Raw genomic sequence first — 70,253 nt, 5'->3', positions numbered from 1 at the left:
CAGATAGATAGAAGACAGATAGAAGACAGATAGATAGAAGACAGATAGAATATACTGTAGATAGAAGACAGATAGAAGACAGATAGAATATAGATAGAAGACAGATAGAAGACAGATCGAAGATAGATAGAAGATAGATAGAAGACAGATAGAAGATAGAAGACAGATCGAAGATAGATAGAAGACAGATAGAAGACAGATAGAAGATAGAAGACAGATCGAAGATAGATAGAAGACAGATAGAAGACAGATCAAAGATAGATATAAGATAGATAGAAGACAGATAGAAGATAGATCGAAGATAGATCGAAGACAGATAGAATATAGATAGAAGACAGATAGAAGACAGATAGAAGATAGATAGAAGATAGAAGACAGATAGAAGACAGATAGAAGACAGATAGAAGACAGATAGAAGACAGATCGAAGATAGATAGAAGATAGAAGACAGATAGAAGACAGATCGAAGACAGATAGAAGACAGATCGAAGATAGATAGAAGATAGATAGAAGACAGATAGAAGACAGATAGAAGACAGATCGAAGATAGATAGAAGACAGATCGAAGATAGATAGAAGACAGATCGAAGATAGATAGAAGATAGATAGAAGATAGATAGAAGACAGATCGAAGATAGATAGAAGATAGATAGAAGATAGATAGAAGACAGATCGAAGATAGATAGAAGACAGATCGAAGATAGATAGAAGACAGATCGAAGATAGATAGAAGATAGATAGAAGATAGATAGAAGACAGATAGAAGATAGAAGACAGATAGAAGATAGATAGAAGATAGATAGAAGATAGATAGAAGACAGATAGAAGACAGATCGAAGACAGATTCCTAAGGATCCTGCTGCACTGTGTCTGTACCCTCTCCAGCTCCTTGGAGAGCCCTTCTGTCAGCGTTAAAGACATGAAGAGCAGAGCAAGCTTACTTTTGATCAAGAGTTTGTACTGTACTGTACACAGACACAGTGTAAACGGGCATCTGATCAAATCAGAGCTCTCTGGAGCAGAGGAGTCACCACAGGGACCTCACACACCTCCATCCCCTCACCTGCACACAACGACTGAGTCAACCAGTGGACATAAAGCCAGTGACAGCTCTCGTACGATCACTCCATACCGTCGTTATCAGTCCTAATCATAAGGAAACATAAGAATATCAATAAATACATTGTCTTGCTGTGTTGGCACTGCTAGGACTGCGTCAATGGAAGAATTGGGAGTGAACGAGTGTTCTTCCTCTCGTTAGTCGCCGTGATTCGCCGTAGAGACCCGCTGATCAGCAGCTCATTCCTATGCATCAACGTTCATAAGGTGTTTTGCATCGACATATGCATGCTACATGCAATATTGCTTATGCCTTTTAAAGCAAGCCTCTGTTTTATTCATAATTGTTGCTGCGACCATGACTTGCTCTTGCACTTGTCCTTCATTTCTATAAATGGTGTAAAAGTAGAAATTCTTTATTATTCTGCAGCATTTTTCATCATTCAACTGCTCTGACATTTTTCAACGTGGAAACCCTGTTCAAGCATCAAAACAAGGTCAACGAGGACGTGTGCTATTACCTTTCTTATTCATCACATTTCTGGAAAACAGCAAATAGTTTAAGTTCTATAACGTGCTCACGCTTTTTATTCTACAAAGCAGTACGAGTTTTATCTGGTAGGAAGCAGAGGTATGAGACTATAGCAGCTGTCATCACCACAGCAACCCCTGATTGCTGCTAAACAGACACAGGTGCTTGAGACGAGCAAATTAGTGCATTTTGTCACACGCAGAGACACATGGGGGACTTTCTCAAACCCCAAAAATGGAATCGTGCTCTCAGGGAGAACGTTCAAGTCGTTCTTGTAAGAATGAACTCGCAAGGTGTCAAGCACACAGAACGCTGTTGACTATTTGAGATGTTGTGTAGCGCACAATACGGCCAGCTGTAGAGCACCATGATGACAGCAGGGCTACGTAACCCAAAACAAATACACACTACCCAACGGTACACTAATCAAATGTGTGTCTGTTTATCATAATGATGAAGCAACGAGTCTTCCCTTTCATGCTGCTTCCGTTGTTTGTTGTCTTCTTAAGTGAGTGTGAGTGTGATTTAAATAAAGTAAAGTAACTGAGCAGAAGAGGATGCTGCTGAGCGGAGGAGGAGGCATCGAGTGAGAAGAGCAGGATGAGGAGGAGGAGGAGGAGGAGGAGGATGTGACACTGTTGTCTCTGGCTCTCTAAGTTCATCATCAGTTATCATCTGGAAGCAGCGTATCGCCCGGGAATGCCTCAGCAAAGGAACAGATTACCACAACTCATGTTATTCTCCCACATTTACATACAGATGCACACACACCCCCGACACACAGTTCATATCGATTCAGGGTTTGAACAAAGGATCCGGCGGCCAATTAACTCTGTGTGTGTTCAGTCTCACTTCATTACTGAATCCTGTAAGACTGATTAATGCAGTTACGACGCTATTCAGGAACATTTTAAACATCCCCGTATTTATTAACTGACTTGTTATTCTTTCCATATTGTCATAGCAGGAAAATCAACAGCCATAGAGCTGATATTAGCAATGTTACATTAGGCTTCCCGGAAACTGGCTTACCCAAACTGAATGTAAATAATTATAATAATAATCATTTTATTAAACTTAAAAAGATTTATAGATTAAAAAAAACTTTTAAAAATCAGATTTGCACATACATAACTGAGAGCCGTATATCCTCATTACTCAGACCCCATGACTTTAGCTCTTATGTGATTCACACCCTGGAAAAAAGGCCCTTTCTTTCTAGGAGGCCTAACAGCAGGGCCCTCTTTGAGCTCTTTCTGAGCATCGTGTACGACATCGTGTACGACATCGTGTACGACATCGTATACGACATCGGTACGACATTGTGTACGACGTCGTGTACGACGTTGTGTACGACGTTGTGTACGACATCGGTATGACATTGTGTACGACATCGTGTACGACGTCGTGTATGAGCATCGTGTATGAGCATCGTGTATGAGCATCGTGTACGACGTCGTATACGACATCGGTACGACGTCGTGTACGACGTCGTGTACGACATCGGTATGACATTGTGTACGACATCGTGTACGACATCGTGTACGACATCGTGTATGAGCATCGTGTACGACATCGTGTACGACATCGTGTACGACATCGTGTACGACATCGTGTATGAGCATCGTGTACGACATCGTGTACGACATCGTGTACGACATTGTGTACGACATCGCGTATGAGCATCGTGTACGACATCGTGTACGACATCGTGTACGACATCGTGTATGAGCATCGTGTACGACATCGTGTACGACATCGTGTACGACATCGTGTACGACATCGTGTATGAGCATCGTGTACGACATCGTGTACGACATCGTGTACGACATCGTGTACGACATCGTGTACGACATCGTGTATGAGCATCGTGTACGACATCGTGTACGACATCATGTACGACATGTATTCTTTTGCATATGAATCAATTTTCTATCCACTATATTATACAAAACTATATTATATGGTGTTATACTCTCTTATTTGAATATGTTTTGATACAAACAATAAACATCATTACATAAACGTAATAAACGTCAGGCTGGTGTTCGTGGTACTCACACAACGGCCAATTGTGCCTTTTCACACAATTGGAACAAACAGAACAGAATAGATCTTTGTTGTGCAGATCAGTATTGCTGTCCTTGAGCTTGCAAAACACACTGAGCATCCATCATGGTACTGGTTTGCGTCAGATAAAAATCTGCATTTCATATATGTATTTTTCCATTCTCTGGAATGGGAAGAACATCGACCTCTGGAGATGACCTTAAAGCATTAAAGCACACCGTATTCTTTTTCATGCGACAGCCAGTTCCGGAACACCACGTCAATCACATCACGAAGACCCGCCTTCTTTCATCTCAAGAACAACGTCCGTCTACGCCCCTCCCTCTCCTCCTCATCCTCACCTTCATCGCCTCTGGACTGGACTACTGCACCAGCATCCTGTACGGCTCACCCACCAACACCATCAACAAGCTACAACACATCCAGAACTCAGCAGCCCGTCTGCTCTCCCACTCCCGCACCAGAGACCACATCAGAACCTCCACTGGTTCCCCATACAGCAAAGACTCCAGTCCAGGATCCTTCTCATCACATACTAAGCCCTTGATAACCCTGAACCCCTCCTGCATCGACACTCTCTCAGACCCACCGACGCCAACCTGCTTACCCCCCCTACTCTGTCCAAGCATCGGACCGTGAGGTTGTTCTTTATTTTCATATTTGTGAAAACCTTTTATTGTTGTAACCATGGATTCAAAGAAGATCTAATTCTTCAGATGAAACAGATGCTCGTCGTCCTTTTATTCAGCCGCTGAACATAACTGGAAACATGTTGTCAGCTTCCACTTTATTTAGTACACTTGTAAGATCTAACGCAATCTAAAGCATCATCTTCTCCATAAACTCTACCTTTACAAAGACAACAATCACTTTGATTGACAGAGTCAAAGAGGTAATTGAACTGTATGTTTATTAATGAGACGGCAGCCTGCTGTTTTGGTGACTGGAATACATTACTGGCTTCTTCCCCGGAGTCTTTGTGCTTTCTCGCCTCACAGGTTTCCTTTCATTATTCTGCTCACTACTCTCATTATATGATATATTCATATCATGCATTGAATGTGTTGTAACTCTGTTATGATGTTCATTCTGTACACGTGACATCTGTTGCTCCCCTGTCCACATGGGGGAAAGATCCCTCCTCTGTCAAGCAAATGAAGCATTAAATCTTTGGAGAACTTTACCACATGATGTGTGAGCTTAATCAGCAGGAACGTTCCAAAGTCCCGGTCTGTTTCATGTCCGTCGTATTGCATCATTTCCTGTTAGGCAGAACAGAAAAGCATGTTGATTCAAGCCTGGTACACAAGTATTTTTTGGAAAATTTCAGGGTGAAAATTTTGTGTTGTGTTGAATATTCTTTTAAAACAGAGCTTTTGACGTCAGGGTGTGCAACGTTCTGTTCTTTGTGAGGCGTCACCGATGAGGGGACGTCTCCTGACAGGACGACATGAAGACATCTGTGATGGACTAAGACAACGACGGCAAACGTCAGTGAAGTGTGCAAACTAGCAAACATAACTTTACACTATCCATGCTTCATAATGTTTAGTACAAAATTGGTTTTAATGAGAAGTTTGTTGGACGTGGAGGATACACATTTTATTTATCCGTGTTTATCGTTAGCAGAAGGCTAAACGACATAAAGCATCAGTGAATACGATCCCTGATCACATGATCCCACCAGTGTGAGATTATACTGACTGTGAACATGGAGTAAACTCTGTGGCCTCATTATCCCTCACCAGTTGTACAAGATAAACTGTGATTAAAAAAAGCCATCAGACAATGTTATTCAATAATATCCGTCCGTCAAACTTGCCAACTGTGTGGCATCAGTCCATTTGATGTGTACAGCATCGCCACATGGAGATGTTTGGAGACAAACAAATGCTGCTGCACCAGATGGACCGTCAAAGGAGCATTTTGGAGAGAAAACTCTGGGAAGAATTAGCAAAAGATATTTCCTTCAAAGCTCAAATCATGTGGCTCAACAAGATCAACAGACATGTCCTCAGGCGATTCCAGAACCGAATCCTCAAACAGACTCGTGTTATCTACACTGGAGGTCCTTCCTGCAGAAGTCTTCCCTTCTTAGATTCCTCTATATTTTGTCTTTACATCCACGGTAAAAAGCAGTGGATGAAACATGAACAGAGTTGGTTTTCTCGTGTAAGCACTTCTATATGCTACATAGCACTGGACATTATATCAATATTAAATCTCTATTGAGGTATAAGAGCAGATACTAAGATGGGGATGTTGTAATTTTGTAATTTGGCATAAATGTTCTTTTTCTGTGACATTTACTTGAAAAAAGCTAGTTAACAATGTTTTACTCAGGAACTCTCATGTTACGTTTACTTGTAAGAATTGTATTTTACCCAAAATATTCAAGTAACTTTTACTTGTGTCTCACGTCAATGTGTCCTTGAGCAAGACACTTAACCCCAACATGTCTCCCGTAGCTGCGTCTACGGTGTGGAGACAGATAGTGAATTGTAAGTCGCTGTGGATAAAAGCGTCTGCTAAATGACTGTAATGTAATGTAATGTACTCTGCCGGCTGTGGTCACACTGACATGACCCATGTGCAAGAAATAGAACAAGACCAGCAAGAAGCAGACGCTGGGTTTAGTTGGGTCTGTCTCAGGGACTGGTCTGAATGGACATTGTAGGACATCAGGAGGAATGTCTTAACCGGCCATGAGGACGTGTACATGAATACATTTTATGTTTTTTATTACGCTAGATCAGGGTCAAAGGTCTGAACGTGAAAAAAAGATTTGAATCTGAAAATATAGAATCTGAAAGTCAAAGATATAAGACCTCAAATATCAAAATATATATGAAATGTATTCAAAAGAATTCCAGAACTGAATCAAAATTATATTCAACACAAAAAAACCTTTTCATTCACTTATTTTCATTTTGAATACATTCATGTATTTTTCAACGTTCAAGAACACAACTTGAACTTTCAGGTTCAATCCTTTCTTTGAAATGATCAAAATGTTTGAGCTGGATTCAGCTCCATAGTTTTACACACACACACACACACACACACACACACACACACACACACACACACACACACACACACACACAGTCAACAATAGGTAAATGCTGAGATACACAGCAGGCCCGGTCATGTTGACATGTGACACAAACTCTACACAGTACTGATACCTTGACACCTTGACACCTTGCTTCATGTCCACACAAGCAAAGAAAAAGAACAAAGAGACTCCCGTCTCACGCCGTCTCTCCTGTGCTATCGACCCGCCCCGGTGCATGCTGGTCCCACCTACCTCCTCCTATATACAGACAAAGGTGCCCACAGTGTTTACCCAAAGAACTAACAAACCAAACAACCTGAAACTAAGTATACTTAAACAACAACACAGAATATAAGCACCTGTGTGGCAGAAGAGGCTTCACTGAACCGGAGTCATTGACGTCACCTCCTGAGTACTCGTATTACCCAAGTACATTTACTTTGTTGTGTCGCGTTGTACATAGTTTAGTAGATATTACTTGGTGTGGATGATGATATTTTCTTATAAAAATGAGGATACATAATTACAAACAAACACCAAGTAACACCAAGTTAAGTAAAAGGTGATATTTCAAAGTAAAAGCACTGAAAGGATAATTTCTTGTAAAATGTTCAGTGATGGTTTTAAAGGCTGCATTACAGTAATATGGTGTCATGTTCTGTACTTAGTTCCACCTATTATTTACCTTCACCCACATAGTCATATCCACATTACTGATGATTATTTAAATTGTGTAAATAGTTTGTAAAAGCGCCACTAGTCAACCCTACAATATGGAAAACGAGGTATTGGGTTTAGAACATTGTGATTTTCTCCATATTTCCCAGTCTTGATTCCACACAGGCTTCTGAAGTTGTATTGAATGTGTATGCATGCTACTTATTGTAGCAGTGAATAAAAACCAACCCGGGCTTACAGGGACAGTGTTGTTCTTTAATGTCAGCGTCTGTTTTGATCACCAGGTGATGAGGGGCTTCACTGTTACACGAGGACTTGATCTTCATCTCTTTAACCGGTTTGGGAATGTTACTTTTAGGCGGGTCCAAATCCATACTACTCAGGTCAAACTGCTCAAACGTTAGTCGGGATGTTGCGCTTTGTCTTTGCTTTTGCACAAAAAAAAAAATCAATATTCGATTCAAAGACCAGAACAGGTTTAAAAGAAGTAGAAGAAGAACAGTGAAAGCCAAGACAGTCGTGACTATCAGACAATGCAGCGAACATTGAAAACTAACAGAAGGAATTCATAGTTGTATATCCAGCATGTTCAAGAGAAAGAAAGACTGAAAAAAATGTATGTTCTGATGAATAGAAGGTCTCTGTCTCTCTCTCTCTCTCTCTCTCTCTCTCAACACACTTTTCTCCAAGGTTTCCAGTCTGTGTGTGACCGGTGAAAATGAACACGTACATTGTCACATGTTTTCTCAGGTTTCTGGGAAAACATGTTCAGATTCAACTTATTTTCTGTTCAACAAGTTGTTGCGTTTGGCTTCAATCAAACATTAATTAAAATAAAACCGATGGTCTGAACTAACATGCCCTCAGGTTTAGTTCTTAGTCTCCCTGTAAATCACGTCCGCCATGTTTCACCTTTGAGTTTCCCTTAAAGGTGAAAGTCACCTATAGACTTTTAAAATCTCTCTTTCTACTGGGCACAACGGATTACGTGTCTTCTTAGCACAACACATCATCCAAACGTAGTAATGAAAATTAAACGCATTTCAAACAAATGGAAGAAACTAAACGAGGCTGAGACTAATCCCTCCTTCCCTTAAACCACCGACTTCCAGGAGGGCCACACATTCTTCCTCTGCACATTGTGACGACTGTGATTTAATTAACTTTGCCCTCCGGGTTGGCAATCTGCACACAATAATGCAATCACCTGTAATTACAGGCTTCGTACAAAATCGCATGAGATCAGGCTTTGGCTCCAGTAAAAGTCTTGATTTTATTCTCTCCTTTCTAATGTCCGGAGCAGATGAGGCTGTGTAACCGAGTCACCTTTACATTTCTCCATCTATGACGAGACTCTGAAGTTTCAATAAAACAATTCAGGAAAATGACCGATTCTCACAACTGTGCTGAGATATCTGACGCTCAGAGTGGAGAAGAGCCAGACTCCTCTTTGACCTTTTGTTTTCCTCCAACTACCAGACCCAGGAGAGCTACTAAGCCTTTAATCAACTCCCCCTCCAGGTAGGCCGTTAAGGGTCCCTGAAACCAACAGTATGACTACCAACATGCTGTGTGATTAAACTGTGACTCACTGATCCCGATCCATTGACTCTAGACAGTCTCACACTCAGAGTAAAGAGATGCAGAGCAACACGTTGATTTTTGATGACCTTTTGAAATGGTTTGTACTTGATATCGACGATAAAGTACAAGTTTACAACTTCATTTTACAAATCTCAAGTTTAATCGTTCTTAAAATGGATGTGAAACTACAAAGCCCAAATAAGAAAAGCATTATAGAGCAAAGTATTCTAAAGACAAAAACCATGCAGACAGGGCTCGTTTTGTAGATCGCATCATTTCCAGGTGAAGTTGGGACGTTTTCTTGGGTTTCCTGGTTCTGTTGTACCCCAACGATACACAGCGTCCTTTACAGCGTCCTTTATTTCATGTCCTGCTTTTGACTTTTATTGTGAGGCACTTTGTGACTTCACATCTTGAAAGGCTGCTGTATAAACTTAGCTTCTGTAGAGGTTTATAGTCGTCACAGATGACAGACGTTGTTAAAAATGAAAACGGTCGCCGGGTGGAAACCCGCAGCTCTGAAGTTGCAAGTAAAAGATAAAAAAGGAGGGAGTGTAAAAGAAGCGCTCCACATCTCGTAACAGTCCTCTTTCACTGCTGGTGCATCTTCTCCAACACACAAGCTCAAGTGAAATCATTCTCCACCGTCCCACGCAATAAATATCTATTCCGAAAACAAAGAAAAAGCGAACATGCACATTTGTATATGTGGAAACACACACAAAATAAGTCAGATGAAACATTTCAGTACTAAAGATCTAAAGTAACCAAGTTGTTTGTAACTATAAATATATTTGGGTGACCTCGGTGGTCGTAGCTCTGGTTCTACCGGTCCACCGGTGGCGGCTCAGTGCTGCTCTTCGCTCTTCATCCTACAGGCCACGGCTGTGATCAGCGCTGCTCCCTTCCCACTTCCATCCTCCGACTTGTGGAAAGTCACCTGGCACTGCGGTGCCAAATCCTGCAACGTCTCTTGCATGATGCTGGAGAAACTAAAAAGGAAGAGCGAGAGGAACCGGGGTTACATGAAAGTCCTCTCATATGTGATGCAAAGAATGGATGAACATTACGCAGCTGTAAAACTGGTCCATCCAGGAGGATGAGCTACTGAGCTTAAGTCAAAGTCCAGCTGCATGTCCTGACTAACCAAGGCTTAAAGTTCACTCATGCAGACTTGGTACTGGTGTTGGGACAAGCTTGCTCCTTACTGAGGGTGCGTCTTGTAAAGGGTGCCGTCCACGCCCACGGTGATGGACAGCCGATTCAGGTTGCGGTTCTGTCGTATCTTGTCGACCACAGCGGCTAACCCGGCTCCACAGAGCTGAGCGGCGCGGCGCGCGACCACACTGCACACCTCCTTCACCAGCACGCTGTCGTCACACGTGGAGCTGGTGAGGCCCAGGTGCTGCAGGATTGAGCGGACCTGTCGCATGGCCAGGCGGTCACTTTGGGGTCAGAGAGAAGCAGGGTTACACAGGCGAAAGAGACGGCTAACATGCTAACATGCTAACATGCAGGGTGTGTGATGGACTCTCTTTGTAGCGATGATTTGAATGTGTTCAACTTGCTTCAAACGGGTGATTTCACTGTAGCTTGAATGCTGTTGTGTTCTACAGACTAAAACACTGTTAAACTGCACTTCATCATTAAAAACAATGGGTTTATGCAACGTTCAGTACTTCAATCTTAACGTAAAGACACTTAAGTATGTGTGGCCATAATTGCACTGATCCATTGCGTCAACAGTGCTGCCGTTGTCTCTTTCTCGAGTGGATTCCTGACAGAGATTTGCTCGATGCAACCTTATTTGTCTTTCAGCAACTTGAGAATACGAGGTTCTTGTATTTTAGATGAAACGCACAGACAATAAGGCCGGCAAGCCATGTGCTCACAGTGTGGACATAGAATCCTTATTGCTTTTATCTATTGCTTCTTATTCTCTTCTTTCTTGTTTGTTTAAAATGTCTTAAAATAAACATCAAAATAAATGTCTTAAAGATGAATTGCGCGTTACAACTCTTCAGTTGTATGTGTATAAATGTGTTTGAGACAATGTGTTGTGTTAAGACAATTTCAGCATTAGAACCAGGTGTGGACGGGGTTCCTGACACCAGTCTGCAACACTCACCTTTCAATCTGTGCCAGGAACTTAGTCTCGAAGATGCCCCGGGTCTTGAGTCGCTCAGACAGCTTTCCTCTGAACAGCAGGCCTTTAGCAGTGAACTCTATCAGCACATTCCTCACTATCTCCCCCAGGTACATGCCACTGATCATCTTCTCATACCTCAAGAGAAGGAGACACACAATCTGAAAACTTCAACATTCACAATACTCACATGAATAAGATCATTTACGGGTTTTATCAAACTATAAAGATATTTATTGTAGTGTCACTTCCTCCAGAGAGAAAAGAGAACAAACAAAGACGCTCTGGCAGCCCAGCTGTTAGAGAGCTTGGTTACACTTCATAGTAGGAGAAGCTCAGGTGTATTCAATAACACCAATGATAGCAAGAGGGGCCCGGGTTCTCCCCGTGTCAGCGTGGGTTCCCTCCGGGTTCTCCGGCTCCCTCCCAAAGCCCAAAGACATGCAGCTTAGGTTAACTGATGACTTTGAATTGCCGTTACGTACGACTGTGTGTGTGAATGGTTCTCTGTCTCTATGTGCGTCAGCCCTGCGTCGTTATATTGTTCTGGTCGATAGCGTAGCATGCCCCCCCCCCCCAGTCACGACTCAATCTATTCTGGAAAGAGACGTCAACAGGCTGTTTAAAAGTCAGAACCCCCGCAAAGCAGCCGGCCCAGACTCCGTCTCCCCCTCCACCCTGCAGCATTGTGCCGATCGGCTGTCTCCGGTGTTCACAGATATCTTCAACACCTCCCTGGAGACATGCCACATAGCAGCCTGCTTCAAGGCCTCCACCATCATCCCCGTCCCCCAAAAAAAAAACAAGGATCACAGGACTTAACTACCACAGGCCCATCGCCCTAACCTCTGTGGTCATGAAGTCTTTTGAGCGCCTTGTCCTGTCGAACCTAAAACCCCTCACCAACCCACTCCTGGACCCCCTGCAGTTCGCCAACAGGTCTGTGGACAAACTGCAGTCACCAGTCCGTCAAGCTCCTGAAGTTTGCGGATGACACCACCGTCATTGGACTCATCTCTGGTGGGGGTGAGTCCGCCTACAGGTTGACCATCTGGTGACCGTCACCCTGTGTGACTCCCCCCATCACCCTGTGTGACTCCCCCGTCGACGCGGTGGAGTCCTTCCTCTTCCTGGGCTCCACCATAACTCAGGACCTCAAGTGGGACCCTAAAACCAGATCCATCGCCAAGAAAGCTCAGCAGAGGATGTACCTCCTGAGGCAGCTGAAGAAGTTCAACCTGCCAAAGACAATGATGGTGCACTTCTTCACCGCCATCATTGAGTCCATCCTCTGCTCCTCCATCAGCGTCTGGTTGCAATCTGCCGTCAATGTGTGTAAACTACTCATCCATTACCTCTGTTTGCCAGGTTTGTTGGAGCAATTATCAACGATGCGATCAAACTCGGTGGAGAAGTCATCAAGTTCGCCATTTTCACCGAATGCGCCCCACTCCATGTTGACACACATACGGCCATCATCGCCCTCCACCAGCTCGATGTTCTGCATTTCCTCCATGAAGCACGCATTAGTCCCGGTGCCTGAGTCAAAGAAACGTGGAAAAGTATTTATCCAAGTATCGACACGGAAGGAGAACATCCGTCAGCCTTTGATGAGCTTCATTCCAAAGTGAATTATGTTTAAAAATGGCAAAAAGACAGGGGGGGGGGGGGGGGGGGCAGACTCACCCACGATGAGTCCCACTTCACATTTGGGGTCCTCATAGCTGCAGGTCATCATGGTTCCCACTGTGTCATTAACCACCGCCACAAAGTTCAAGTCAAATTCCTGGAAGCAGTGATAGAGTGATTGACATCTGTAGTACTGGGAGCACAGCTGTAGTGTAACCGTTAGTAACTAGAAACTACAAAACTATAGTAACTGCTAGTGCATCATCCAGACCCCATAACAAAGGAATACATAAACACATTGTTATAACTAGACGCTGCACTATGCTCAACATGGAACCATTCAGAAGTAAAACTGTGTGTCTGAAACCTGACTAGACGGTCTATCTAAAGCACCGGCTGATTAAATGTCTCCTCTATTGATGCTTATAGAGCTTCCTTCATTAGAGCCTTCACATGTTACCATTAACACAAAGGTTTCTCGTATGGTAAAAAAAAATAAGCCTTAAAGGTCACACTCTGCTGCCAGCGGCAGTTTGTGACCTCAGATGTAAAGGGTGTAAGAGAGGGACAAGGAATGAGGGGGTGCAGCTGCAGACAAACACAAATACCAAACCTAAACAAATACATGTCTATAGGAGACAAGATCAGTGTGACCATTGAGCATACTGCCTTAAGACTTTTGGGAGTACTTCAATAAAGTGGAGACGAAGTGTTTGCGATGCGTTTACTGACCTGTCTGCGGCGGACGGCATCTTTCAGTAGTGTGAGGACATCTTGTCCCTCACACCCGCTGGCTTTGAAGCCCTTTGTCCAATTCAGAAGAATGCCCTGGACAGATGGTGAACGTGTGTGAGACGTTTAGAATTACAGGATTTAAAATCAAAATCAAAAGTCGCTTGATGAGAAATGACACCAGATGTTTCCACAGACTGATACAGTAAATAATGAGATACCACGTGATCATTTCATGAATCATGTTCAGACACGCTGTACATTCAAACCACGGATCACAGATGTCTGTTGTTTGGTAACATCGCATCACTGAAATACTGAGGAAATGGTTTGATGACTCGAAGGGGGTCAAATCAATGAAGTAGTATATGGACATCGCAGTGTTACACAGCATCAACTCGTACGAGTCCGTTTGCTCGAGGGCTTCTTGCACGAGGGCCGTTGTCGCTCTGCAGACCAAGATGACTTTGCAGGTAACTGACCAAACCACACTTCAAATAACTGAAATCCTGTCGCACGGCAGCTTACATAATCATTTACACAATTCACCAAAATATGTTATCTTTTATGGAAAACCTTATTTTAGAGCTTTATTTCAGAGCTGGTGATTCCGGGCGTAGTTTAATAGTGCAGAGCTTCTCAGTGTCGTCATCAGCTGAATGATTATGCTGGTGTGCCGAATGAATAGAAACAAAAGAAGCATCCTTCTTTCTAAACTAATCGCGATGAAGCTCGGGGAACAAACCGATAGTGTTTCTGCCAACTTTACGTGATTCACCCCTGAAGTTCAATATGTTGCGATACAAATCACAGCTAGTATTACACTTCTAACGAATACTGAATCAAACGTTACCTGATCCAGCTTGCTTTGATGACAGGGGAAGGAGAATGTAAATCCCAGAGGTAGGGATGCTCCTTTCATGCCCATGTACTCCAGAAAGTCGGCGATGCAGTACACAATGTGGCTGAAGAGCTGGCCGCAAGAGAACACCGACGTTACATATCTTCATGAACACGCAGTCATCAGAATCTTTCTGACAGAGTTTCAGATATTAAAAGAGGGGTTCATACCTCTTCCCCTGTGCCCTGCATAGTCTCCTGAGGAATACTGTAGATCTTCTGGTGCATGTCCACATTGTGTGTCTTTCCACGTTTCACTCGCACCAGCAGCACCCGAAAGCTGGAGCCCCCGAGGTCCAGCGCTAAGAAGTCGCCGTGCTCTGATGAGGGCAAACAAAGACGAGAATCCTGAACATATGCATAACAGCAAAATAGACATGAGAAACCTCAACTCAATAACAAGTCAAGTGGAATATCAGCTTCTCTTTTCACAGCTACCTGTTCCATCTGGTGTGGCTCTAACAAAGGAGGGGAGCATCTTGACACTCGCCTGCTCATGGGTTTGCTTTGACAGGCCTCGCAACATCTCCTCGCTCATTCGCTTCTTCACCTCCAGCAGCTTTTCACGGCTCAAGCGCAAGGTGTCGAGGATGCGCTGACGCTCGGCGTGTTGAGCGGCGAGGCGGTAGGCCACCGCCGTTACCATGGCTGCACCTTTCCCACTGCCGCACGGCGACTGCAAGAAACGCACGTCGCAGTCCGGCACAAGCCGGCGCACCATCTTGTGGAGCCTCCTGGAAAACCTAGGAGGAGTGGATGCACTTTGTAACATAGAAGGGTGAAGCGGCTTCTTAAGACAAGACCAATATGCGGAAGTAAAGCTTCTCTCAAACCGATAAAATCACCACCCATTGATTTCTGTGTACTGTTGTGTTTGTTCAATGACGTTATTAATTAAGCTGGTGAACTCAGCGACATCTTCGCTGAGAATCGGCACCACGGGCTCGTTGCTCTGATGTTTCATCAGCATCGCTTGACATTGAAGGACTTCAAAAAGACGCAGCTAACGCGCTGTAGCTCCAATTAGTCCAAACACCCTCGACACATGACCTTCCATCTCCATTCTCTCGAACTTCATTCCTACAGTAGAATGCTTTTAGAGAGCAAGAAGAGTAATAAAGACGATATCGTGTTGTGTGCTATTCAACTTTACTCAGCATTCATCAGCTTATTAAATGCCGAGAACAATAAGCTCTATTCATACAAGTGTATGTGGGTGAAACCCATTGGAAAATAGTTGTTATGTCATTTTGGATCATCTCCATTCACTGATCATTATTCTATTTGAAAAAGCACCACGTCTTTTATTGTATTCCCCTCCATCTTATTCAGTATTTAATTCATTATTTAGTTTTAGCTCAGGTCTACTTTTGCATTTGTAAGTGTTCTATTGGAAGAAACTTGACAACAATAAATGTTGTTTGTTCAAGGTTGAATAATCGATTGCCAGAGGTGCAAAACAACGCAAGTGCTGCCTCCTTCACCCGGGTTAGAGAGAGAGAGAGCAAAGTACGGAACAAAGAACAGCAGAAACACCGACATTACGTAGCGATATTACACAGTATACTACGCATCACTTCGAGCAAGTCACAGTTTAGTCGGCTACTGAAAGACCTCGGCCATCTAATCATTGCCGCTTAGCGTGCGTTAGCCACATGCTACTAGCTCTGTGACTTTAAGTTGTAGCGCAAAGTTAATATAATGTGGTATTTCTCTAACACTAGAGGAGGATGTGTGTGTGTGTGTGTGTGTGTGTGTGTGTGATATGAGTATGCGTGTGTTATTCACAGTGTATGAAGAGAAAAGGGAATTATAATACTGAGATTCACGGTCTGTAACTAGCTTCATTCAGTACATTACTGTGCTGCTGCTGCTGCGCAGTAAGCGCGAGGTGTCAGTATTGTGACGGGACATTTATGTTCACATTACCTGACTAACATGATTCAAATGTAGTGAGAACCTCATGTTTGGAAGAGTTTGAATAGATTTGCATACGCTATATAAGCCGTGTTATGTTGTACATGCTAGGTTTTTGGATACCCCGGAATTCTGGATTTCTTACTAGATTCTGAATTGGGGGACGGCGAGTCACCCGTGACAACAACTGGATGGAAGACCCTTGCAATTCTTCACCTGCCCTGCTATCAGTTTGGTAGGACCGAGGGGAGGGGCCTCAGAGAACAATTGAACAGAACATTCTTCTTGTTTTTGGGAAGAGACATGCTGCATTGTATTATCGTTGAGATACTTACTCCGGATGATTCTTGTAAACAGAGCCGTCCACTCCAATAGCGGTGCGCAGCTTCTCAGCTGCTTTGTTGTCCCGGATCTGCCGCAGCACCGCCCCTAGAGTGGCAGCACACAAGTGTGCGGCTCGAGTAGATACTATCTGACACACCCTCTGAGTGGCTACGCACTCCTCAACCAACGGGTCCAGACCCAGGCCCCGGAGCACTTTCTCCGCACTCGCCAGACCTTCATCATCCCTGCAAGTAAAGTAGAATACAATATATATATATATATATATATATATATATATATATATATATATATATATATATATATATACACATATACACACACTACAACTTTGACTGCTTAGAGTGATTCTGAACGGTGTCGGCAGCTAAACAAACGGGCGGCTGAATGGACACGTGGCAACTGTGGCTCAGGAGGTGAGCTGGATCATCTAATCACAGGGTTGGTGGTTCCTTCTGCCCGCCAGCACCGTGCATGGCTGCAATGGCTGCAATGGCTGGCTGCCATAGTGAGCCCCATATGAATGCAGCCATGTACTATTTAGACATCTGCAACATGATCAGGGATACTGACGTTTCTGTTTTCACTTCCAAAGTAGATCTGAGTCCCATTTCGTTTTGCTCATTCATACTATCTGAGTATTTACGGCGCAAGATTAATGTGCAAACCAAACTTATGGAGGCAAAATACTACAACTTCCACAACCAACTGACAAACTGCATATGAGGCAGTGTTTTAGCTTTTTACTGCCGTTCAAATGTCTGCGTATGACGATAGAAATAGCACACGCTGCCTCAAAATGTTTGTTTTTAGCTGGATGAGCGAGTGAACCTGTTACTAATGCAGAATGATTGCTTATTGCTGACAGCATGACCCGCCTGCATCTACTGCGATACTTCACTGGCCTACAAGTGAGACTTCAAATGTAATGCAAACCTATATTTTCGGTGCTTTTCTGCCCCAGCATGTAATATACAAGACGGTGGGAACAGAAACCGTTAGGTGAGCATGTTCTTAGTGTGTTAGTCGGTGATCAGCAGTTTGACAAACACACACCGTCTCTCTCTGTGAATCTCATTCATCCTGGTGATACGATGTCCAACAAACCATTGGACGACGTCTTTTCAGTTCAAAGTGGACACTTCTTATCTGCTGCTTACATCACCACTGAGTCATCACTGCATCCGACTCTCTCTCACTCACTCACTCACTCACTCACTCACTTGTCATTCTCAATGGCATAGATGTAGCTGGTGTTGAAGCTCCCGGTGGTGAGGAGCTCTGCTGTAGTCCTTCCCTTGAACAGCAGCTGCTCTTTGGTCATCCTCAACAGGATGAGACGCACCAGTTCCCCCATGTACAGGCCACCGATCATCTTCTCAAACCTGCACACCGACACAACAAACTACTGTCACATCGGATTCATACCTTAAACAAAAAATAAATATCAGGAATATACCGATATGACCAATAGAAATTACAAATGAAGGCATCTGTAACGCATGCTCGTCTGCTGCGGAGTGAAGCCACTACTGAGGGCAGTTTAATGTTGCACCAGGTAAGATGAGTTCAAAGACACTCACAGCTGCTTGCCAGGGTTCAGAGAGCCTGCATCTATCTCCCGGTCGATGTCGGTGCGCAGATCCTCCAGGGAACCGTCGTCTCCGAAAGCGCCCCACTCTGTATTGACACACATGCGGCCCTCATCGCCGTCCAGCAGGTCGAGGTTCCTCATCTGCTCCATGTAGCAGGCGTTGGTGCCCGTTCCTGGAGGGACGAGACGTGAGCGCCAACGTTACCAAGTAGTTCACGTTCAACATGTCACTGCAGCACCAGTCAAACCTGGGCTCTTCTTCCTCCGTTGACTAGATCAGAGCCTTTCTTAACGTGATCAGGAACACCTATGCTTTGCTACTGTGACATCTTCCTGTTGCTTCACCAGTAAAATCCCTCTAGGTCAGGGGTCGCTAACAGGCGGACCGCGGTCCGGACCCAGACGCCGTTCTATCCGGACCCTGAACCTAAAACCGATAGATGATTGAGAATTATTCAATTTTAACCGGCGCAGCTTTTCCAGTCTTTACGGCTCTTGTTCAGCGGTGCAGGAAACACACCGACCAATTACACGTGTTGTAAATCACATCACGTGACGCTGCTCAGCCAATCAGATGTGTGTATTCCGACACGAGTGAGATTTACACACACAGGGAGAGATGCGATGTTCTCTCTGACTGGACCTCGTTGGATGTTAATTGAATCCCGCTGCTCTGCAGTGAGAAGCCTGTGCAGCAGGGTAATGGGATCTAACCGGCAGACTCAAAGAAGCAGTTGGCAACTCCCATCTGAATCCAAGGAAACACAACGTCTGTCCAAACAAGATTGGGAGTTAGCAGTGACAGGACCAGCAGCGCAGAGGAGAACCGGCTGATCCGAACTGGGAGAAACGTAAAACGTGCAAAAACAGAATAAAGGCTCCTCCTGTGTTCACGGCACTGCCAAGAGCTGCTCTATTGCCTTCAAGAATATCTTTTTTAGGAATAGTAATGTTAAAATAAATGTGATTTAATACAAGCACTAACTCTGACATCTCATCTTCAACCGCTTATCCGGGATCGGGTCGCGGGGGGCAACAGCTCCAGCAGGGGACCCCAAACCTCCGTTTCCCGGGTCACATCAGCCAGTTCTGACTGGGGGATCCGGAGGCGCTCCCAGGCCAGTTTGGAGATATAGTCCCTCCACCTGGTGGCATCCTTACCAGATGCTGAACCACCTCAACCGGCTCCTTTCCACGCAAAGGAGCAGCGGCTCTACTCCGAGTCCCTCACGGATGACCGAACTCCTCCCCCTATCTCTAAGGGAGACGCCAGCCACCCTCCTGAGGAAACCCATTTCGGCCGCTTGTACCCGCGATCTAATTCTTTCGGTCGTGACCCGGTCCACATGACCGTAGGTGAGAGTGGGAACGATGATCACCCGGTAGATAGAGAGCTTTGCCTTGCGGCTCAGCTCTGTTTTCGTCACAACGGTGCGGTGAAGCGACTGCAATACCGCCCCAGCTGCTCCGATTCTCCGGCCAATCTCACGTTCCATTGTTCCCTCTTAACGTCACACCTGTGTGAGATTCATGTACTGCCTATTAACATGGTAATGTTTGCTCCACCAACATTGTTGCTCAGTAAGTCGTGTTTCTTCCAGCATCAGAATCCAAATGCTCTGCAGACGGACATGTGTGCAAACAAGCGGTGACTTTATCCAACCCTCGTCATTGGATTCACAGTTAGACTGGACTCACCCACAATGAGGCCAATTTCACAGTGATGATCATCGTAGCCACAGGTCATCATGGTTCCCACTGTGTCATTGATCACAGCCAAAATGTCAACGTCAAAGTCCTGCAATGAGATTTGAGTTAATTGCATACGTTGAAATCAGCGTTTTTTTCAGTTTGACATAGAACTTTAGATTGACAGATACCCTTTTCTGGACTGTGGCCAACTATAAAATAAGGTGAATATAGATTATTTATACATCAAACTAGAAGTCTGGCTTTGTTTTTAATGTTTTAATCATCTTACCATTAGGTTGTCTGTAACACAAGTGGAAATGATTTCAGTGATGATTTTCTTTTTGTAAAGTTTTGTTTCAAACATATCTTGGACGTGGATTCTGCAGCACTAGTTTGCGGCCACACTTCAGAGTCCTTGTTGTTTCCGGACCCTTTGTAGCTCGAGGTGTCGTCACACCTCGTCGTTACCCACGTCCCTCACACGAGCTGCCTGCAGACGTGGCCAACACATCCAGACTTGGACTTGAGGTATTACTTCAAGACACTGCTGTCTCACCTTAAGCAAGTGGCCAGCAAAGTGATGGACCACTGGAAGGAACGCCTCTGTTCTTGTTAAGACGGGGTGACCAACATGTTTGACCCGGATACAGGTCGTTTCATCTCGAAAAAATATATATCAAAATATAGCAGGTTCTCTGGTAATTCAATAAGTGAAAATAACCAAATACAAAGCCTACTTGAATTAAATGCTTGACAAGTGCTTTGTATTTTTTTAATTTTCTGGTCCATGTCTGACTTTCTTACGAGCTCTTCCTGTTTGTGTTGGACTATTGTTCAGCCTTAGTTCTAATGCAGGGATACTGTTGGAACCTCCTGCCCTGCTGTGTTTGCAGACTCATCTCTAACGATGCTGCAAAAGGTGGCAAATGTTCACTTATCAAACGTGAAATGAGTTAGGCATGACGCGATTGGAAAGCCACAAAGAATCAATATTTGTGAGCTATGAAAAATCCCCATTCTCTCAGGGCTGGGAGGGCTACTGATCCCCTCAACGGGATGTGTTTGCACATCGGCCACAACAAAGCTGTTGGTGAGTGCCGATGCGTGTTCAAACACAACTTGCAAATGTTTCCCTCACGTTGAAACAGTTTCAACTCATGCGCGCGCACACACACGCACACACACACACACACACACACACACACACACACACACACACACACACACACACACACACACACACACACACACACACACACACACACACACACACACACACACACACACGTCAATTCGAGCCTTCCGAGCAAACTGGTATGTAACCTCGCAGCTTTTCACCTTTGAAATGCTGCATTCGACTCTAATAGTCCCTGAAGATCCTTCTCCTCCATATGTGGGATTTAACAACAAAACTGAGTTTATTTCCTCAATACTGAAGGTGAGTCAGAAGTGGCCGGCGCTGTGCCCTGCTGCCTGTCTGAGAGCTGCCAGAGCTGCTTTTGTAAAGAAACCCCTTCGACCTTCAATCGGAGAGGGTCAGAACGGCACAATCCTCAGATGTAGGCTGTTCTTTGTGCCCATGAACACGTTTTCTTTCAGGTCTAGGACCATAACCTTAAAACTGTAAGTATACAACTATAACCTGAGGAGGAAAATACATGTTTTTTGTCACGTACATGTTTGCTCTTTGTCACATTGCACTTTGCAGTATGCACAGTTAAGGGTTGCTTGTACTGTTCTTTAGCTGTGCTGGGTGTATTTCTTTGCATTATCTCCAGAGACTAAACACAATAGATTTCTAGGGCTTTGTAAGTTTGCACACGTTTGGAGACGTTAGTAAATAGTACATAATGTACCATGAAACTAGATTTTGCACACTTACCCCTCGTTTCTTGATGGATTTCCTCAGAAGGCTGACCACGTCCTTTCCCTCTACTCCATTTGCCTTGAAGCTTTTGGTCCAAGACACCAAAACACTCTGCAAAATAAAGACGATTATCTGCCCGGTTCTGTTCAGCGAGGCGGACCTTTAAAGTGGACCGGCTATTCTCATTGTAGTGACAAGCCGCTCCTCCGAGCTTTACGTTATTATTTTAATAAAAATTCTTATTGTCTGTAAACAGATAAATTATTAAAATGATTAACATCCCTAATAGACGCTAACGTAAAGATCTGAGATGGACATTTTACTGAGCTTCAGAGCATAATAACCAGAATGTATGAAAGATGTTTCAGAGTTTCTAGCAGTATGATTGAGCAGATGGAGTTTGAAATGCATGTAAATGTTTAAATTCTAAACATTGATTAAATTATGAACTCTCTCTCTGTCTCCTAAGAGCCAAGACAGTCGTGACTATCAGACAATGCAGCGAACATTGAAAACTAACAGAAGGAATTCATAGTTGTATATCCAGCATGTTCAAGAGAAAGAAAGACTGAAAAAATGTATGTTCTGATGAATAGAAGGTCTCTCTCTCTCTCTCTCTCTCTCTCTCTCTCTCTCTCTCTCTCTCTCTCTCTCTCTCTCTCTCTCTCTCTCTCTCTCTCTCTCTCTCTCTCTCTCTCTCTCTCTCTCGTCAACCACAGAAACTCTCGGTCGACAGAAATTCTATCTGATCTTTAACCAAGTCTGCACTTTACTCTACATTTAAAAAACACTGTTGTAGACTAATCTTTACTCAGTAATTCAACATAACAACACTTTAAGTGTTTCCTACGCAGTATTAAAGTTGTGGCAACGCCTCTCACTATCGCTGAAAGGAAGCGGTCAAACGGCGTCTCCAGCTAGGACAAGCTTCCTGGGTTGAGTCCAATCAGATTGCAGCTCATTTGCAAACAGCCTCTCAGAGTCCCGGTGGGCCCCGTCTACATTAGTTGACCTCTTACTGGTTGTATTTGAGACCTTTTTGACGACTTGATCATTGTTAATGGGTGAAGTAGACACAATAACTTCTAAATCACTCACCTCATCCAACTTGGTCTGCTGGCAGGGGAAGGAGAAGGTGAACCCCAGAGGAAGCTTTTTATCCTTCATGCCCAACTTCTCCAGGAAATTAGCCAGGCATTCAGCTATGTGGTCGAATAACTACAGCAGAGAGAGAGAAGGTCAGTTTTCTTATTAACCAAGAGCTTTCAGTGTGTGTGTGTGTGTGTGTGTGTGTGTGTGTGTGTGTGTGTGTGTGTAAATAGCCCATCAGCTGATTACAGAGTCACATTGATTTTTGGGACAAAATGGGGACATTTGCAAGTTTGTATTGTTTCATTAGGTCCTCTTTTACTTTCATTTATTTTAATCTATTTCATACTAGTAAATACATCCTAATCATTCTTCTGATCCATGAGTTATCTACTAAACATGTGCTTTAGTTTGAAGTTAAATATCATAGAAAACAGCCTGTCTGTACCTTCACTCACACACACACACACACACACACACACACACACACACACACACACACACCTGACACTATGTAACGAATGTATCGTGAGTCAACCCGAGCCACTCCACTTCTTGATTAAATGAATAGCTCAATGGTGTCACGTGCACTGAATACGATACGTGCACACTCTTTCTCCTGACAAAAGCTCCGCTCGGTGTCCACTGAAGGGAGTAATGAATCACTCTCTCATCAATCCTTTCTTCTCACCTCCTTCCTCATTAGCAAAGACTAATGTTGAAAACATGCAGCTAACGTTAGCAGCAGGCTTTCAATTTACAACTTGGTCAGTCCACACCAACTCGTCAAGACCTCCCAGTTCATGTCATATATGAAATATGAAAACAAACCAATTTAATGTATTAACTCCATAATTAAAAAGAAATGATTCTGAATGTTCACCGGCTGTTACATTACATACAGCGGTTTTATTTACATGACTAAATGATGCAAATCATCCATTAGGTTTCTTTCACCCCAGCCCAGTGAAAACTAAGCAAGGTTAGAATACATAAACTTCTAAAACTTCAAAAAATCCATGATGTAAAAAGGGATTTGGAGTGGAGCTATCGGGTTCTGCATTGTCCCAAAGTTTTCCACGACATGTACGTACAGAACACTGTTTGCGGAGCACATTAGCCACGTGTTCTTACCTCTGACCCGCTGCCTCTCATGAGGTGTTCAGGAATGGCATAAATCTGATTTTCCATCTCCACCTCTTGCTTGCCATTAGCCATAACTTTGACCAGGAGAACCCGGAAGTTGGATCCGCCGAGATTGAGTGCCAAGAATTCACCTTGCTCTTTCAACACAAAACAAAACTCAAGATGTAATCACATATCACACATATCACACACACACAACACACAACACACACATATCACACACACAACACACACAACACACACATATCACACACACACAACACACAACACACACAACACACAACACACACACACACACACACAACACACAACACACACAACACACACATATCACACACACAACACACAACACACACATATCACACACACAACACACAACACACACACAACACACACAAATCACACAGAATTAAAGTTTCAACCAGAGTTTCTTCCTCCAGTTTCTTACAGTTTTTTTTGTTTTTTACTGAAAATCGGACTTCATGATGTTACAAATATGTGAAAAATAACTTGACAGCTGAGGGTTGTCCAACATTATTGAAGGTCCAGCAATGACTGTACGTCTGAGAAACGTACATCAAATTGTGTCTTTCAGATATAATCGGTTTTCAGAGGAAGCATGGATGACATGTAACTGATACTGAGGTGTATTCAATGGACCCATTTCATACATTTCCCGTATAAAAAGGTGTTACCAGTTCCATCAGGAGTGGAGCGCACAAACGTGGGCAGCATCTTGACAGCAGCCGTGGGGTTGGTGTCTCTGCACAGACCTTTGTCCATCTCTCGTCGAAACCTTATTGACAAATCCATTAACGTCTCATCCGACAGCTGGAAGTGGTGCAAGTATTTGTCCACCTAAGCCATTGTAGAGAGGAGAAACCGTTACATGCCAGACAAGAAGTTATATAACAGTAGAACAGTGAGTTCAAAAAGAATGTCATAAAAGCTCAGAAGCTCTCTAGATCATTCCTTCATGTTGTCTACTGTCTGTGAAGAAGGGTGTGTGTCAGCAGCAGGAGTATCAAAAGGCATGGTGCGCCTGAAAAAGATGCAAAACAACACGTTTTGTTTGCCCAAAAGCAGTTCTGTTTGTATTGCTGGCCGACGCCCACGTGTGAATATTGTTAATGAACTGAGCCGTATTTACTGGGCCGGACAACATCCCTGCTTGTGTGCGAGGATCATGAGCCGACCAGCTAACCGATGTCAATAGACATTTCCAACCTGCTTCAAGACAGCCACCATCACCCGTCAAAAGGTTTGCAGTGTCCCGTCAGATGTGAGTAGATGACTACCTCGACTAACTGGTTCTCCAGCATGCCGACGACAACATCCCAGCCGGTTTGCATCCGGAGCCAACTAGACCCACAGGAGATGCCGTCTCCACTGCTCTCCACTCAGCCCTCACACATCACGGAGGTAACAACACCTACATCATGATGCCGGTTGTTAATTTAAGGTCAGAGTTTCACCCGATCGTGGGTGTGAGCATCTCACCCTGCAACTGGATATCAGACTCACAGACAGAACCCAGGCAGTGGAGACTGGCAGCCGTACTTCCTACACTTTAAGCCCCCCAGGGCTGCGTACTCAGCCCCCCCTCGGTCACGCCGTACACCCACGACATGAAGAGAACTCTGTTGGGAAGTTTTCCAGATGACACCACCATCACCTACAAACAACGATGAGACTTTACACTGAGAGGAAAGAAACAATGAGCGGTGCTCAGAGTCAGCCCCGTCTACACCAGTGTTAAGTGTTCAGCATCACAAACTACCTAACATGGTCGTCACACACCTCCACGTCGGGGGAAGAAAGAAACAACTAATAAAAGAAGAATACAAAAATCCCCAAATCTAAGCTCCGATCTGCAATTCGTTAATGCAATCTGATGCTAGCTCGGATTTCTATAACCGAAAACGATCATTTGCGTGTCGTAGCAGACAGCACTGATGTCATATTGAGCAGACTTTGATTTGAGCTGTCTTAGATCGTTCACATTTGAAAAGTGCTCGTGGAATAGTTATGGCTCATTAGCCCCAAGTACAAATATGTCTGCTGGCGTCGATGTTCGTGATGAAGTGGATAAGCAACGTGTGAAAGGAAGTGAAAATAATCGTGCGAGAGGCATCGTTTCAACGTATAATGATGCCTCTCACATTTATTTCTACAATCTACAAACCGCAGAGTTTAGCCACACATAGATAGACGCAACGAGGAGAGAAGGCCTCTCCCCTTCCAATGTTATGACCCCGGCTACTATCTGCCAAAAATGCTCAAAGACACTTTACGAACATAATCATACAGAGTCAGTGAGACAGGCCCACGTGTAGTGTTACTGAGCCTGTTAGAGGAAAACAATAAAAATAAAAATGGCTTCATTGTATTTAAGCGTCCGAGTCAGTGAGCTCCAAATACTACCTTTAATTCAGAGTTAAATAGCTGGAAACATATGAATATGAACGCAGTAGATACACATATTACACACACTGAACGTATTCAACGACCTACGTGCAATATGCGTCTCCAGCAGTGACTCGTTACTGTCAACACAGTAACTCGTTACTGTCAACACAGTAACTCGTTACTAGGCCTTCAGATGTCCCGTCACGAGACTATAAACACCCCAGAACAAATCCACGCGCGTGTTTTGGACCGGTACTCACTTTGTGTGCGTGGTCATCTTGGTGTTCGGTGCGGAAATTATCCAAAAGACTCGAAGCTAACATCTTACAGTGACGTGTGGCGACTTTAAATTAAACTAAATGAAATCCTGCTCGTCCGTCTTTGGAGCAAAGTTGATCTCCAAAGATAGCTTCTTTAAATAATGAATACACACACGAAAAACACGTATTATTTGGCTCGGTTTCTTGTCTAAACTCTGGATTTAAAACTTTAAAGTGAGTTTAAAACGCAGCCGAAAAGAAACTTCCAGCTTCCTGGAGTTACGAGTAGCTTGTCGACGTCATCCCGGAACCATGGCGCTGATTGGCTGCAGAGAAGGCGCTGCGTCATCTCTTGGTTCCTACTAAAATATTAGTAAAGGGGGGGGGGACAAACTAATACAGCCTACAATAAGATCCTTGCAGCCTTTTGAAAAGCCTTTAATATTGTTCGGTTTCGATAATAAATAGTCAATGAAGTTTTAAACTTACAGGCATCCAGTACTGTATTCAAGCACAATTTCAAAGCGTTGAACTTTAATTGTTCCTATTTCCAGCTGGGTTAGGCTGCTGTACACTCTCTACACTCAGCTGCAGACACACGCTACTGCAGATCATGACTTTACATACAAAATGTATAATCAACTTATAAAATATGATGCATTTAGCTGTACCCAACAGTATATATATATATATATATATATATATATATATATATATATATATATATATATATACATTGTGATACTTGTGACTTGTGGCGTGCATTGACTTGTGAATATGTATGGCATACATATAGTTATGAGTTGTGTGTGAGCAAAGAACAGAACAGATAATTTAGAAGAACTAAGCAAGGGAACATGAGTGAGGTTGATGTTCACGGCAAATGACGGGAAACAGAGTTTACAAGCTGAAATAGTAGGAAAACACAGTGATTCATCCACATATTGCGGAACTGAAACTGAGAACTTATATAAGCATTGCACACAAAAGGTGTTGAGTATGGCCCTGTAAACATCTGCTCATGTTGTTTAATTTGTTTAATGCATCAGCACAAAAGACACAGACTGTGAGGAACGCTGCTCTTGGGGAATGAGGGATACTTGGGAGCATTGTTGAACAGAAGCTGGCATGGCAACCACAGGAAAACAAGACGTAATATGATTCGTTTCTCTGAGGTCCTGCAGTGTGGGAGCATGGGGTCCATGTTGACTTCTTTGCACTTTAGACGCTCTATATCTTTACTCAGAGGTCTGAAGTTGTTAGTGTATTTTGCGTGAAGTGTTTTTGGTAAAGTAGTCTGGTAGTAATGTAACTTCAACAAAATGCATGAAAAAACTATGTTTACTTGTATCCCACCAAAGGCCTCCTCTTTGACATGTAACAGGTCTTGATGAATAATGCAGTCTACTTTTGACAACATATATGTTTTAAGTAGAAACACTGTTGCAATATTTCTGCAGCTCTTTATTTAACACAGGAACAGGTGTTTCAAAACAATTACTTATGCACCAAACAACTGTGTATAAATTCCCCCTGTCTTCCCGTCGACCATGCAACTTCTGTCCTCCCAGGTAAAAATGACAAGTACAAAATCACCTGTGTTCTGTGTTGCACCTTTTGAACTGTATGCAAGCTCATTGCAAGACGTTTTACATTTCTATTTGGAATTCATGGTCAGTAAACCTAATTTGCATTCAATTAATATTCTAAATACACCTCCTATACCTACCGACATATATTTGAGTTATAAAAAGCAGAATTTATAAATTATTTTGATTATCACAGACTGGTATACGTCAAATATTAACCGGAATATACAGGTAAGAATAGACGGATGCAATTATGGTCACAAATAACAGAGATTAAAAAGGGGTTTATTTATTGAACATTTATTTCCTTAAACTTTACACTTTAGTTTCAACTTTATAAAACTTAAATTTATAATTTCAGTTCATTTGGATTACAATTTCAAAGACGCATAAAACAGTGTGTGTGTGTGTGTGTGTGTGTGTGTGTGTGTGTGTGTGTGTGTGTGTGTGTGTGTGTGTGTGCGTGTGTGCGTGCGTGTGGGTGCACAAGATAATGCGCTTTCATTTGCATGAGTGGCAGTGTGCAGTCATCCACCAGGAGCTAACTGGCTGTTATAAGTACACACCTGCAACAAAAGAAAAAACATAAATCATTCAAAATGTGATACTTGTGTTCTTACACACAAAGAGAGTGCGTTTACCTTTCCATGAATGCCAATAAATTGCACTTAAAAAAATTGCAATACCGTGCTGAGGTTGTGGACCCATTTGTTCTGATTGTAATCCAGGATGATTCGGGGGCTTTTGTAGTGCTTAAAGCATTATCCTTATAAAGTGTGCAAATCACAAGCACTGTTTTGGGGGGGACAATAGGACACGAGTGTGTGTGTGTGTGTCTCAGTGAAGACACACTTTGATGCCACTATCAGTGCTGCGAGAAGCTCTGGGTTTTATTACTGTTTCTGCTATGGTCAGCTTCTTCCTCAGCAGCTGTTGCCATGGACATATGGTGTAAACTGTGGCATGTGATAGTTTGTCTTGGGAGACCGTCTGTCATCTCATGTACCACATGCTGGACCTGATATTTTTCTGTCTGTCCATCAACAGGTTTGGCACAGTACACTTGCATGTTTCACGCAAAGCTGGTCTTGGCATATGTATGATACCCAGATGTTTATGCCATATTTCTCTGGTTTACTTGGCAAGTAGTTTGAAGGTTTATACTTAAGATATGGAAGCTGTGAAGCAATAAGCATGAGTATAACAAGCACAAGACAGACGTTCTCCGAATGCCAACACAAAGTTCTATACTTATATACAAACTTCTAAATACTTAACCATTCATAAAGATGCAGCTGTCAAAGGGTCAGTTAAAAACACCTTCCATCAAATCTTTTTTCTGAGCAAAATACAATGACAGAATACAAATACCTCCAATAGAATAATTTGCCTAGAAATCCAAGGCACTGCCGTGGCTTCTACGTTTGGCCTTAAAATATTATAGTTGTTATGCTTTAACTTTTCATGTTAAGTTGGTAAAGTTCTAGTAATTCCTGCTCTTGGTTTCCTCATTGTTTCCTTCAACTATCCTTATTTGCTTTCCTCCCTGTCTCCATTCCACTGTTTCTTAAACTCATTTTAAAGTGCACGATTCCCTAAACTAGAGCCTGTACCCGGCCAACAACTATTTTAAAAAAGCACATCGAGGCCTCCATATGATGCTTCTTTATGCCTCCATAGTGGGAAGACGATATAGCTGAACGGTGTATAACCATTTAATCCGTCCTCAAGTTGCCGCAGGGGACTAATTACAGACGCAGCGCAGGTGTGATCACAGCGGCTCGCTCTTCTCCTGCCTTTGCGCCATTTACATGAGAACGTGAATTAGCGCGTAGAGAGAAAACAAATGACAGAAGCAACGGGTTGTAAAGTGTAATCGATGTAATTGGTTTAAAATGAAGGTGCCAGAGGAGGAATTAATGAGCGATATTTTGAAGCGGTTAACGGGCGAGTCTGCGCTCCCCGCATACAGCAACATTGAGAAGTTCAAACGGGGGAAGGACGGCTTATACTTCGTCGCCGAGGACTTCAATCAAACTGTGAAAAAAAGAGAACTGGTCAACGCCAAGGAACGCCTGAGAGTGAGTGTTTATTTTAAATGACTGTATTAATCACGAAGAACTGCGTTTGATGGTTTGGTTAATGTGTTTGACAGGAGGGTCGCTACTCCACTGGGCAGAAGCTCAGCTTTCAAACTCTGTCACTTCAGCTAACATTAGCTAGCAAGTAGCTTAACGTTAGCTAGCAAGTAGCTTAATGTTAGCTGTACCCTAGCTTAATGTTAGCTGTTCCCAATCTTAACGTTAGCTGTTCCCCAATTTAACGTTAGCTGTTCCCCAATTTAACGTTAGCTGTTCCCCAGTTTAACGTTAGCTGTTCCCCAGTTTAACGTTAGCTGTTCCCCAGCTTCACTTTAGCTGTTCCCCAGTTTAACGTTAGCTGTTCCCCAGCTTCACTTTAGCTGTTCCCCAGTTTAACGTTAGCTGTTCCCCAGCTTCACTTTAGCTGTTCCCCAGCTTCACTTTAGCTGTTCCCCAGCTTCACTTTAGCTGTTCCCCAGTTTAACGTTAGCTGTTCCCCAGCTTAACGTTAGCTGTTCCCCAGCTTCACTTTAGCTGTTCCCCAGCTTAATGTTAGCTGTTCCCCAGCTTCACTTTAGCAGTTCCCCAGCTTAATGTTAGCTGTTCCCCAGTTTAACCTTCGCTGTTCCCCAGCTTAATGTTTGCTGTTCCCCAGTTTAATGTTAGCTGTTCCCCAGCTTCACTTTTGCTGTTCCCCAGCTTAATGTTTGCTGTTCCCCAGCTCAACGTTTGCTGTTCCCCAGCTTAACGCTTGCTGTTCCCCATCTTAACGCTAACGTTAATCTATAACGCTATAACTGTAGCACAGCGTAATATATTTTAATAGATTTCAGCCTTGAGGTTTTCCAGCTAAAGTTAGCTCAATTCTTTTGGCCGTAATAGACTAACCACTGTCAGCAAACATTAGTTCTTGTGTATTTAGTTTTTTTTACATGGCTGCAACATGATACAATTCAGAATTCCCCCGTGGACATTAGGTAAATTAACGTACAGGCCTACATCTTGTTTTAAGAGTTCTGTATTTGGCAGTAAGCCTGACCGTTTTAAAATGTGTAAATGTAGTTTGGCACAAAGTGGAAGAAAGCAGTCTTTTTCATAGACAATGTTAAACCGAGGAATTGAATAAATGGAGGTATTGGTTTATGATGTAATATAACTATGTTTTATCTTGGTGTCTGGGAGATGTTAGGCCTATATAATAGTATTGTGACAGTAATCTGACAGTAATCTAATCTTGCTAGTTAATGTGAAACTTCAGCCTCTTTTCTGTATAGATCAGGAACTTGAACACCATGTTCTCCCGCTTGAAACGCATGGTGCCACTAATGCGACCGGACCGGAAGCCCAGTAAAGTGGACACACTCAAAGCTGCCACGGAATACATTCGATTGCTTGTGGCAGTTTTGCAGGACGCAGACAGTGTAAGTACTGCATTCATCAGGACTCTGTCAAATGACAAGTGTCCCCTGTTGTTTTCCACAGACAGCACTGACACTTATTGTGAGATGTTGATTAGTGTTGTTTTCTTTTTCTCAGGATGATGGCAGTGGGACTGATTTCCTAAAGAATGCAATCACTTATGGTCAGACTGACGGCTTGAGCAATGACCTGTGGAGGGTGGAGGATGTGAGTTTTAGGTTGTTTTTTTTCCCCACTGTGCAGTTATGACAGGTGGTTTGATACATTTTAGTTTATATAAACTAGAATTGGGGCTGGGTGATATGTAGAAAATCAAAATATCACTATTTATTTGGAGCAAATACCTCCATATCGTCATTGCAACGATATCGTAGAGTTGATTTGTGCAACAGTGAATCTGTTAATATCCAGTGCAGTTGTTATGTATTTCTTTTGTACTCCTGCACATTAGGTTAAAATACAACAATGGCTATGAGGTTTAAATGTTTGATGGCATTTATAAATGGATTGATTCCCTTTATTGAGGGTGAATTTCTCTTTGGACACAGTGCTGCAGGTCAGTGCTTTAAATAAAACACATGAAACCATCTTAAAGCGTACAGTAAGAGACATTTGAAGCAAGGCTGATTGAAGTGCACATTACGCCTAAGAGCTCAGCAGCTGGATGGAGGCTGGAACAAAGTTTCAAGCAGTTTGTTTTTTTTGCCCTTAGGTACAAAGAGTCTTCTTCCGAATGGCGGAAGTTCATATTTAGAGAAGAAAGGATGTTAAGAGTGCATTTATTTTTGTCGTTTGTTTCATGGCCGGTGTAATTCCATATCTTGAAGTGTGAAATGCAGAGGATGGCATCTTCAGTGCTGCACTCACGCCTTCTTGACCAGGAACACTAGAACATTCTCAAAGCCTTTCATGACAAAAGCTGCAGGAACAAAATATTATTTTGATCCATTATTACTCCACATTGGCTGACGGTGTAACAAGCTCCTCCCATTTGATCACACAATGCAGCAGGTTGGTGATCCTACGCTAATGTAGCTTTTGAAAGCAGAAGTGGAACACTTTTCAAGTAGAAGATTGTGTTTTGATCCATTTTCTCTTGCATGCTTTTTTTCCCCTGACAGCTGCTGAACATGTCGGAGGAGCATATGGAAGATGGATTCTCGATGCCCTCAGAACCGGTACCAGAGGACGGAGATATGACCCGACTGATGTTGCAACATTGCGTGATGCCTGCCTACCAGTTCGTCATCCAAGTAGCACCTGATCAGACTTTGGTACCTCGTTTCACTTTCCTAGTGTTCTGCCTGATCTCATGCTTGGTGTTTGTCGGCTGCGCTCCAGCTCCATCTCTGACGCTGGTCAGGGAGCTGCTGTGGTGCAGCAATTAAAATCACTCACAACTAAGAATGACGTGCATCACGGTAACACGTTTCCCTCTAGGGGTTTACATGAGGTTGGCGTCACACTCGTCTCCATCGTGAAGGGGTGGTGACACTGTGTTAACAAGAACTAACTTCAAGGCTCCATTTATGCACTCAATTACTGCGCCTCCATCCTAATCCTAATCCCACAGAATACAGATAACATGAAAAACATCATATCGTTTCTGACGTACTCCACAGTAAAACTACATAAAAAGGATTGAAATAAAAGTCCCTGGTTCGCTTCTGATCGGGGACCGTCTTAGTTTATTTCACCTCCTATGATAAAACAGTGGTGTTATGTATATCGAGCGGATTTATCTAATATTTCATCTTTTTACATACATTACGGGGTACAAAATATAGATATGCATATTAACATTGCAAAGTTATATAAATCAGAATAAAATAGTTCAAGTTAATTTTTGTTTTCTTTCTCTACAATCACCGCGTCTGTCTGTCTGTCTGTCTGTCTGTTGAGTTGGGGCTGACTTTGAATGCTGTTAGCATGCCAGCATATTGTACCTTTTTTTTTAAAGGAGTGGCACAACAAACACATGACAGACGAAAAAGAAACAGCAGTACATTCCTGTAGTGCATTTTCTTTATTTGCATCATAAGGAATGAAAACGGCAGCGACAAAAACAATTCTCTAGGCAGACAATATGGCCGACATCTTCACATTGAAAATTCAACATGAGGAAAACCATGGGAGCCAGGTCTCTGTGAAGATGTGGGCTCAGCGGTCACCGACCTCCCGATGCTTTGAACCATCTTATTGTTCTGCGACCGGCCGTCACACAGCCAGGACTGGGCTGGGTAATGGATCAGCCTCAGGTCCTGGCTGGGTCAGCGTAGCTTCATCCTCCCTCTCCTCCCATGGGGCAGTTCGGTTGGTGATCGTCTCAAAGTCTGCTGCACTTAATCCAATTCCCACGTTTCCTTTTCACATGTTGATAAATGTATTCAACAACAAGCAAAGACAAACATGTAAAATGTGCCAATAGAAATACAATCTTTCATCTCATAATTCTGTTAATTGTGTGGTTTTATAGATGATGGATTTAATTGGATAATTCAGCTTCTCGACTATGTAAATGAAGACAAATGATGTAACCTTTTGAACACGACGCAGGCAGCCTTCATACTGTATAATGACTGAATGCAGACCCTTCAAACAATAAGCAATCAGACACTTTTAATTCCTGAAACCATCTGACAGGAATACGCCACGATTACATCCAGCAATCAACACAAAGAATCTGATTGTCTTCAGTGTAGCAGTGTCATCAGACTCATTCACTGCGTCCTCACAAGTACCTCGTGTGATTGGACGAATCAAGGCGAAGAGGTTTAGATGAAGACAAAACCATGTTTGAACTATTCCTTCGGCCTGACGTGTTATCGCACCGGCTGCCCAGACGAAGCTGGTCCTGGAGCACCAGAGATCTGTCACGGCCGGTTCATTTCTCTCAAAGTTGCTGAACAAGGTTTCATTGAGGGAACGTGTATTGCTCATTCATGCCGTTCATTCCATGAAGAACTCGGGCATAATCACCGTCTTCTTCATTCCACAGATGTCTCAACCCTAAAGCGCGTGGCTTGGACCAATGTTGGAAACCTGCCAGGTTGGATATGTTTAATACATGAATATCTAATCAGTTAAAATCCAGATGGCTGAAATCAGACCAAAAGTTGGTAAGATTTCCTCTTTTCCTTTTTCTCCTTTCACCTTTTCTTCTTCCTTATTATTATTATTATTATTATTATTATTATTATTATTATTATTAATTGTAGTAATAGTACCATTGGACCACATTGATCTAATAGTATACAAATGCTGCCCCAATGTGGTCTGATGGGTACAAAACAAGCACCGGCTTTGCTCACAGGAGTGAGTCGACCCATATTAGGAAGAGCACAGGTGTGAATCACAGTCGGGTTCAGGGTTCTGAGCGCTGGCTCGTTGTTGAAATGAGCCCTCGTTAACGTTATCAGGAACTCTGGTGCTGGTGTGACGAGTCAAAGCGTCTGCTGTGGAAAAGGCCTGTTGCTTGAGATTCTTTCCTTCCAGAGGGCTCATTAACTCAGAGTATAAGACATATTCATAACTGAACTGTATTTTAGTGTAATGTCTTGGTTTGTTCCCGCGGCCGCTCCGACACCGTCGCTGCGCTCGCTGCCCAGCTCACTGCACACGGTCTCACCTCTGCTTCTACTGAAATCAAGCTCGACTGGCAATTTGCTGAGGTCAACAAACCCTCGCGGTGAGAAGCAGAGCGTTGTTTCCCAGTGATTTGAGAAGCGTTGTTATAGCGCCCTCTGCTGGCCGGATGGCTCAGTTCGTCTCACCCAGCGTCACTCTGCAGGATCAGCAGTGAGCTGAATGTAGTAACTGTGTTAAAGAAACTGCTGCTTTAGACTTAATGTTTGTTTTATTTTTAGGGGCCTGTTGAAGAACGGATTTATTTTTTTTTTGAAGAAGAAAATTATACATTTGTCTTAATTTAACTTTTGAAATTTACATTTTGTTTGACTAAATATGAATGTTTTTATTTTAAAAATGTATCCTTGGCCTTAAATAAAATAAGAAAGACTGCCTCTGTTTTTTTGTTTTTTTTAAATGTCTGAAAGAGTTTATTGTTTTTATTAAATCATAGATGCCTTCTCGTTCAACATCAACCCTTCGTTGTACCAGGAGTACTCACAGTACTGCTGTACATGTTCAGAGAATATCATCAGCTCTCATGAATTGTACGCATTACAAATACACTTAAAGTATCAAACAAGTAGCCTACTCATCATATAGAATCAATGTATGCTACATATTGTTACTGATGCATTAATATTTAAACAGCATTTTAAAGGTGGAGGAAACCTTTGCTGTAGTCTCATGATCTATAACTAGATACTGTGTTTTGTATGTAAAATAAGTACAATAAGAAGTACAATATTTCCTTTGTATTTTATTTTGTAGTAGATTAGAAGTAGAAGGTGGTAATACATTGAAATGGTTAAGTACAAGTACCTCAAACGTATGAGTACAGTATTTTGTGGGTGTGACTCTTGATTCAGACAGAACCATCTAAATGTTTTTTTTTGGGGTGTTTTTTTATTTTTTACAGTGTAGGCCGGAGGCTGTTCTCCATCAGGACGGAAGGGGGCGCCTCTCTTAAAGGACACATCTAGTCCGTGTTGAACAGGGCCTAGCTACCTAAACAGCGTGTCAGGAGCCAGCATTAGACACCCTCCAGGGCTGCACTAGGCTTTACTAACAGCAGCGAAGTGCTTTGCTCAAAGGTGCGTCCCCACTGCAGCTGTGTGAGCGGGAGCCCTCGGGTGTCACACCGTGGACAGGCGTGGCAGTGGGCTGGTCCGGGCGCACCGAGCGATGACAAACATCAGGGTCCACTGGCTTGGTATCAGCTGAGGCCCTGAAACAGTCTGACAAAGGATCCCTGGTGCCGCATCCCACTTCAGTGACAGATTGATTACAATTACCCACAGCTGCTGCTTTCTGAGGACGCGGCTCCGCGCCGTGGGTGTGCCGCACCCGCAAAAGACGACTCCGTCCTGAAGGATGCACTGAGGTGAGTGAGCCGCCCGCAATCATTTGCGTTTAGTCGTGTCGGAACAAGGCGCTCGTAGTTAAACGGTCCGGGGCGTAGAAACCTACGAGGTCCTCCCTGACGCGCGTGTGCGCCCATAGCATCCGTCCCTGCCTGATGTTTACCGTGGTGTCGGTAGTGTGCGGCGCATCCCGCTCCCTCCCGGTAATATATCGCACTATGCGCTTGTATGACGTTATTAATGGCTTAATTACTGGGCGCACAGCACCCTCTCCATGTTTGCCATGCCTTCTGTTTCTTCATTGTGCTCTGCAGGAGAAGGCCCGTGACGGAGATCTCGTGTGTGTGTGTGTGCGTGTGCGTGTGTGTGCGTGTGCGAGTCTGTGACGGCAGTGCGTTAGAAAAGCACCGTCTAATCTGGCTCATTAGCGTGATGTTTGTTATTGTGCAGAAGCTCTGTGTGTGTGTGTGTGTGTGTGTGTGTGTGTGTGTGTTTTCCGGACAGTGTCGGGATGAACATGCGGGACGCTATGAGCTCTTTCGCCCGTTGTGCGTGATGTTGTTTTGTCTTTGCGGAGGAAGAGTCGTGCAGTGTTGAGCTGCGGCTGCATTTTGTGGGAGGCCATTAGCGGATCCTGGTGCTGATGCTGCAGCGCGCGCGAGTGTTGCTAGGCAGCCATGCAGCGCGCGGGCCGTTAGCAGAGGATGATGATGATGATGATAATAATAATAAAAAAGAGCATTAAAATGATGTTGTTCATTCACGTTGAAATATGGAGCTGTAGATACGTAATATGATGCCCTGCACTCACGTGACTATGTGATCGATACGTATGTCCTCCTCTTCCTCCTCTTCCTCCCCCAGTGCGGCTCAGTGTTGTTGAGTGTAGATTGTAATCTCAGCTCAATGGATCCACAGTGGATGGATTCATCCGAGCCACAGTGTAGAAGTTAAAGTCAGTGTTGGTGGAATTAAGTTTCTATTATTGACCCTTCATCTAAACAATGTCACCTATGTTGAATTTCTGAATACATGGATACATATAAACTATTGAAAAAGTCTTGACATACATTATACCAAAATAAAAGGATTTCTGCTGTTTTAAAACACCTTAATATCAAGTTTGTAGTGAGGAAGAGAAGCAGTCGATGATTATGGGATGTCTCTCTGACCTTTCTGAAGCGTTTTGTATATTTTGCTGTTTATTGACGTTGAGGTGGAAGCCAGATGTCCCATAGAGACTATAACTCCTGCACAGTCAGCTGAATGTTCTACCTCTAACCCTTTCATGCGTTTTCATCGTGTGTTTGCAGCTCTTGTAGAAAACACTCAGTCTGCCTGATGTTTAGAATGAATTTATTTTAGGGTTGAATCCAGCAAAGGTTCCCTTGTGAGTCAATAATGTAGTTTAGTAAAGGCTTCTCTTACAGTGTGTTGTTAGGCAGGAACAATTCACCTTTTGACTCGGGAAGAAGCGGGTTTGTTGGAAAGTCGTTGCTTCGTGGTCGGGATCCACTGACGGTCATTATGATTTAATCCCAATGAAAGTGAAGCCAAAGAAAATCAATCAGAGCTACTCGGGTCATCTATACCCATCTGCCTCTGCTGATGGATGTCAGTGCGCTGACGTCAGACAATAGGTGTGTGTGTGTGTGTGTGTGTGTGTGTGTGTGTGTGTGTGTGTGTGTGAGAACATAATGTACATCAAACCTAACAAATGGATGCTCTCCTTCACCTCTTTTTACAGTGCAGATTAAGCCACAGACCTCCGAGTATCTCGCAGCAAAGCATTTGTTTATGTTCGCAGCGAATAGTATTTGTTAAACTGATCATAACAGAAATGCTTCTTTTGCTGTTTGATAAGAACGCAGCTATAGAAGAGGAGAGACTGAAAGCTTTCCTTCTTCCTGGGATTCAGTGAAACAAGTGTGAGGAGATGATGCAGCATCATCAGCATCACAGTGCGACTACAGATGAGAGGGAGAGGGAGTGATGTTGGGCCAGGGAAAACATTTTTCAATAAAAATGATCTTAAAATGGTCATTCCCTCTAATACTGCAATTGCAATATTGGTCAAAGTGAATAGATTTGTTTTCCACCATTTCTTTCAGCCCGAGCCAGGTCTGTAAGCGTCCCCTCAGTCATTAGGGGGGGTCCCCTGAGAGAGGAGGCTTTATGTCTGCTGCCTGACAGCAGCTGGGCCCTCCACCCCAGAGAGAGACTCAGGATCAGCCTCACATTCAGGCTTTTACACAATGACTGCTGCTTATTATTTTAACATCAGCGACGTTGTTTAAAACATCTTCCTGGATACGTTTGACTGAAGATATAAATATCTGTGATGTGCATCAAATCAAACAACTCGCCATCAAATCGCAGTGAAAACACCATTTATTGGGAGAGTAAACACCTTCGTGGTGTCAGTGAGTTGAACAGAGCAGCTCCTCCTTTATGATCATCACAAGACAACACAATGAATGTCAGTGTGTGATGGAGTTTAGTTAATCCTGTAGTGAAGGGCTGATGTGGCGTTTCAGTGCAGCAGCCTGGCTGCGTTAAAAGTGCACAGTTTATCCAGAAGCTCCATTAAAGGTTTAGTCTTCTGTCAGAATTTCTATTTTTGCAAAGCAATGCGATTAATAAAAAGCACATGGATCTGATGGAAGTTGTTTTTGTGGCGTTAGAGTGAGCGAGGACCTTAAACGCTTGAGACACGAGGGACGGGATGGACGACTCGTGTGATTACAGATTCACAGATAGTTCTGTTACAGTTCTTCAACTTCAGCAACGAATTGAGTCACTCAGTGAGAAGCACTGGAGAGAGAGAGGGTGTGGTGTGTCTGGGGCCTTATCTGCTCCCTGCAGGTGTGTGTGTGTGTGTGTGTGTGTGTGTGTGTGTGTGTGTGTGTGTGTGTGTGTGTGTGTGTGTGTGTGTGTGTGTGTGTGTGTGTGTGTGTGTGTGTGTGTGTGTGTGTGTGTGTGTGTGTGTGTGTGTGTGTGTGTGTGTGAATCGGGGAGTGGCTGGCCAGCTCTTCTCTGAAGATCCTTACGGTAACTCTTTACTCGTTCTCCGGTTACGGCGCCGTATCACTAGCTCACTTCCTGTTGGTGGTTGTGACGCTGCTGCATGTGAGCTCTGCTAATGCTGCATTTTTCTGTAGCGCTGCACTTCCACCGGCCAGTGCCCCGAGGAATACAGCATCCTTAATGTGAGGGTAGGTTTTTCATCTTAATGCTGCCATTTTAACAATACTAAGACGTCCAGGCTGGAGGTGCACTCAAAGACTGTGCAGGAAACGCTGTTTTCATTGTAATGCACGATGCAAACGGATTGGCATGGGTCTGAATTGTACACAAGTGAGAATATTGATTGATCTGACTTTGCCGGATCTCTTCATAGCTGGGGCTGATGAAGCAGCGCTTTAGTGCACTCCTAGAAGCAGCCAGATTAAACAGTTTACTGAGTTTCTTAGAACACGCCAGCAATGACTTTCATCTGAACAGGGTTGTGGCTGCTGCTTTAGCAGCATTTGACTCGCATAATTTGAATAGTTTTACTTGTGTAACCTTTTTGTAATGTCTTAAGATGTAATGTAAGACTGCTCTCTGGCTGAATTCACTGTGTTTTGTCTCATCGGTATCTCTGACCTGGAAGTTAAAGAAAGTTGTCACTCGATGAAGTGAATTAGGGAGATAGCTCAAGGAGTGGGGATCACACACACACACACACACACACACACACACACACACACACACACACACACACACACACACACACACACACACACACACTTGCACATGGTAGATTACTTTGAACTCCTGTGTTCATGTATTTCTCTAAAAAGTTCAACATCTATACTATTGGAACTCTTTCTTTACAGTCGTCCCCACCCACTCCTGGCTGTAAGACACCCACCGCGATACGTAGAAGATGAGCAAGTCCCCCACCCCCAAAGGCACCCCGGTGCAGCGCAGCCCCAGTGATGGGGTCCCCGAGGGTCTCCTGTCTCCTCAGCACTCCACACCCAGCTCCGGACCCCAGCATAAGAAACACATCTCCAGCCTCCTTCAGAGTCCGGTGAGATGGTTGTCTGTGTGTGTGTGTGTGTGTCTCAGTCTTTTTCCTTCTCCGTCTCCTCTCCTCTAGAGGACTTTATCTCCTCACATCACAATAAATCTGTTCTCCAATGCAACTTGACAGCTTGGGCTGCAGCTGCTTCTACATATGTGTGGGAGGCTGCGTGACGCTGACGAGGAGAGGGTGACCATGAAGTGAAAGAGTGACTCATTAAATATGTCTACTCGCCCCTGTGGTGTAGGACTGTGTTCAAAGGCCCCGTGAATTTGTACCTGATGATGGCAAAGTTGTTCTTTGGGGGGGGGGGGGAAATTAGACAAAACCAGAAATGTTCAACTCCTACACATTGAGTATTATTATGAAATGGACATGATTTATGATGTGTGGTCTGTGTATGCGTGTTTAAATCTCTGTGTGTGTGTGTGTGTGTGTGTGTGTGTGTGTGTGTGTGTGTGTGTGTGTGTGTGTGTGTAGTCATTCAGGGAGGAGCTGGATGTGCTGATCCAGGAACAGATGAAGAAGGGCGGCAGCTCATCCAACCTGTGGGCGCTGAGACAGCTGGCTGATTTCATGGCCTCTCATGGCTCCCCGGCCGCGCTGCCCGTCTCCCCCTCCAGTACGTGCTGAACTCTTTTAAACAGCTCTTGATTGTGAACCTAAAAGTTCCTCTGTGAGAAGATCTATCGCAGCGCCACCGAAGATTATATCATGGTTATGAATACAACCAGTGCATTACACACAGAAACTGTGATTATGATTCATGAAGAATAAGTGCTGAGAGAGTAGATGAACTGACGGTGTTTAGCAGAGAGAAAGGTGTCACGATGTGTTTGTGTAATTCTTTCGTTAGCGTTAAAGGTCTTGAACACCCACACAGGTGTTTTCAACTACTCTGGCTAATTAGACCTCAGGTCAGCCTGTCTGCTGCAGGGGATGATGTGAGGTCACCAAAGTCCACGTGCTCATAATCGATGCCATCTTCCTGATGTTGAAATGTTTACATGTCTGCACACCGTCATCGTTGCGGCGCTCTCTCACTCTGTCTGCTGCTCTGCTGCTCCTTCCACAGACATGATGATGGTGACGCCCATCAATGACCTGCAGAGCTGGGACCCCGGCAGCATGGTGAAGGGGGAGAGGTTGATGCGCTGCAAGCTGGCCAGTGTCCATCGCCTGTTTGACCTGTACGGCTGGGCCCAGATCAGCCGCACCTGTCTCACTGTTAGTTCCACCACCTCTTCACGTTACATTCCTGACTTAGACGGTGCAGTATGCTTTCAACTGGGACAATTGCTCATATATATATATATATATATATATATATATATATATATATAGTATGTATTAAAAGAATACATAAAATACTCACCCCGTGTTTCCTTGAATTCTTGAAGAAAGCTTTGTTGTTCTTGCATGCCTCCACAGTGAACGAAGAATCCACAAACAGACAGAAGTCTTGATTAACTGAAGTAAATGGAGGCAGCGTTTACAAGCTCTGACCGTATAATCCAGGTCTCATTTATCCAGTGGAATGCTCACACATCTCCACAACCTGACTATTTAAAACACTTTAAACTGCGTCACGCAGACGCTACTCTTTCCAGCGAGTCCAAGTTGTTTTAAATTGTACGGTGTTATAGACGCATGTGTTTGGGAAGTACAGAGTGTACGACCGGATAAACCAGACTTTGATTATACGGCACGAGTCTTAGCTGGTGTTAAAGCTGGCGGCCTCCATTTACTTCAGGCCATCACGACTTTTCTCTGTTCTTTGATTCTGTGTTCCCCGTAGAGTCGGGCCAGATAAACACAGAGTTCAAGGTAACGCAGGGTGAGTGATGGATGTACACATGATCAGTAGCTTCACGTCCATCGTCTGTCTTCACTAATGCTCCTCTTCCTCCCTGACAGCTGCGCGTTAGTAAAGAACAGGAACACTTCCTGGTGCTTCCAGACGGCCTGGCCTACAGTGAGGTGACTGGATCCAGTCTGGTGAGTGAGACTAACCACAACCACGATCCAGGTCCCACATACACACTCAGTGGCCACTTTATTAGCTACACCTGTACAGGCTAGTGCAATTCAACGCAACTGAGGTCATAGGGTTGGTGTTGTACTGGACTACATTAAAATGAGAGGTGTTTTTATTAGAAACACCTAATGCGGTTCAGTACAACACCATCATAGTGTGATGCGTGTACCTAATAAAGTGGCCACTGAGCGTACGTTGACATGGCTGTTTATGGAAAAGCATTCAGCCCTGATTCTACTGATATGCTTCTTTTTAATGTGGCGTCCAGGTAAAGGTGAATGTCCTGGGTGAGATGGTGGAGAGGGGCAGCACCAACCTGGGCGTGGACTCTGAGAAGTTCAGCCTGCACTCCGCCATCTACTCGGCCCGGCCAGACATCCGCTGCCTGCTTCACCTCCACACGCCGGCCACGGCTGCGGTGAGTCATCCTGGGAGTCCTGTTCAGAGGAGACACCGTCACACTCTCGCTGTTCACCTCCAGCTACACATGGATGAATGGGACGTAGTGATAGTACTCTTAAGATACTTCATATGTTAGTGTTAGGTATCAGCGTTTGCAGCGTCATCTTAACATATTATATCATTGTTCAGCATGGATTTGCTCGTGACGCATATTGTGACGTCCGCACTGTGAATATGAGTTTCATGAACCTTTGCTGCCGCAACTGACGTCCAACCGTCTCCAGGTTTCAGCAATGAAGTGCGGCCTCCTGCCGCTATCCCACGAGGCTCTGCTGGTCGGTGATGTGGCTTATTACGACTACAACGGGGTCATGGAGGAGGAGGAGGACAGGGTGGAGCTGCAGAAGAGCCTGGGTCCGACCTGTAAGGTGAGCCAACCACCAGAGAAAAGACACAGGCCTATCACTGGGCGTATCGCTGGGAGTATCGCTGGGCGTATCACTGGGTCTATCACTGGGCGTATCACTGGGTCTATCACTGGGCGTATCACTGGGCGTATCACTGGGCGTATCACTGGGTCTATCGCTGGGCGTATCGCTGGGCGTATCGCTGGGCGTATCGCTGGGCGTATCGCTGGGCGTATCACTGGGCGTATCACTGGGCGTATCACTGGGTCTATCACTGGGTCTATCACTGGGTCTATCACTGGGCGTATCACTGGGCGTATCACTGGGTCTATCACCGGGCGTATCACTGGGCGTATCGCTGGGCGTATCACTCCCTGGTTGAGCGGCCGCTGCTCCTGTGCGTCCCACATTCAGCTCTCTGAATGAATGAACAAAAGGTGATGCGGTCTTCTCCTGGATTAATTACTGAAGCTGTTGCTTCTGCTCCTGGGCTCGACTTTGGGAGTTGGTCTTGGTGTGCTTCCTCATTCTACAGGGACATTTCTCAATAACCTGCAGCTGTTTTAAAATAGAAATAATGAGGGCGGTTTTCATCGCTGTGTAAATGTTGACGTCATGATGTGTAGGTTCTGGTGCTGAGGAATCACGGCATCGTGGCTCTGGGGGAGTCTGTGGAGGAGGCTTTCTACTCCATCTACCACATCCAGGCTGCCTGCGAGATCCAGGTAGAGACACACACACACACACACACACACACACACACACACACACACACACACACACACACACACACACACACACACACACACACACACACACACACACACACACACACTATAGTGACTAACAGCTGATGCACTGGAGACAAAGTGCTGCCACTGCATGTACGTATGTGGGAGTGTGAGAGTGTGTAGATGCACCAGTTTGACTCTTGGTGCTGTTTCACTGTAGTTGAGCCAGCAGCTCTGCACTGCAGCATAATACACTAGAGAAGTGTTGCATGCCAAAGAGACCCTGCAGCAATCCTACAGGACCAACAGTGGCTGTAGGAAGCACACATGTGACCGTGAGGTCATTGATCCTTCACATTCATGGAGCTTGATGTGTTGAATTCAACATGTGTGCTCGGTCACTTTGAGAAGCTGCAGCTTGTTCTAAATCCGTTTTTTGTTTTGTTTTTCCAGGTGTCAGCTCTGTGCTGTGCCGGCGGTGAACATAACTTGATTCTACTGGACCGGACCACCCATAAACCCAACGTAGCCGGTACCGTGGGCTGGGCTGGCTCCACCTTTGGCCCCCTGCACAAGAGCCGCATCGGGGAGCACGAGTTTGAGGCCCTCATGAGAACCCTGGATAACTTGGTAGGCAGCAGTGAAACGAAACAGAAGCAGGTGGACAGCCATGATTTAGATCTTGTTAAAGGGCCACTCCACCAAACGTGACGCGTGAAGGTCTGTAGAGCACTCTACAGCTCATGGACAGTTCTATGTGATGTCTTCTGTGGCTCATGAGGGAGTTCAGGGAAATCACTTCAAGGGACCGGGGTTAGAGGACACTTCAGTCCAATACCCAGGCCAGATGAAGTGGGGGGCTTTTAATGATTGCGAGGGGCCATATAAAAACATAAATATCTGTTTCAAAATCAAAGAACACAGTTATTAATCAGAGCACTCATTTAAGAATAGAACGCCATAAGAGTGTGAGATATTTTTTTGAACAATTCTGTCAAAATCAGCATAGAAACCAAGCTCTCTCTGTCTCTCTCTCTCTCTCTCTCTCTCTCTCTCTCTCTCTCTCTCTCTCTCTCTCTCTCTCTCTCTCTCTACAACCACGAAAAACAAACAGAACTAATGAACTGTAATCTGTCTGTCTGGTGATTTCCTCCGCTCCGTTTCAGTTCTACGCTCCCCGGCCCGTAAACACAACAACCAGTGCTGTCCGTGGTGCTGAAATAACAGAGAAACGATTGTCACGTGTAGCCTGGCAAAAAAACGTTGTTTTTGCTATTTTTATACAGAAACATACATTTTAAAAAGAGGTCTGACTCCACACCTTTTGATTTAAGCACAAGTTTTGAGAAAACAACACAGCTACAATTCAGGCTTTTACTCATGACAGTGTTATATCAGGCCAACTGTCCCCTTCTGCGTCTAGGGATGTACTGATCCGACTTGTTCAGTCCCGATACTGATACCTGGGCTTTAGGTATCAGCCAATACAGACACCCGATCTGATGCCAGTGTTAAATGAATTAGCTGTAGACCTCACTGTTTTATGTGTAAGGTTGACTGAAACATTCCTACATTTGTAAAACAAGATGTAACAAATACATACATAGATATACATGTACGGAAGTGTTGTTCATTAATAAAAATAATAAATTGTGCACCAGCAACCTCTTAAATAATCCTACGTATTACAGTTCAGGTATCCAGCTGTTTGAGTCAGTACCGGTGCATTCCTACCCTTTAACCAGACAAGGGATACCGGTTGTGCAGCAGTGCAACACTAGTCTGCTAGAGTAGCCCTTTATAAGATGACCTTGAATTGAAGGGATGGAACGCTAAAAGGTTTTACTTACCTTGATGTGTGTGGGAGGTTTGCTGATCCACAGCAGGTCTGTCAGCTCTTCATCTAACCAGCTCTTCTTTAACCACTCCTTCTGTGTAATATTTAAAAAAACGACAAAGAAAACGATGGCTATTGTGTTATATGATCAATGCACAGTATTTTAACCCTCTCACGACCGCCATGAGTAGTCTGACGACACGAATACCGTCTTTTGTTCATCATGTAACTGCAGCATAAGCGCTGTGATGACTGTTCCTCCGTTTCCTGTAGCTGCTCCACAACACAAGCATAAAAGCCTTCCTGTGGTTTGCTGATGGACAACTATCGATGTATAGAAGCAGCATAAAATGTTCAGTTTGCATCAGCAATAACTGAACAGCAACTACAAACCACAGATTCTTTATTACAGCGAGCGATCAGTTAGCCTAGCTTAGCATAAAGACTGGAAACGGGGGGGAAACAGCTAGCCTTGCTGTCTGAAGGGAACAAAATCCACTTTCAAGCTCCTCTAGATCTCATTAAGACTGGGTTGCACCAACATGGATTTACTTTAAACCAGACAAAATCATGTTTTAACTTCATATCATGTTGCACCAAACTTTAAAACTACCTTCAAATTTAAGGTTATATATATATGGCCAAATATACAGTATATATATCTCGTTGCAAGAAAGCCAATAAGCGTATTTCCCAAAATCGTTTGCTCTTAGAGCAATGACACAGCAGGTCTGGCTCTGATCCAATCAGGACTGAAATATTGCAAGTCGGTGCTGTTCTCCTGATTGATTGCAGCAGATCATTGGGAAGGTGGCTGCTTTCTGCAGCGTTCTGTCAGCCCCGCGGTGCGTTGAAGCTTCCCTCTTCTGTTGCTGTTTCAGGGCTACCGTACCGGCTACGCCTACCGCTTCCCCGTGCTGCTGGAGCGGTCGCGGACACGGAGGGAGGTGGAGGTGCCCGCGACCGCCACGGCTTTCCACCAGTTTGACGACGACGGAGTCCACCCGGCTCTGAGGCAGCACCCTTTCGCTCAGCGCCAGCAGCAGGAGAGGACTCGATGGCTCAACACCCCCAACTCCTACCAGAAAGTCAGCCAGGAGCAAGCCAGCCCGGGACACCAGCGCACCACTGTGAGGCTCTGGGAATCAATACTTTGTATTCATTGAAGCAATCACACTCTAGAAGGAGTTCAGGAACCCTTGCAGAATCCACAGCATTGTGCAGACTCTGCTACATTGTGACCATTGTCTAATGTTTGCTGCTCAGAGAGGGAGGTAGTGATATGTAGGTTTAAAACAATCTGGAGGGCAGAGAGATCAGAACAAAGAGTGAGCATGAAGTGAGCAGTGAGGAGGGAAGGAGCCTTGAAGCTGGTGCCTTTAAGATGATGACAAGGAGGTAACGGTTACCTCACCATCTATCTGATGATGTCAAGAGAAATATGTGGTGTGCCTTTAAGCAGGGGTACTGTACCCAGCTCTTCAGCACACAGATGCTGTTTGTATCTCTCCGACCCTGAGAGGAAAGATGGAGCAGAGCTGCAGTGATGAGTTGTTCAGAGTCAAAAACAACATGAGGTTGATTGTCTTACACCAGTGGGAGGAGCTTGGCTCTCCCTTTCTGCTTCCTCTCCTCCTCGGTCCGTTCCACCCTCCTCTTTCTCCTCTCTGCATTGCAGAGGAAAGCTGCTGCCCTGTGAGGACTGCTGCAGTGCAGAGTCTTCCCTCTGGTGGACGAACATCCACATTATCAAAGCTGCTTCATTAAAACGTGATAGAGGACTGTTTTAATAAGGAAGGCACTAAATGACACACGCGGTGCGAGATCCTTATTCAATCATAAACTGCTTATTTTTCTTCTGAAGTTTGGTATTTTTAGTTACTTATTTTTTCAAATATTAAAACAAAACAAAAAGATAAAAAAATGACATAACATCCTGACCTAACGTTGAGGTTAAAGACAGATACATATTTTAAAATATCTGAAAGAAAAGAACAAGAAATACCAGAAATAAAAACAAATATTTGTCCTCCTCTCATACATTGTATCATACCTCATTTACATAGTTATATACTCCATCAAGAGGAGTTTTTAAAGATGAGTATTAAAAAGCAGAATTGAGGCAAGGCTGCTTAGTGAGGCAGGTTCTGTAGACTGACTACACAGAAACACATCTGGTGTGATAACCAGGGTTCTGATCGGTGGATTGTGAGACATGTGTTGATGTTGGCTGTCCTTCCTTTAGTGGTTGAAGTCAGAAGAGGTGACTCAAGCCGGCAGCACAGCCATCAAGATGGAGAACCAAAACCAGTTTGTGCCTCTTTTCACCAACCCTCGAGAGGTGATTGAGACACGAAACAAGGTAACCTCTTGCTTTTGGCCTTTTCCGTCTCCCACGATTCCTATGTTTGTAGTCTGCATAGTGTCACGTGAGTCACAAATGTTCCTCAGATCCGACAGCAGAATCGTCAGGACATGAAGACGGCAGGACCGCAGTCTCAAGTCCTCGCCGGTGTCATAACCGTCGACAGCCCTCCGGTAAACTGCTTGTGTAACTTCTGACCTTTTCACTCTCTGCGTCCTCCTCTTCATCTGCTGCATTACAAGTCGTGATTTTGTCTCTCAGTCTCCAGTCAGCCCACCTAACGTCCCACCGGAGCCAGAACCTCCCAACCCCTTCAACCAGCTGACGGACCAGGAGCTGGAGGAGTACCGCAAGGAGGTGCAGAAGAAACAGGATGGAGGGACCAATGGTACGATTCGTTCAGATAGACTCAGCTGACTAAATGAACTCTATTCAGAAGTCATTGTCCTCAATCCATGTCTCTTCATTCGTAGGTGTAGTGCTACATTTGTCCAAAATGCTATTACTTAGAATTAAGATATTAAACCTTATTTCCATATACTTTATATGGCTAATATGAAAATATTTAATAATTATGAAGCCGGGGGAGAAGAAAGAAAACTCGATTCACAACAATGTCTCTTCAGAGTCCGGATACTTCATAATATGGTGATTTTTGGGATAAAATCTTTGCTAAATCCAATTGCGAAGTATAATAATAATAATAATTAGTGTTTTTATCTCGAAACATAAGGCTTTATAATCTCAGAGACATTTTTTCTCTTGCATTTTTCATTTTTCTCTTAAATTTTAAATTCTTCAGTTTTCATACTTTTGGCTGTACAGTACAGTACAGACAGCTTATTATACAACCCCTCATCTCCACTGGTGCATGCATCTTCTAACCGCTGTGTGTCACATCTTAACTGACAACATAGACTTTCACTTTCAAGTCAGAATTTCACCTAATGCGCCCTTGAGAAACCTTGATTTTCCGTGTGACTGCCATGTAAACTGTGTTCCCGACACTAACTTCCTGCACAGCTGGACCCTCACCGTCCCTCACTGTGTGTGTGTGTGTGTGTGTGTGTGTGTGTGTGTGTGTGTGTGTGTGTGTGTGTGTGTGTGTGTGTGTCTTTGTGTGTGTGTGTGTCTTTGTGTTTGTTTGTGCAAGTAGGGGAGGAGGTAGCAAATGACAAGGAGTCTCCCCCCGCTACCTCCCCCACAAAGGGCCCTCCGCCCAGCCCCCCTCCTCTCTCAGGTGAGGCCTGACGGAGCGCTGGCCGTCTGCCCTGCTTGCTTTGCATTACAGTCATTTTGTATTTATTTATTTATTTTTCTTTGCACGCTGCGTATCTGACCGGCGGCCTGCTTCAAGTCTCACACGGACTCATGCAAAGCTGCTTCTGCAACTCATGCTTCAAACGCTCACTGCACCTCTCCATCTGCATGCTATACAAACATAGACATTCAAGACGACACTGACGAATGGTAACACAAATCAAACTAAGTTCACTTGACAAAATCTCTTTAACTTTTGACTCTGAATCTGTTTTACATGATTCATTTTAGGCTACAACTTCAAACACAAAAACCGCGCAATTCAAAAGGAGCTAGATAAAGCTAGTTATTCCGTTTATCACTCACCAGCATTATAGTTATAATAGGTCAAAATAACCGGAGGAGCAGGAGAACAAAACCTCCGAACCCACAGCCACCGCTGTGAGGATGGTACCACTGCTGACTCGGCACTGAGGGTTCATATGTTAGATACCTGAAGGTGTAACGTGTTTTAATTTGTGTTTCTCATGAAAGACATGGCAGGAAACGTAAAGCATTCCTAACGATGGCTGTGGTACACTTGGCTCTCACAGTCGGACAGCGTTGCCCTGGAGGCGGCTCAGAGTAACTGCACATGCAGACATTGTTTCTGTTATTATTCTGGTTCCAGTCTGTTGCCTTAGCGGTTTGTGTCTGATTTACGTGTGCCACATTTCAGCCCATCTGTCTCTGTACCTACTGTATCAGCTGTACTCTCTCCCTCTGTCCCTCTGTCTGTCTGTCCCTCTGTCTGTCTGTCTGTTTCTGTGTTGCTCCACACTCATTCACAGGGCACTCCTCTGGTGCTTTGGTCTTGTCTCACTAGTAAGTACAGAGAACGACAACTCTCCTCTCATTAAACAAGCATGTCCATCTGCAGTAATGTGTCTAGCATGTAGCTTTGCAGCTCCGCCCAACGTAAGACTCCGTCCGGTTGCTGAACATTCAATGTTTTGCTTGTCTTTGTCGGAGCAGAAGAGGCAAAGAGCGACTCTCCAGCCATACAGAACGGAGGCGAAGAAGAGAAGCAGACGACGGAGGAACTGGAGAAAGGGATGAAGGCTCTTTCAACCAACGACACCTCCTCCCCACCCGCCGCCCCGCCCCCCAAGCCACAAGGCGGCACCCCGGAGGGCTCGCCCTCCAAGTCCCCCACCAAGAAGAAAAAGAAGTTCAAGCCGCCATCGTTCCTGAAAAAGAGCAAGAAGCAAAAGGAGAAGGCCGAGACCTGAGGCGTCCAGACACACCTGACCTTGGTGAAATACGACTGTGAAACATGTCTTAGTGTGTGACGGAGTAGCAGATGATTTATCAGATGTATTCAAACACAGTCGGTTAAGATGTCATTCACAGACACTACAGGTGTACTAAATTGACTTTCAAACACTTTACTGTAACACTGGTACTCACTGATCTGATCCAAGTAGTGATTCACCTTAGAAAACACTGACGACTAATTTCACAAACTATTTGACCCAGGTCGGATGCCAACCAACATTTTGATGCTTCTTGTCTCTCTCTCTCTCTCTCTCTCTCTCTCTCTCTCTCTCTCTCTCTCTCTCTCTCTCTCTCTCTCTCTCTCTCTCTCTCTCTCTCTCTCACACACACTCGTACTACTTGCATCTTATTTTCACCTGCTGTGCTATCAAACCATTACTTAACTTCACTGTACAGACATTCAAACACCTTCCTTTCTGCGTCTGGGATCACTAGTGTGATCTTGTGCCGCTCAGAATTAATTTTTTTACCTTTTTTTTTTTTGTTTTAATTTTATCTACAGCTTTGCAAGACATGGTGGAAATTGAAGTCCCCTTGAAGTATGCAGCCCTTCTCCACATATAGGCACTTGACATGTGTATATTGACATTCTAATATGTTTCATCTGTTCGTCACCATAGGCATCTTCTAGTCATGACTTTGTTTTAATTATCAGATCGATGTTGCAGGTTTGCTATGTGAACACAGGTGCAGTACGTGTAGAGATATTCTGATAACCACTCGTGTGTAAAACTATCAGCCTATTGACGTTATTACAGCAGGGAAGTACAAGGGAAGAGAACGCAGGGAGAATGTGCTGGCTCGCAACAAAACACAAGTCGCTACCAACGCCTCTATTACCCAAAACAATTTGTTGCTTGCCAATGCAGTGTGAAACCCAGTAATAGAAGATACTAATGGTACTAAACATTCCGATTTTCTCATTTTCTTTTAAATGTACGTGTGCAAAATACCCTCTTAACAGTTGTAATTACTTTCCGTTTTAACCAGTAGCTGTTATCAAAATGCTGATGTGTGATGTTTGCTCATGGTTTTGATTTATTTTATATTAGAATGTATAAGTGAGTGTTGCAAGGTTACCATGTATCAGTCATTAAAGATCAAGTTTGATTTAAAATCAACGGGACATCTATTTCATGTCTTTTTGTACTTTGAAGTCCTTATCAAGGTTCTGTTACTAGCGTATTTATTTTAGCGACTCGTATACAATATTTTTTAAATTAACATAAAACATTTGTTTCTGTATTTACACTTGTTGAAGTACTAAGCAGTAGAGCCATCCCAAGTCCCAGTCAGACCTTTGTGAGGCGCTAATACGCGTCGATGTTGTCAACAGATGTGAAACTGTAACGCTCCTCCGCGCCGCTAGAGGGCGCTCTTCTGCAGGAACGTCACCGGAAGCTCGCGACCAAGAAGCGACAACAAAAGAGCCCCTGACTCTAGGAAGCAGCCATTAATCCGACGAAATTCATATATTTTGCAGCTCAAATTGTGTTGTTTGTACTACTACGTTGATTTCTCATTTTATTTATTGGTAAAATGGGAAGGAGCCGGAGTCGAACTCCTCCTAGACGAGGTAAGAAGATAAACGTGAACTAGCTAATGTAACGTTAGCTAACGTTAGCACTGCGTATGGTCAGCTTTAGCTCCTGGAGCGCAGTTTGTGATTTACACCCGGGGAAGATAACATCCATATGAATACAACAGTTAACCTATTGTCTTTCCTTCATGACTTTACACCGTCACATGTCACTGTCGCCTTCCTGCGTTAACAGACAGTTCTAGATGTTTGCTCATTTCATTGTAGGTTTGATGCGTTTGAAGCTGGTAGTGATATTTGACTGGTTTTGTAGTTGGAATGTTCAACAATTTTTTTTCTTTCTCTATATTAACTGTTTAACAACAGAGCCTGACGAGCTTAACCCTTTTGACCTATAGGCCAATGCATGTGGTGAGATATTGAGTATATTCATCTGTTCAATCAATAAACTCAGATTTATATCCTCTTATCTCAGTTTTGTCTGACTGGTTAATAGCAATGCTAACAGTGAGGGTCTACACATTCGACAGGTTTCATATAATAATTGATCTGGTGTTCAGCACGAGGAGCAACGCACGTGTTACAACTTTCTCAGCCACAAACAGAATACTGGTTGAACTGCACCTCATGAAGCAGGGACTGCATGTAAATCATAAAGGAACATCTGTATCTCACTCGGTAATCAAAAGTTAAATATTGAAGGAAATATAGTGTCTAATTACATCAACAGTATTATATACACCAACACTTGTCGGGCAGTAAGAGTTTCTTCTCTACTAAGCTGTTTAAATCAGTCCCATTGGAATTATTCAGTTGCAGAATTGAATTGTCTTTGGAAAAGAATTCAAAACTCAATTGGACCTGATGACATGTATCAGGTGTGGCCTGTTTCAAACATGCTGCAGCAAAGTGAAGAAGAGAATCCTTAAATTCACTGTGCAGAGGAGAATGTTTTAGACGTGGATGACATTAGGCCCAGTTCTCACGTGATCTGGTTTCCTCCTTCCTAGCAGAGAGAAGGCGTTCCCGCTCAGCTTCCCGGGATCGTGAGAGGAAGCGAAGGGAAAGGGATCGCTCTCGTTCTCGAGATCGGGATCGAGAGCGCCGGAGAAGCCGCTCACGATCTCCTCACAGGAGACGTTCAAGGTGAGTTCACACCTTCTCTCTACTCTTTGCTTTACTTACACACACACACACACACACACACACACACACACACACACACACACACACACACACACACACACACACATAAGTCTGCAGGCATTCCTTTTATGCTATCCTGCTGCAAAAACATGTCCTAAACGGGAAAGTTTTAGGCTGAATATATATATATATGATGAAAGTCATCGTCTTTTCAGAGTTCTTTTTTGCGCTTTTGAGAACAAGCACATGTATCTGCAGGCTTCCTGGACGTACGCACATCATGAACACTATTGTTCACTCTAAGGTGCAGAAGTGTGTGTGACCTCAGTCGTCGTGTTCCCTCTGCAGGTCTCCCCCCCGACGCCATCGCTCCTCCTCCTCCCCCTCTGAGGAGCGCAAAGATTCTAAGGAAAAGTCAGCAAAGCCCATTACAATCTCAGGTATTATTATTATTATTATTATTATTATTATTATTGTTATTATGTCCCTATTTGCTATTTTGACATGAATTCAGGAGTAGATTCAGCTTTTCCTATGCTTATGACATCAATGTTTTTGCCAAAATTTGACAGCGGAAGACATGGAGGGTAAAACAGAAGAGGAAATTGAGATGATGAAACTGATGGGATTCGGTTCCTTTGAGACCAGCAAGGTAATAGAACTAAGGTGTCCTGAGTCTGTGCGCCCACTAGGAGGTGCAGTTTATGTCACATGAAGTTAACTCCACAGCTGAACTGAAGATGGGCATACTGTTGGATTCCACTCATACTTGTTTGGCCTGTTCAGTGTACCAATTCATCCCAGTGGTGCTCTGAATTCCCACAAACGCATGGGGAATGCTTACAGTATCAGAGTAGTTACATCATCGATGGTGTATGCAGCTGCTGCGCAGTAAAGTCCTTCTGCTGGCTTCCCCCTGCCTCATGCAGCAGGCTGGAGATGTTTCACTGTGAAGCAGCTGCAGACCTGTGATGTTGAGTTAGCCACTGAAAACTCCTTTAATAGAAATGTTGGACAAGACTCTGGTACTCTTTTCAGAGCATCAACATGCCTCAACATCACGGAATACATGGGATCACCTCCTTATCTGTATCTGTAACAGACGATTCTAAAGCGTCATGGTTTACCAGCAGTGTGACCCACGTTTAGTCCTTTCTCAGATGTCATTTGAAGTTGAGCAGAGACGACTACATTCTGTTAATAAGCAACATGTTTCTATTTAACTTGACCTGTAATATGTGATGTGATGCATGTGAGAAGCAGTAACGGTGTTTTCAAACAGGGGAGGAAGACTGATGGATCAGTCAATGCGTTTGCTATCAATGTGAGCATGAAGAGGAAATACAGGTACGTCAACCAAACGAGTGTTTTCTGATTGCACAGAATGTCTCTATAGCCACGGACAGCTGCTGAATAGTTTTACGAGTCCTCGTTTCTGTTATGCAGTGAACACTGAAGTTATTGTCTGAACCTCAGTTGTCTGTCAGGTTGCTGAGTTTAAAGCGTCAACTTCTCTGTCCGCTCACTGTGAGCATCATCTGCTGTTATTGTAGCCAATCACCTCTGCAGGTGTTTCTATGCTGAGATCCCGGCTCTCCCATTGGTGCTCGATGATGTAATCTGCAAGTGTTGCGAGGGTAACAGTGATGTAATGTTTTCTTATATATATATATATATTTATATCTTTTTTTAGGCAGTATATGAACAGAAAAGGAGGGTTCAACAGACCACTGGACTTCATTGCCTGAAAGTATCAACGACTGGCTGTGACACCCGAGAAGCTCCGTTCTCCTCTCCGTGGTGGTGGATGATATTGTGCTGTTTCAAACCTGTTTTGTGTTATGCAACAATTGTGTATATACTTTTCTTTTTTTCTTTTTTTAACAAGTTAGTCTCCTACCAATACTCAGCTTTGTCGGAAATTTGACAGGAGTAACGATTTGTGTTCTTCAGCTGTGTGTGTGGAGTTTTATTTGAAATAAAAATTATTTTAAAAATGTGTTGCTGCAGTCCTGATTTATGAAAAATAAGTCAAATAAGTGCAATTCTGCATCTGCCATAATGTGCAGGAACATTGTCGATGTCTTAACGCTGATATTTAACATATGTAAACGTATGAATGTGATGGTAGTATTATGGAGTCTAGAGTAACGGATCATCTAAAGACTGATGTATTTGACCTGTTTATGCATTCTTGTGTGGCTTGCTGGTATGTTTTTTTTTTTTTTTTTGGGTAAGTGTCACCTAATTTAATCTAATTTGATGTTCTCTACAAGCCAATTATCACATCGAGTTGTAAACGAAGTACGTCATCTAGCCCATGTTTTAGTTTAGGTTTGTTTCCTCTGCGTTAAAATGGGCTTCCGTCTCATTTTGAAGCAGTCTGATATGATTCGGGAAAACAGTGGGTGTGCGCCTGCGCAGGTACATTCTTTGTGATTGGAGAAGCAACAGACCAATAACAAGATAACATGTGAATCTGGCCAATAGCTGAACACTAATAAAGACAAACAACACCACGGGAGCCAATCATGGCCATACACCGCGAAGCAGCATGGCAGAGGGGCGTGTCTTCTGTTAGAAGCGGGCGTTGTCACTTTAGCTCGTGGTCGTTGCGGCCAATGGCTGACGAGTTTATCAGAGAGCAACCAATCACGGTCCACGTATGTGTAAAGGCGGAAACTGTGTTCATTTTGGCTCCTGCGCTGTGTGCTTTCGCCAATGGAATCAAAGGACCAAAATGGCTGAACCGGGTTCTCAGTGGCAAGTCAGCGCGCGAGCCTCTCGACGGTTGACAGCGTAAGCGCCCAATAGGCGCGCGATTAGTTACGCCCACTACCCAATCGCATCGCAGAGCACAGGAGCTTTGTGGTGGAGTACAGTAGTTTGCTGTCGTCCAGATCAACAAGCCACTATTTTGGAAGCAGTTTGATAAACACTCACTTGTTCCTCGGTTGATGTCAGTCGCTAGCAGGACGCTTCACGGGTGACCAGCGATAAGCCAGCACACAACTAGCCAGCCACACAGCCCCGAGCCGACGAGGCTGGACGACATCGTCCGTTGAACTTTTGAGACAACTAACGTTAGCTCGTTTTTTTCTATAATTTCCACACTCGGGCAACAACTGAACAGCCAATGGTTCTGTTTTCCGATTGGCCGAATCTGTTCACGAGCTAGCAAAGAAGGTTTCATCGTTAATTTGGCAACTTGTCACGAGCGCTAACGTTAGCCAACTTCTTTGTTTGTTTTTCTCAAACAGAGCAATACTCAACCGTTCTCTCTACCAGCCGATTTGATCTCGAAGAACTTCATAGAAAACCTTTTTTTTATATTTTTTTTAAAGCAAAGTATTTGCCTAATAAAGAGGCCAAAGCAACCGCAACTGTTGAAGAAGTGTTAGCCGCAGCTAGCACCAGATCCTGGACGTTACCTGAACCGTGTTTTAACAGTAAGGAAGGGGCTTGTTCAGTGTAAACTGATCGGTGCTGTATTCAGGACGTTTAACTGTTAAATAGCCCGTTTGATACACCGCAGCAGACTCCCTTTAACGTTCGCTCTCACCTTTAACAACTGTCAGAACAGCAAGCCAGCTTCAGAAGGAGAGCGGTGGTCCAGGACCTAAAGCTTGTGTACAACCACACAATCTCCCTCATCGGATTCTTATATTATCAGTTTTATTGTTGAAAATGGCGGCGATCGGAATGGTGCAGATGTTGATCGAAGCAGCCGAGTACCTTGAGCGCAGGGAACGAGGTAAAGTGTATTGTTTTCTGTTTTTCTTTATGAAAAATGACAATGACATCACTTCCCCCGATCCATGCTAATTAATGCACCTGCCATTTTGAAGCTATTTTAAATCCTGTTGCTACCCCTTTTTTAAAAACACGTTTTTACATGAACTAATGGAGTAACGGCACAGCAGAATGCATCGCCTAACGTGACCCAAAAATAGGTTGCTCATAAATATTGATATTCAGACATTTTGGGTGATCTGCAAAAATGTGCAAAAAAAACAACACGCCGTGCATTTTTCCTTTCTCTGCTAAATGAATAAAACGAATGAATGAATGCATATGTGGCAGATGCAGTCAGATGTGCAGGGGCACCTTGTTTTCATGGAGGCCCCTCCTTTCCCTCTGTTGTGGTTTGCTAGTGGGGTTTATTCCAGTTCAAGATGACATCATTGTCCAGGCTGAGGGGAGAAAACACGGTGTAAAGACTCTGCAGAGACTCCGTCCACGAGTGCACTTAAACACAAGACATTGCTCCTGAATTCCAACAAGACTTATTTTTGCAGCCGTTCTATTTGTGCTTCTCTTCAGTGTGGCTGTATTTTTGCATTGCCAGATACGTGGACACGTGACCACCATGTTGTTTTGTTTGCTTGCTTGCTTGCAGAAGCCGAACACGGCTATGCCTCCATGCCCCCCTTCATCAGCAGCCAAGAGAGGGAAAGCTTGAAGAGGAAAAGCAAAAGCAAGAAAAACACAAGTAGCAGGTAAAAAGGCACACCGGCTCCCTGTGGCCAGAGCGCACATACACAGTATAATGGTTCAGCTCTGCAACAAGGCGCTCATAATACCCCCCCCCCCCTTCAAGTGTGCCCCCACTGAGCGCAGCAACCTTAATCCATTGTTTACTGGACTGGTTTTTGATTTGTGCACACTTATCACTTATAATGTGTCCTTTGTAGTGACAGAATCATAAATTAGGACATTTAACGTCATTTAGTTTTGCTTTTTTTTGGTGCTGCGATAAGATAAGATAATCTTTCATTAGTTCCGCAGTGGGGAAATGTACAGTATTACAGCAGCAGAGTGCAGACAAGAGAGATAGTAGAAACAAGATCAGTTTCAAAGTAGAGTAACATGGAGTCTGTTGGGTTATGGCCTTGTTTTGACTACCCCTTGTCTTCCTCAAAGCGTTTGAGTGACAGCAGCAAACATCAGTCCGTCTCAAAGCCAGAGGGCCCCTCAGTGAGGCAAACTGGGTCAGTCAAGGGGACTGCGGGTGACATTTCACCGAGGGAGCGCGTCCTGACAGCTCCAGTCAATAGACACGACTGCACACACGTAGAGTTCTATAAGTCAGTCATATCGGGACAGATTTATGTTGCATTCACACCCCCACAGATCAATGTGCACTCCCGGGATTAGATTGCAGTTTGGCTTTCGTGCAGTTTGAACATTTTGTTGGTGAAACTGGTTTTGAAGCGCACAGCTTCTGAGTGCATCGATTGTTTTCCGTGGAGAGGATGAAGAAGCTCCACGATCGAAGGTAGCGCCAGCGGACCCGTACTCTCTAGGACCTACGTGATTTGAGTGCGTTTGTGTCCACCTGTATTTATGCGCATACGCACAATGAAAAAACACCACAATTAAACATCTAATTGGTGCAAAGAAACGTCAAACTCCAGGCTTTAAAACTGCATTCCACAAACCTGTGACAGTGACTACACCCACTTCTCACATGCGGTCTTTGATGTTTAAAGACTCAGTTTGATTGTAGACCTGGGTTGAACCACCAACAGCTATGAGGGCCCACTATACATAATCCATCTCCCACTGGAATGAATGCAGAGCACATGAGAGAAGGATATGTAGAGGTTTTCATATCGGCCTCTTACCTCGTGTAGCTCGATGTAACATCCAGCTGAAATAGCTGCAGCAGACGACTGCTTCCATCACTTAGTGCGTACAAACAAGGGCAGCGTCGTAAATGTCCTCCGTGAGTTAGTGTCCCAACGTGTGCTTGAACTCGCCCCGCTCTATGATGGCGGCCTGTAGACGTTGTATAAAGTTGCATGTCTGAAGAACATCTTGCCTTAAAGTGTTCTCTGGACGGCCAAGTATCCGATGTACAGAGCACACGATGTGAAGCATGTAACCTGTGCTTCTGTTACCCCTCGTAACCCAATGTACATATCCAGTTATATTGTGGGCAGATCTAAAGTTAGGAGAGTGCTGCACACAGACCTTCATACGCGCTACCGGTTAATAAGAGGATTCTTTAAGAACATCGTGAATAGCGTCTGTTGGTTCCCAGCGTCCAACACGACGTCTTCAAACGTCTCGTCCAGAACCAGGAGATGTGAACACTGATGCATGAAAGCAGAGAATCGTCACGTTGGAGAAGCTACAACCAGAGAATGTAGAGCGGACGATTGATAGATTAGCAAAAGTGTTGATCGTTAAATGGGCTAATCGTCTCAGCTGGAGTCATCAGAATAATGACATAAATACATACATGTGTACATACTGCTCTTTTAAGGGGAACTTGTCGTTGTTCAAACGTTTGGTTTAGCCTGTTGGTCAGGATTTTGTCTTTTGATGCAGCAGGAATAAGTCATAAAAGCTGTACATGCGTTTAGCTCAGAACATGCCCTAACATGCTAAGAACATGTCGAGTAGACATACGAGCTGCTGCTGTTTGTCCTCAAACCATTACATCTTTTTAGCTTATCTGCACTTCTGAGTTTATCTTCAGCAACTCCCTCATCATCTGTGAGCTGTTAATCAGCCATTGCTCATTGCTATTCAAAGTCAGCGGAGCCACACTCGTTATGAATACGGTCAGCTGGGACTGTTTGATGTGGTCTGGTCCTGAAGTTGGCTCCTGATCATTAATAGTCAGACCAGCACTACGGCTCAATGGATTTGATCGGACATGATCGGTGATCTTGATGCCGTTGAGACTTGCTGAGATGCAGCCGTGTATGTATACATGGGAAGCCACTCAACCCAGTGGGAACAAGCTCCTCCACTTTGTGTTGTTTAACCACGGCATGCATGTGAGCGGTGGGGGAGGGGAGTCACTGTGGGTCTGACGTGCATGTGTGTCGGTAGTAGCGACTCCCCCATCCCCCTCATCTCTCTCCCTCTCTCTCCTCACCTCCTCCACCTCCTTCCTGCTCTGCTCTCACTGCTGGCAAGCGATGGAGAGCACCAGCACACACACACACACACACACACACACACACACACACACACACACACACACACACACACACACACACACACACCACTGTGCCGCTACAGTGCACTGTGATCTTGCCATCCATGTTGAGCAGGCAGATTGAGTCTTTGCGTACTCTCCACCCTGTGTTGTTGTTCAGGGCTTGTGTGGCTGAGTCGGGCGAGGCTACAGCGACGCTCCAGAAGCTTAGTAGTAGATTCATCGTTAGTATCTTGTCGTCTACGATTCAGTTTTCCAGTTTATGTCCAGGGATCTGTCAGGGAAGATTGAAAGCCAACACTGTGTGCGGAGTTTAAAGACTCAAACCTATTATTAGAATAGTCGTTCATTTTCTTGACATCGTCCTGACCGGTCCGTACCAAGTGACACAACCCATCACTGTCATTCTCAGACGATCGCAGATCTACGATCGCAGATCTACGATCGCAGTCTCACGGTGATTTAAGAGTTGTTACCTCTGAGTTGATCCAGAAGGCTGACTTGGAACCCTCTCTGAAGGAAATGTGGGTTTCACACGACCTTTGGTCTTTTTCATGTAGTTTTGGGCATCAAGCCTGTCTTCAATCGTAATGTGTCGGAATAGAAATAGAGCAACCCGTGCATTATAGGGGTGGGGGTGTGGGGGCGTGTCCCAGAGCCTGAAATGTAGCCTGAATAAGTGGGATCATGTCCCTGCTAGTGCTGTTATGTCACCAGCGGCTGTCTGCCCTGCACAAGAATGCACACTGACACACACACACACACACACACACACACACACACACACACACACACACACACACACACACACACACACACACACACCCATTGTTTAGAGATTGCGATACTGGAAGACGTTGATTCTGAGCTTGGTCCTGACGGTACGCTGTCAAACACTGAGGTGAATCAAGGTGTGGGTGTGTGAGTGACCTCTGAGGATCTTGGCCCCGGCATGCAATGGGACGGTGTCGAGCCTAGCAGAGCTGAAGGTGCAGACGGGCTATTTTGGGACCCGGGGTGGGTGGATCAGGAGCGCTCAGGGGGTCTTTGCCGGCTCAGCGGCAGAGTAACTCCGTTTGGTGGAATAACACCTTGAACAGGCGGTGTGAGAAGAGGCTACTGCAATGCAGAAGTCATGCTGGCCCTATCACGCCTCCATCTCTCATTTTACCTTCAGCACTGTAACCCCCCCCCCAGTATTACAGGCACAGTTTGAAAGGGCACAGTCCCTCGCCTCTGTTTCTAGTTACTGTTGCTATGTTTACACCTGGCCTCCTCATCACGTATTTAAGTCTTTCAAAAAAAGCACAAGTGCGCTCCACAGAGCGAGCCACAGGCATCAGAATGCTCAGCCTGTTTTTCTTAGAATCTCTTTTTCCTCAGCTCGCTGTGACTGCTCATAAACTCCCACTCAGCCTTTTGTGCCTCTCTCCCTCCCCTGCAGTACGGCCTCGGACCGCTGCGACGGCACACGCAGTGTGTGAGCAGCGGCCTTGTTATTCTGCACGGTTTCTCACATGTGTGTGTCTTTATCTCCACAGGTCTACGCACAATGAAATGGAAAAGAACAGGTACGTCACAGTGTCCCGTGTGTGTTAGTGCATGTCTGTTCCTCTGTTACTGTGGAACGTGTCTGTAGATTATGGGATGGTTTTTTAGTACTCGGGATAATCAGGCCATAATTAGATGTTTAAAAGGAAACTGAAACTTGACATTGTTAGCATGTTGCACACAGCGCCGTTCAGCCTCACATTAACACGTTTACTACATAGTTTAAGACGGTGCTACAGCTGTAACACCAGGCAGACATTTTAGGCCAGAAAACAAATATGTAATGAATTAATTTATTACGTATTAGTTACTGTCGGTGCTTCCCATCTTGCCGGCGCTAGTTGATCCAAACCAGCAGCCCGGTGAACCGCCTGAATAATGTATGGCACTGAGGCCTGAGCATGAGCGAGTGTGTGGAGACACCTCTGGCCCAGCAAGTCAAAACTACGACACCAGCTTGTCTCATTACACATGAGAACACTCACAGCCTTTAGCCAGTTCCTCCCACCAGTAGCTTGATGTTTAAAGCCATCAGAGGCAGAGAGTAAATTACTCACGGCGACCCACTGCCAGCAGAACCAGAGCAGTGCAACGAGACCCATCCCCCTCTCCGGTGATATCTCCATACGCACATTCACATCCTAATGTGTACGACTCCCCTCCCCTCCGTCGCTGCACACAGCATGTCGGCTGTGTTTATGTCGGCATAACACGACTCCGGCCTCCACGCTGGTCATGAGCAGCTACCGACGGGGGTCAGAGGGCGAGAGCGAGGACAGTGGGCTGATTTACTGCTGGACCAGTCGTGTGCATTTGAAAAGGACACAAAGTGGGTCAGAGGAAAGTTCAGAGAACGGTTCCGGCCTTCGGCTGCACACACACACACCTCATCTAATGACACAGTGAAGCCTCACTGAACCAGAAGAACCTGTTGGTGATCTAGCGCCGTGCATTACGGCCACGCCCGTACTGTTTCTCTATCACTCAGACATCTCGTGACCTCTGCTCTTTGTTTAACAAGCATCAGCTAACCCAGCTGATCATGCTGGAGCAGCCGAGGGCATTTCCATGTTATGTAATGCAGCCTTCATGCCCTTTGGACTGAGTCAGCTGAGAAACGGCCACTTGGTTTCAGCAGCTGAACACTGTGTGTGTGTGTGTGTGTGTGTGTGTGTGTGTGTGTGTGTGTGTGTGTGTGTGTGTGTGTGTGTGTGTGTGTGTGTGTGTGTGTGTGTGTGTGTGTAAAAGGGCGAGGGTCAATGACGGACTGGCTGTCTGGAGCGCTGGGTCTTTTCCCAATGGGCTGCTTGACAGTTGGGACCGATGCAACATGAAATATCTGTGTTTTAGAATAAAGTATAAAGAATAAACACCCGCTTCAATGACAGTAATAGTTTACATTAAGTGTGGTGTGGGTGGTGCTGTGGGTGGTGCTGTATCACAGGGTTTTGGTGGGCCTGTTTCAGTCTAGAAGACGTTTTTAATTCCCAGTCTTTTCCTGGCAAAGGATGCAAATATATTTGAGTGTGTCCTCTCTCTGCCCGCAGTGAAATCAGTCTAACCCTCTCCCCACGAGTCCGATTGTTGAATAAAGTCTTTCCGGCCGTGACGCTCGCATCAGGATCACCTGCAGCAGACGATAGATGAAGAGCTCCTTCAGCCGGCCCTCAGCTGCCACAATAAAAACATTCCTACACCAGTCTGACGTGCACACGCCCACTCGCTCAGGCACACATCGGCACACTGACACACACACACACACACACACACACACTCACACACTCCGCTGAGGCTGGAGCTGGAGGTGTGTGTTGTGTAACAGCGGGTCAAGTGGTCGCAAACACCCACCGGACCTCAGCGACTGCCAGCTCAGAGCGGCGGTGAACTGTGTCGTAGGACAGCTGACATTAATAAAGAGCTCCCATCTGAAAATATGTCGCAGACGCTCTTTGGATTTCAGCACATTTCTGTTTAATTCCGGTCCAATGAGGATTTTTACACGGTTCCTCAAAAGTCCTCATCATCATCATGTAGTGACGTTACAATGCAGAAGAAGCAAACGGGAGAGTCTCATGACTTCTCCCTAACCGTTTAGTCACTACCGCCGACACGCAGCAGCAGCTCTAGCATCAGAAAGCAGAAGCACCAAAACACATGCACAGTGGCTCAGAGAGAAAATGATAATTCTTTATTGACATTAATTAATAACGCAAGTATTGAACTGTCAGATATAGAACGATAGCTATCCCAGATACACACTTTACTCAGACCCTTTATGCCCGTCATTGTGATGCTAACATGTCTGTGTGTCGTCAACAACCGTTAAATCAAATAAAGAAAGTACACCAATTATATTTTAACAGTTTTCAAATGTAACTGGATGGATTATAAATAATATGTAGAAATACATAAATACATGTTCTTCTCATTTCAAGTAAAATAAGGGCTGGATTAAAGAATAACTGACATAACTGAAAACTTTAAAAAAAAAAACAACTTCTCTCTTTTTGGAGAACGTCATGAGGAACGACTTCTCTGACTCACTAATAATGCTCCTGCCTTTCGTTCTCTTTCCTCGTCTCAGCCCCGTGTGTCTACATCTCACTGGAGTCAGGAAACGTGTCAGAATACACATATTTGATTGGCTGAGCTGCATCACCTGATGTGATTTACAACACATGTAATTGGTCGGTTTGTTTCCTGGACCACTGACCGAGTGCCGTAAAGGCTAGAAAAGCTGCGCCGGTTAAAATAAAAGCGCTCCGTCAAAATGTAATAATTCTCAATTATCCATCGGTTTTAGGTCCAGGGTGGGCGGTCTGCCTATTAGTGACCCCTGACCTAGCACAACAAAAACACATGTTTGTGTTTAGAAGAATTCAGATTATTCATCATAACCCGTCTCTAATGACGAGTAAACTACGTACGGCTTAATGCATCAACTACAAATCACATTAACAAAATCAAAAATAATAATTCAAGATGCACCCACTAGTTAGTTTTGGAGCTTTCAGTCACATCTCATGGTCTTCATGAGTGGATGGCTCCATGCGACCAAAACTCAATACTAATGTCACTTGATACGACTGAGACGACGACCATGGGATGTGGTTGAAAGCTCCGGAAAAAAGTTGCGCTTGAGTTATTTACTTATTTATTCATAGTCGAACTACCGTTTCTAAGGCCAAGAATGAAGTTGGATATGAAGGCTCAACACATCGCATGCTTGTTGTGATATTATAGCTACTTTAATAACAGATCGTGTTTGACCGTGTCTCTCTCTGTCTCTTCTCTTCTGTCCTCAGACGAGCTCATCTGAGGCTGTGTTTAGAGCGCTTGAAATCCCTCGTTCCTCTGGGACCAGACGCTAACCGGCACACCACCCTCAGCCTGCTGATGAAGGCCAGAGACCACATCAAGGTGTGTGTGTGTGTGTGTGTGTGTGTGTGTGTGTGTGTGTGTGTGTGTGTGTGTGTGTGTGTGTGTGTGTGTGTGTGTGTGTGTGTGTGTGTGTGTGTGTGTGTGTCCATATGTAATAACCAATGTATCCATTTGCTGAGCGCTGTGGAGGGATTGTGTGTTATTTTTGAGTGACTGAAATGTCTGTCTGTGTCACACACACACACACACACACACACACACACACACACACACACACACACACACACACACACAGAGCAACCCTTTTGACACGTCCTCCCTGTGTTTTTTCTCTTCCCGCCCTGCAGAGGTTGGAGGAGAGCGATAGGAGAGCTCAGCATACGGTGGAGCAGCTGCAGCGGGAGCGGAGACACCTGAGGAGGCGTCTGGAGCAGCTCGGGGTGGAGCGGACCCGCATGGACAGCACCGGCTCCGACAAGTCCGACAAGTTCGACTCTGACCAAGGTACGCAGACACGATGCAGCCACTGCTCTCCGTGGAATAGTTAATGTATCGGGTGAATCCAGATGAGAGCAACACAACGATAATCAGTACATTACATAAAGTCTCGTATCATAACAAGATATCAAAGTTTGGTTAGAAGCTAAAAAAAAGTCATTTATGTTGTGGTTAGCCGCTGTCCTACATTATCATGAACACATACATGCAGGTTTGAGTTCTGCAATCAGCAGCTGCCTGTACCAGGGTTCTGTACCAGGGTTCTGTACCAGGGTTCTGTACCAGGGTTCTTTGTGTTTGCAGTGCACCAGTACAGGTACCTGATCAAATTACGAATGTTCAGCATTCAGACCTGTTACAATGTTTTGCGGTTCCTGTGCTCCAACAGAGGACCTGGATGTGGACGTGGAGGGGACGGACTACCTGCTGGGTGACCTGGAGTGGAGCACCAGCAGCGTGAGCGACTCGGGGGACGAGCGGGGCAGCCTGCGCAGCAGCTGCAGCGACGAGGGCTACTCCAGCGCCAGCCTGCTGCTGCTGCAGGACACTCAGGAGAGGGCCAAGCAGCTAGGCTGCAGCCTATAGACGGCACTGACCCAACTCCAGCTTCTTCTCCCCCTCAGCCAATCCCACCCCTTAGATCACTCCCCCACCCCCCCCTCTCTCCATACATACAAGGACTGACCGAGTCTGATGCCTCTCGTCCAGCCGGGCCTCTTCGGACTTTCTATTCCCACAACGACTTCCATCCAGACTTCAATACACCCGCTCACATTCAGCAGTCAGTCTCTAGGGTGTCCCCCACTCTGCTCTGCACCAATCAAACGAGTGGGATTTTAAAGACACTCCGCCCTCTCCGTCCATTCATCAAAAACACAACTTTCAGCCAGAGAATGTTACCACACAATATCCCACTGCCTCTTTTTCTATGCCTCAAGAGCCATGGGAAGCACTTATGAGATTTCACCCCAACGTCACACATACTTAGTCACACACACACACGCACACACACATGCACACACACACACATGCACACACACGCACACACACACACACCCCTCCATTGCTCCAGCGAGACAGAGTCCTCCCAAAGGTGTGACGCTGACATGATGTGGGGCGTTTTTCTGCCCCGCTCACGGTGGACTGGTGTTTTGGTGTTTTGGTGTTTTGCACTTACAATAGCTTTTGTAAACAAAGCTGGGTTTTTTTGTTTTTTTTAATGCTGTCTCTAAAAAGCTTAAAGCCCCCCCCCCCCCCCAAGTACAGATGTTGCAGTGATGTTACAAGATGAAGTAAGTGTTTGAAAAACCGTCGTCTACTGATCCGTAGGGACACTAAAGTATAACAGCGTGTCGTGTTGAACTGATTTGGGCCGACAGCAGTACCCCCCCCCCCCCTTAGCACCCCGGTAGTGGCAGGCTCGTATCCACCCTGTCATGTTCTGTCCACACCTGCCATTCAGAGGTAAAAAGTGACACAAAAACAAAAAAAAATTGTGCAGCATGAGATTGTGAAGGGGCGGGGGGATGTGGGGCATTTTTTTTTGGGGGGGGGGGGGGGGGCAGTTTTAGGAGTGGAGGGGGGGTGGGGTGGGACGGTTTCAGGGGTGGGTTTGATGTTTTTCTGCCTCTCTCTGATGACTGTGGCGTTTTTACAGCATCCTTCTTATCATAGCTCTGTTCGTCAGGTCTGAGCCTGGCGAGGTCAAAGGTCACGAGCGGGTTTGGGAGACGTCTGAGCCGCTGGTGTAGATCAGGGCAGCTATATATCATTTGTGCGCACTACTTCATCACCGCCCCGTTCACCAGGCATTAAGAGGAGGGAGGAGCCTATCTACCGAGAGCAGTCCAGAGACTGGAGCACATTCCATGATGAAGAGGTAGCAGGGAGCATTGAGAGCGTTGCTTTTTGCAAGATGTTCCTGCCGATTATTTCTGAAGGTTTGAGACGAACAGGCGTTGACTTTTCAGTGGGAACACGCTGTGTTCAGATGTTTGCCTACATAGCTATTTATTGTTTCTGCAGAAAATGTTAATGTAAATAGTTTACAGAAAGATCTCTATGTCTATCAACAAATGTATTTATTAGATATACTAAATATATAGATGAATATATAGAACTATATTTAACTAGTCATTGCTTCTGGTCTTCTTGTGAGGTTTATTGAGAGTTTCTAATGTGTAGTTTGTTTGCACAGCCTAGTCGACCCATAGAGTATTTAGAAATGTCTCTTTTGTGTCGGAGATGAAATGTTTTCTCTGTGGTTGATTATCATTTTTTAGCTTTTTCTCAAAGCCATCTTTCCCTTTCGTGTGGGAATAAAAGGACAAAAAAAATCTGAATAATTTATAAAAATTTAAAAAGTATAAAATGAGAGGAGCTGGTGGTCAGGGTTGAGCGGCGGCGATGATTCCTCTGGCCGAGCTGTGCCTACGAACCTCAAACAACATGGCCGCCCCGCCGCAGTTGTTTGGTTCAGAATCATCGGGGGGGAGAATGTAGACGTCCTCGACCCGCAGACAGCAGCACAGCGCCAGCGGAACGCCCCCGCCTTCCACCACTCGCAAATCTCACTCAAAAGCATGAAGATGAATCACAAAAAATAGATCTAGGAATGTTTCGTGTTTGATTGTGGAATGCTGCTTTTTTTTTTTTTTTTTTTTGGTCAAATTGAAAGGCGAGGTGCTGTGTAGAGACGAGAGACGAGAGACGGACTGAAGGGACACGTAGTGACAATACGGTGCAAGTGGGCAGTCGTGTTCACTGAAATGCCATCTGTCGGTGTGTGTGTGTGTGTGTGTGTGTGTGTGTGTGTGTGTGTGTGTGTGTGTGTGTGTGTGTGTGTGTGTGTGTGTGTGTGTGTGTGTGTATGTGTGTCTCTCGTCACTGTCTTCAGAGAGACATTTTTGGGGTGGTTGAGGGAGGGTGGAAAACTATAAGGCTACATTTCTGTTGTGCTTCTTTGTTCATTTGTTTACGAGTTAAATGAAACAAAAAAAAGTCCACTTTACAAAGACTTCATGTTAACGAAGCATTCATGTCTGTCTCTGGGAGTCTGCTGTGTTCTCCCATGTTCCACCCATGGCCTGTTGTCTGTCTTCCGCCAATCTCTGTGTGTGTGTGTGTGTGTGTGTGTGTGTGTGTGTGTGTGTGTGTGTGTGTGTGTGTTTCTTTCTCGTGTGTGTGTGTGTGTGTGTGTGTGTGTGTGTGTGTGTGTGTGTGTGTGTGTGTGTGTGTGTGTGTGTGTGTGTGTGCGTGCGTGCGTGCGTTGACATCCACGGTGCGGGCGAGGCAGGTGTGTGTGGTGGGGCAGTGTGTGTGTGTGTGTGTGTGTGTGTGTGTGTGTGTCGATGACCACATGCAGACTCCTCCCCTCCACCCTTCCTCCCCTCTAAAGGACCCCGGTGCTCTCAACATCTGTCTTTTTAAGAAGCAGGTGTGGAACCTCTCAAAGAACAAGACTACAGTCAGACCAGTTGTTTAAGCTTCAGGGGGAACATGTGTTCATGTGTTCATGTGTTCATGTGTACGTTTGATTTTTGCACATTTTGTCCCTGCGTACAAAGTGGCTGATGATGCCTTAAGAACAGACCCGACCTAACAGAAGTACATGATGAGTATATATGATATATATCCACATGTATCACGAGGGCCATTCCTTCTCATTGTGACCGTCACAGGCGTGGTGCTTTCATGGGTTACACAACACACACACACACACACACACACACACACACACACACACACACACACACCGATACACACCACGTCATAGCTCCATGAACATCGTCGTCGCCTGCCGCCTTTCTCCTCAGAAAGGTCAAATGTATGTTTATTGAACAATAACTTAAAGGAGCTCTGTGCACTTACTTTTTAAGAATTGGATCATTTGGACACTGTCGTCTAAAGAAATCTCTTTAAATGTGGAGAAAAAAAACAACTTTGAAACTGATTCGTGGAGCAGCAGTT

At 44.6% G+C, this 70,253-nt stretch overlaps 5 protein-coding genes across 11 annotated transcripts; 4 read left to right on the top strand and 1 right to left on the bottom strand.

Moving 5' to 3' along the window:
* Positions 1-8,651: 8,651 nt before the first annotated feature.
* Positions 8,652-26,994, bottom strand: hk2 (hexokinase 2). Its single transcript, XM_068720695.1, has 18 exons — positions 26,705-26,994; positions 24,731-24,893; positions 24,024-24,172; positions 22,899-23,018; positions 21,816-21,911; positions 19,940-20,039; positions 18,231-18,414; positions 17,871-18,032; positions 16,641-16,874; positions 14,827-15,131; positions 14,560-14,708; positions 14,342-14,461; positions 13,489-13,584; positions 12,814-12,913; positions 12,483-12,666; positions 11,110-11,265; positions 10,190-10,426; positions 8,652-9,973 (listed from the first exon to the last, which is right to left on the bottom strand). Exons 1-18 carry the CDS (start codon positions 26,765-26,767, stop codon positions 9,829-9,831), a joined length of 2,763 nt encoding a protein of 920 aa, XP_068576796.1. The 5' UTR covers positions 26,768-26,994; the 3' UTR covers positions 8,652-9,828.
* A 2,875-nt stretch (positions 26,995-29,869) lies between these two features.
* figla (folliculogenesis specific bHLH transcription factor) lies at positions 29,870-35,813 on the top strand. 3 transcript variants are annotated; one of them, XM_068720928.1, is made up of 6 exons: positions 29,870-30,374; positions 31,649-31,795; positions 31,911-32,000; positions 32,915-33,067; positions 34,792-34,842; positions 35,660-35,813. In XM_068720928.1, the coding sequence occupies exons 1-5, from the start codon at positions 30,189-30,191 to the stop codon at positions 34,804-34,806; spliced, it is 591 nt and encodes a 196-aa protein (XP_068577029.1). In that variant the 5' UTR covers positions 29,870-30,188; the 3' UTR covers positions 34,807-34,842; positions 35,660-35,813. The 3 variants fall into 3 exon arrangements, 2 of the variants coding, with proteins under 2 accessions (XP_068577029.1, XP_068577028.1); XR_011103770.1 differs by having other exon boundaries at positions 29,871-30,374; positions 34,792-34,912; positions 35,660-35,678; XM_068720927.1 differs by having other exon boundaries at positions 29,871-30,374; positions 34,792-35,813.
* A 553-nt stretch (positions 35,814-36,366) lies between these two features.
* Positions 36,367-52,334, top strand: add2 (adducin 2 (beta)). 5 transcript variants are annotated; one of them, XM_068720891.1, is made up of 15 exons: positions 36,367-36,804; positions 40,666-40,862; positions 41,337-41,478; positions 41,932-42,083; positions 42,774-42,854; positions 43,163-43,312; positions 43,581-43,724; positions 44,330-44,428; positions 44,888-45,064; positions 47,153-47,401; positions 48,517-48,633; positions 48,723-48,809; positions 48,898-49,024; positions 50,727-50,760; positions 50,911-51,000. In XM_068720891.1, coding segments are annotated over exons 2-15 (1,707 nt in total). In that variant the 5' UTR covers positions 36,367-36,804; positions 40,666-40,715; the 3' UTR covers positions 50,912-51,000. The 5 variants fall into 5 exon arrangements, with proteins under 5 accessions (XP_068576992.1, XP_068576991.1, XP_068576988.1 ...); XM_068720887.1 differs by lacking the exon at positions 50,727-50,760 and adding an exon at positions 49,793-49,876 and having other exon boundaries at positions 36,369-36,804; positions 50,911-52,334; XM_068720888.1 differs by lacking the exons at positions 36,367-36,804; positions 50,727-50,760 and adding exons at positions 36,849-36,987; positions 49,793-49,876 and having other exon boundaries at positions 50,911-52,334.
* Positions 52,335-52,601: 267 nt separating this feature from the next.
* On the top strand, positions 52,602-55,898 carry snrnp27 (small nuclear ribonucleoprotein 27 (U4/U6.U5)). Its single transcript, XM_068721120.1, has 6 exons — positions 52,602-52,789; positions 53,764-53,899; positions 54,248-54,339; positions 54,472-54,551; positions 55,182-55,246; positions 55,593-55,898. Exons 1-6 carry the CDS (start codon positions 52,753-52,755, stop codon positions 55,645-55,647), a joined length of 465 nt encoding a protein of 154 aa, XP_068577221.1. The 5' UTR covers positions 52,602-52,752; the 3' UTR covers positions 55,648-55,898.
* An 880-nt stretch (positions 55,899-56,778) lies between these two features.
* mxd1 (MAX dimerization protein 1) lies at positions 56,779-67,813 on the top strand. Its single transcript, XM_068720721.1, has 6 exons — positions 56,779-57,653; positions 58,299-58,398; positions 62,396-62,425; positions 65,711-65,825; positions 66,134-66,290; positions 66,673-67,813. Exons 1-6 carry the CDS (start codon positions 57,587-57,589, stop codon positions 66,867-66,869), a joined length of 666 nt encoding a protein of 221 aa, XP_068576822.1. The 5' UTR covers positions 56,779-57,586; the 3' UTR covers positions 66,870-67,813.
* The last annotated feature ends 2,440 nt before the right edge of the window (positions 67,814-70,253 follow it).

Source organism: Cebidichthys violaceus, unplaced genomic scaffold, assembly GCF_023349555.1.
Source record: "Cebidichthys violaceus isolate CVI_PGR_0920_01 unplaced genomic scaffold, fCebVio1.0.p SCAF_26, whole genome shotgun sequence".
NCBI lineage: Eukaryota > Metazoa > Chordata > Actinopteri > Perciformes > Stichaeidae > Cebidichthys > Cebidichthys violaceus.
The sequence above is the reverse complement of the archived record's forward strand: the minus strand, read 5'-3'. Positions and strand labels throughout refer to the sequence as shown.

Excerpts from the sequence above, each read along its gene's own strand:
- hk2 (XM_068720695.1), bottom strand. The coding sequence starts at position 26,767 with ATGTTAGCTTCGAGTCTTTTGGATAATTTCCGCACCGAACACCAAGAT. Across the intron at positions 24,894-26,704 it reads AAGATGACCACGCACACAAA|GTGGACAAATACTTGCACCA; the intron begins GTGAGTACCGGT and ends ACAATGGCTTAG. Across the intron at positions 23,019-24,023 it reads TGAGAGGCAGCGGGTCAGAG|TTATTCGACCACATAGCTGA; the intron begins GTAAGAACACGT and ends TCTCTGCTGTAG.
- figla (XM_068720928.1), top strand. The coding sequence starts at position 30,189 with ATGAAGGTGCCAGAGGAGGAATTAATGAGCGATATTTTGAAGCGGTTA. Across the intron at positions 30,375-31,648 it reads ACGCCAAGGAACGCCTGAGA|ATCAGGAACTTGAACACCAT; the intron begins GTGAGTGTTTAT and ends TTTTCTGTATAG. Across the intron at positions 31,796-31,910 it reads TTTTGCAGGACGCAGACAGT|GATGATGGCAGTGGGACTGA; the intron begins GTAAGTACTGCA and ends TCTTTTTCTCAG.
- add2 (XM_068720887.1), top strand. The coding sequence starts at position 40,716 with ATGAGCAAGTCCCCCACCCCCAAAGGCACCCCGGTGCAGCGCAGCCCC. Across the intron at positions 43,725-44,329 it reads GCCTGGGTCCGACCTGTAAG|GTTCTGGTGCTGAGGAATCA; the intron begins GTGAGCCAACCA and ends CATGATGTGTAG. Across the intron at positions 48,810-48,897 it reads TAACCGTCGACAGCCCTCCG|TCTCCAGTCAGCCCACCTAA; the intron begins GTAAACTGCTTG and ends TTTGTCTCTCAG.
- snrnp27 (XM_068721120.1), top strand. The coding sequence starts at position 52,753 with ATGGGAAGGAGCCGGAGTCGAACTCCTCCTAGACGAG. Across the intron at positions 54,340-54,471 it reads AAAGCCCATTACAATCTCAG|CGGAAGACATGGAGGGTAAA; the intron begins GTATTATTATTA and ends AAAATTTGACAG. Across the intron at positions 55,247-55,592 it reads AGCATGAAGAGGAAATACAG|GCAGTATATGAACAGAAAAG; the intron begins GTACGTCAACCA and ends ATCTTTTTTTAG.
- mxd1 (XM_068720721.1), top strand. The coding sequence starts at position 57,587 with ATGGCGGCGATCGGAATGGTGCAGATGTTGATCGAAGCAGCCGAGTAC. Across the intron at positions 62,426-65,710 it reads AATGAAATGGAAAAGAACAG|ACGAGCTCATCTGAGGCTGT; the intron begins GTACGTCACAGT and ends TTCTGTCCTCAG. Across the intron at positions 66,291-66,672 it reads CAAGTTCGACTCTGACCAAG|AGGACCTGGATGTGGACGTG; the intron begins GTACGCAGACAC and ends GTGCTCCAACAG.